This window comes from Rutidosis leptorrhynchoides, chromosome 6 (assembly GCF_046630445.1).
Source record: "Rutidosis leptorrhynchoides isolate AG116_Rl617_1_P2 chromosome 6, CSIRO_AGI_Rlap_v1, whole genome shotgun sequence".
Taxonomy (NCBI): Eukaryota; Viridiplantae; Streptophyta; class Magnoliopsida; order Asterales; family Asteraceae; genus Rutidosis; species Rutidosis leptorrhynchoides.
The window spans coordinates 408,569,184-408,641,272 of NC_092338.1; the positions used below are offsets into that span (position 1 = coordinate 408,569,184).

Sequence of the window (72,089 nt, forward strand, 5' to 3'; positions counted from 1 at the left end):
CTTTTGATATTGCCATTAGAGAGGTTATGTTGATTCCTGAATTAGTTACATATACGATTGAGATAAGGTATAAGATATGCATGTCGTTGGAAAGCTAGCGAAAAATAGTTGAATTTTGGTTTAAGAATCACTTGAATCCAAGTAATGGTTGGAAAGTTATGAAATAAACAAATTGCATAATTAATTTCGTAATTAAAATTGCTGATGATAATTAGTGAACTAATTTTCTGGGTTATAAAAAGTGATTATTTGGATTCTACTCGTCGAGTAGATGAATTTTCATATAAAGCACGTCTCGTTTCGTTGAACGGTTGTCAAGTTATGGACAAAAGAAGTTTTACAAATTTTGATGAAATGTCGAAACGGGAACTGAAATTCTCGCTGATCTGCGTTGTTTCATATATAAAAAAAAATACCACTGAATTCTTTGCTGTAAGGTCTAATAAACAACTCTAGCCGTTTGTCAATTCGAGTCTCGGCGATTTTTCTAAAAATCATCAAAGTTGACAGTTTGGTCACATTTTAAAATTCTAAAAAGAGCTGAAACTTTTTTATTTAAAAATGTCAGTTTTGTATCAGTTGTCATGGTCGGCCTGATATGTGTTTACTCTTACCAAAAATCATGTTATATCTTTGTGGTAACGAGAATTTGCAGGCTTTGATCGTTTATCAATACGAGTTTTGAGGAATTTTCTAAAAATCTCCAAAGTAGGCTACTCGGTCACTTTTGTAAATTTATTAAAGCTGGAAAATTAACTTTGAAACGCCGAAAACGCGTTGGCAACTACGAGTTGTCTAGGTTTAGTTTACTTCTGTAATATTTATGCTTAATTTTTTTTTGGTAATGTGTAACTTTTATCTTTGGCCGTTTATCAATCGGAGTTCCGATAATTTTTCTAAAAATAGCTGAATTGGCCCGTTTAGTCATGTTTGACCGAAAATCATTTTTGTATAAGTTATTATATATTTGCATGCGACCTCATTTTTACTTTGACCTTTGACTTTTGACTTTAACCTTTGACTTTTGACTTTGAACTTTGACTTTTCCTGTTAACTTTTCAGTTAACTTTTTGTGTTGATTTTCTCTAAAAAAAAAAAAAAAAAAAAAAAAAAAAAAAAAAAAAAACCTAAAATACTATTTTATGATTATGAAACCATTTGTGTTACGTTGTTTCACACGTCACCTTTTACTAGAATCTTAATTGAGCATGAGTAATATAACATGTTACTATACTGTAGAGTTAGACTCGAGCTATAGAATAGGATTACACTATGACCTGACCTAGATTGCTATACAAATATTGACCAACATATAAATATATATAATTAATATAGGTTCGTGAATCCGAGGCCAACCTTGCACTTTTTCAATGACGTTATATGTATTTTTACTACGAAATACAGTATGGTGAGTTTCATTTGCCTTTTTACCCTTTATATTTTTTGGGCTGAGAATACATGCGCAATTTTTATAAATGTTTTACGAAATAGACACAAGTAATCGAAACTACATTATATGGTTGAATTATCGAAATTGAATATGTCCCTTTTTATTAAGTCTGGTAATCTAAGAATTAGGGAACAGACACCCTAATTGACGCGAATCCTAAAGATAGATCTATCGGGCCTAACAAACCCCATCCAAAGTACCAGATGCTTTAGTACTTCGAAATTTATATCATGTCCGAAGGAGGATCCCGGAATGATAGGGGATATTCTTATATGCATATTGTTAATGTCGGTTACCAGGTGTTCACCATATGAATGATTATTTTTGTCTCTATGCATGGGACGTATATTTATGAGAACTGAAAATGAAATTCTTGTGGTCTATTAAAATGATGGAAATAAATGATTATGATAAACTAATGAACTCACCAACCTTTTTGGTTGACACTTTAAAGCATGTTTATTCTCAGGTGTTAAAGAAATCTTCCGCTGTGCATTTGCTCATTTTAAAGATATTACTTGGAGTCTTTCATAGCATATTTCGAAGAACGTTGCATTCGAGTCATTGAGTTCATCAAACATTATTATTAAATCAATTTATAGTTGGATAGTGGATATTATGAAATGGTATGCATGCCTGTCAATTTTCGATGTAAAGAAAGATTGTCTTTTAAAAACGAATGCAATGTTTGTAAAATGTATCATATAGAGGTCAAATACCTCGCAATGTAATCAACTATTGTGAATCGTTTATAATGTATATGAACGGGTCCTTTCAGTTGGTATCAGAGCGGTGGTCTTAGCGAACCAGGTCTGCATTAGTGTGTCTAACAGATAAGTCGATAGGATGCATTAGTGAGTCTGGACTTCGACCGTGTCTGCATGTCAATAGTTTTGCTTATCATTTTGTGTCAAAAAATTAACTACTTATCATCCTCAGGAAATTACCTGCTTATCATTTTTAGTCTAAGACACGTCTTGCTGCATTGATTGCATGAATAGTGTATAGACAAAAATTCATATCTTAGCGTATCTGCTAAATCATATCTTATCGTATCTATTACTGTAAACGTTGCCTGATATATCCCGTAAATTCCTCCGTAATTTACGAAATCTTTTGTTCTATATATATGGATATTCTATGTAATTAGAATACCATCCGATAACCGAAAATCATTTCATATCGAAAAAAAAAAATCCTTATTCAATCGTACGAAATGGAATTCATCATTAATTCAAGTTCCTCGGATTTCGAAATGGAATCCCACTCCAGCTCCGAAAGCAGTGTGACCGGAATAGATCAACCAATCAGTCATCACCTATTCTGGATGAATTGGGGATGAGTTCGTAGCCTCCTCAATCATTGGAGACAAGAAGAAGGTGATCCCTTCCATCCACCACATTGCCCTCTTGACGAAGAACCTGAAGCACTTACCGGCGAACCTGTCCGAAACACCATTTTCTCGCTCATTTCCAGAGTATCTCGTCACGATTATATATTACATCAAATTTTAGATTTTATTTATCCGCTCGTCCGAACCGACAATCACCCCGATGTAATAGAAGAAGTCAACGAGCTTCGCGCTCGGGTAGTGGCTTTGGAGAATATGGTGCAGAGATTACAAACACCAGCAGCAGCATCAGCAGCATAACCACTAACACCATCATCAACGCCAATAGTACCATTACCACCCCAACCACAACCACGTCGTAAACCTCAACTTTACACTCTGTCCCACGAGCACCAATGTCATACGCCCTGTAGATACCAAGGAATACCAACAACAATAACCGACGAAGTATTAATTCATAACTTCATTGAAGAAACATTCCGCGCAGATTATGTAATCTCTAAAGTCTTAGAGATTATCTAATCTAGCCCTAACCATAAATCAGTTAAGCGAACCAAAATGATAGAAGGAAGAGTAGAAACCCTGACAAAAATGGTGTGTGATTAACAAGCTAAACTTGTTTTACCAACAGCATCAACAGTACCGTCAGCGTCACCAGCATCATCAGTACAGTCAACATCAGAATCAACAACACCTATAACATCACAAACTCCGTCAGCTCAAGAATCACTATGGACATCATTACGAATCAATAACCCGTATATTGTATCAACGAGTTATGAAGAATTAACTCATTCCCTTTGAAGAAATTATATGTATATTTTATATATTTTGAAATAAAAATAAATCTTTCCGTGCTAAGCTATTGTGTGTGAATCTTAACTACTCGGTTAATTCATATTACAAATATGCAATAATGTACGTCCTTCGGCCGCAACTTAACTAGCGTTAACTACAATCTCTGTCGCAATTCAACAAATTCCAATTCATAATAAATCAAGTATATATTTGATTTTACACTTTCATCATCGATGTAACCGAAACTTTTCAGATAACATCATTCGTACTTTGCGAAATTCACAAGAATTCCACGAACCGAACATCATACATCAACAAATAACGAAGTATTGATTCATAATTTCAATGTCATTAAAGAAATACTGCGTAAAAGTTATGTACTTTTTAAAGCCTTTAGGGATTATTCAATTCTAGTTTCAACCGTAAATCAAATGAGTTTAATTTAACATTAACTCATTAAATCTATGTTACATCTGAAGAAAATATACATATATATATTTTCATAAAGACTGTAATAAAATTCTTTTGTACAAAATATTAATTGTGAAATTTTTTTTAACGGGTAGGTAATACCCGAGAGATATATAAATTCACAATTAATATATTACATTCTTCGAATCTGATTCAGCAAATCATCCATTATACTCCCTACTTTCACAACAATATACATTCTTTTATAGAAATCAAAACAACCATACTCATTCAAAATTTAATTACATATTCTGATTTTGAAATCTCAAAATTCAACTTGAGATATGACCAAAATCATCACTCTTAGATCCTTAAATCTTTCACAAGCTATATTTTGACTTCAAAACTGTGTTAGAACATCAAATGTATGTTAACGATTACAATCTATGTTCAAACCCTTCGAAAATTTCTGAAGACACTTCGAATGATGAGCAATCGAGATGATGATCCAACCACATGTTACCCACAGTTATGTACCTGAAAAACTCTTGAAACCAAAGTAAAAGTTTAAACAACGTATCCGCGTCAGATTCTTTAGCATTTATTAGCAAAAATAACTTTGCGACTCCTATTCAAAGTAGCCAGTTTTGTCACAGCTCCAGCAAGTCAACTTCGACTTTTCAGTCAGACTAACCTTATTATAACCTTGAGATATACACCATCATTACCAGGGAACCTTTTACATTCCACCACATTATTAACAGATGTATCAACAACTTCATTACCCTTTGACTTTAGCCTCTCCAAAAAGTCATTATAATTATTCATTGAAACCCCATCATTTACTCATTCGCATCTTGTAATGAGAATTTCCACACGAATCATTGGGAATTAGCAATCAGTATTTTGAAATCTCGCAGCATGTCTACGCCAACAGTTATATGTGTATATATAACGTCTATCTTCTGGACTTAATTTGAATGTGAAGATTCTGAAAAACACTTCGAACTACGAATTGGTTCTCCGAAAATGGAAAAATACTGATGAAGCAGCAAAAAAACTATAAACGACCTTAACAGTAAAAGTTTGATGATAATGAATAGGTGTGCTGGCAAAGCGCAGAAAAAGAAAAGTCATGGAACTGGAAAACGGATTGAGCAAAGTAGGAAGGAGGCTGTGGACAAATTACAAAGACTGAACCTGACTTCAAAGGATCCAAATAATTCAGTATCTGCTGAAGTCATTAACGAATACCTTGCTCCTGACTCTAAACCCCTGCGGACAATATTCTTCATCATCCTCTGATATTAGAAATTCTAAAATATCATCATATCTTTCATTATAAATATCCTCCATATTTCTGAAGATATTATTTTTTCTTATTTGAAATCATTTACCTCTTCGTGCTATCTGTATTACATCATAAAAGAAACTATTTTAGTTTCTAAATTCTGAAACATTCAAGTTTAAAATAGGAATATTTTGAAGTAGTGTTGGGAACTGAAGCATGAATTAGTATAATATAATGACACTTGATCAATGTGATTATATTACAGTAAGTCATGCTGAGTTTCTAAATGGAACGTGATGATTCACAGATCATAACATCATCATGTGCCATGTTATACGACTCTTGTATTCTATTTAACCTCTAAAATATCAAGAAAATATTTCTTGATGATTCGGCCTTTTCCAAGGTATTTTAGTAATTTGACAAGTCAAGATCGTGCCATCACAATTTCCTTCCTAGAACAATAACAATGTTCATTTCGAAATTCGTATCTGTGAATTCTGGACCATTATAAGCGGTGCTTAATCGTAAGAAGAAGAAACGAAAGGACAAAACTTCGAAATAGAAATTGGGGTATAAATTGCAGCAAATAAAAGAGATCATTAACTGTGAATGATAATGATTATAGAAGACAGAAGCAGAGACTTTGAAATATATGGGAACATATAAAGCCCAACGACAAACCAGAAATTATAAACCATATATATCGATGCATATAGCAATATAAAGACACGGGAGAACTAGGAACACTATAAACCCAAGAGTATAGTAGAAGTAAATAGATTCTTCCGGCGAAAAAAAAGAAGAATGACCGATATGAAAGTTAGAAGTATATCGAGAATCAGAACTGGATGGAGCATATTGATGAATACTTTAAAATATGAGTTGAGGGGGAAAGAATAGAAGGTGATGAAACATGACTAGGAACTTAGAAATCAACAGATTTAACTCACACAATGGCAGAATAAGTGAATCAAACCCTCTAGTGAATAGGTTAAGTTTTTTTTTTGATTAATTTAGTCAAACCACAACTAAATCAAGTGTGATTAGATCAACACCTAGAGCTATTATTCACCACCTGGGTGATTTAGACTGAGAGAGAATCGAAGAAGCTCACTAGATCTGAGTGTGTGTAACAAATGAGAGGCTTAACCTAAAATGAAGAACATAAGACTTTATATACCCCTGCTGTTAACACACCCATACGATTCATTCATCACACGTACGAGTTGGCTTCATCAACCGTACGGGTGATCACTCACTCGTGTCTTATCATTTAGGTTGTAATTGTGACTTAGCTCAGCATCAACCATGCGTATGAGCCTGTCAGCCGTACTAGTGAGGCTTCACTCGTACGTCTGACTAAGTCTAACATAGTCAAACATCTAAATCTTGTTCCTGTAGTTCCTGTAACCACATACAACCACGGATAGGATAATAACGAGCAATCATGGTGGCCTGTAAACTGTTGTACCTGCAATGGATGTGGGTAGATGTCTAGGGACTTGCATAAAATGCATCAACAGATGGTGTGAGTTGTAAGGAAATGAAGGAGGTGAATTTATAAGAAAATCTCCGACAAAACAATTAAAATGGACAACCGCATTTAAAGCGGATCCTAATTTCCTTGATTACCGGAGAGTCAAATCTTATTAAGAAGATTTTCTTCAAATCCCTTAAAATCTGGGAATCAATCATATCTACGTCAAATGATAAGATGAATCTACACTTACTCATTTCACTCTTCTATGTTAGCTTCATTCGTACTCTTCATATAAATAGATTGTTTATCCAAATTATTCGCTGATGATAAATCTCTAATTTTCAGCCCGTATGCATCATGATAACATACTTATTATCATTCACGACCTTTCCACTCAAATTTCGGGACGAAATTTCTTTAACGGGTAGGTACTGTGACAACCCGGAAATTTCCAACCAAATTTAAACTTTAATCTTTATATGTTTCCGACACGATAAGCAATATTTGTTAAGTTAAATTTCAAGAATTTTAAACTATGTTCATACATTCATTCAACCTCGACCAAGTTCCAACGATTCACGAACCATTAAATGAATATGATTATATATGTATATGTGTATATATATTATAACTTGAAACGTAAACAAAATATTAGATTAAATACTTTATATATTGTATATGTTTCAAAATGTTTATCAATAGAATTAGAAGATAAGATCAAATGATTGAATTATCAGATATATTGAATTATGATTACAAGTCTCTGTTGAAAGGCCCACGTTGATTTGAGAAATCTTTTCATTTTAACAATATTCGGAAAATGGTAAAGTGATTTATAAATATGAACAAATTGTCAATCATTGAGAACTAGACAAAGGATAGTGGAAGATTGAATCTCATAAAGACTCGATTGATCTATTTAGTTTCAAACGTACAAAAACGTTTTCAGTTTAAAAAGAACTTTATTATTAAAACGTATATAACTTTTATAAATATCTAGAACCACTTTTGACAACTCATTACTTAACTAGTATGATAAAGATAACGATATTTATATTTTATTTTATTAAATATATATAACGATTTAAATTAATATTATATATATTTATACGCGTATTATACGTACATAGTTTTATACTTTTACTATACTTAAACTTTACCTTTACTTTATTTTTACTTTACTTTAACTTTAATAATTCATACTTTAATAATTCACTTTAATAATTCATACTTTAATAATTCACTTTAATAATTCATACTTTAATAATTCACTTTAATAATTCATACTTTAATAATTCACTTTAATAATTCAAAAATCTATTATAAATAGAATTCAATAGGTTTCATTATTTCATAGAAACTTGAAAATAGTTTTCTCTAAACTCTCTCAATCGATTTACATATATATATTTACTCCGTATTATCTCAAGATATTATTAGTATACATAAAATATTACGACAGAGTGCTGTCCGAGTGATTTCGAAGTTGTTTTTTCGAGTGGGATAAGATTAAGAAAATTATGGGTTATAGCTATGGAGGTGATTGAGTATGGTTCATGGGTATGCTCGTGAGGTCAATATAGTGTTTATCATCTCCGTTGCGTTTACGTACCTTTCCTGCAATATTGAATCTCAATATTGATATGTGAGTACTCATAATTTAATTTTTACATACTAATAGTGTATCCCTGACTAGTGCTCGAGTATATAGGATTATGCATGCTTGTACTTTTGATATTGCCATTAGATAGGTTATGTTGATTCCTGAATTAGTTACATATACGATTGAGATAAGGTATAAGATATGCATGTCGTTGGAAAGCTAGCGAAAAATAGTTGAATTTTGGTTTAAGAATCACTTGAATCCAAGTAATGGTTGGAAAGTTATGAAATAAACAAATTGCATAATTAATTTCGTAATTAAAATTGCTGATGATAATTAGTGAACTAATTTTCTGGGTTATAAAAAGTGATTATTTGGATTCTACTCGTCGAGTAGATGAATTTTCATATAAAGCACGTCTCGTTTCGTTGAACGGTTGTCAAGTTATTGACAAAAGAAGTTTTACAAATTTTGATGAAATGTCGAAACGGGAACTGAAATTCTCGCTGATCTGCGTTGTTTCATATATAAAAAAAAATACCACTGAATTCTTTGCTGTAAGGTCTAATAAACAACTCTAGCCGTTTGTCAATTCGAGTCTCGACGATTTTTCTAAAAATCATCAAAGTTGACAGTTTGGTCACATTTTAAAATTCTAAAAAGAGCTGAAACTTTTTTATTTAAAAATGTCAGTTTTGTATCAGTTGTCATGGTCGGCCTGATATGTGTTTACTCTTACCAAAAATCATGTTATATCTTTGTGGTAACGAGAATTTGCAGGCTTTGACCGTTTGTCAATACGAGTTTTGAGGAATTTTCTAAAAATCTCCAAAGTAGGCTACTCGGTCACTTTTGTAAATTTATTAAAGCTGAAAAATTAACTTTGAAACGCCGAAAACGCGTTGGCAACTACGAGTTGTCTAGGTTTAGTTTACTTCTGTAATATTTATGCTTAATTTTTTTTTGGTAATGTGTAACTTTTATCTTTGGCCGTTTATCAATCGGAGTTCCGATAATTTTTCTAAAAATAGCTGAAGTGGCCCGTTTAGTCATGTTTGACCGAAAATCATTTTTGTATAAGTTATTATATATTTGCATGCGACCTCATTTTTACTTTGACCTTTGACTTTTGACTTTAACCTTTGACTTTTGACTTTGAACTTTGACTTTTCCTGTTAACTTTTCAGTTAACTTTTTGTGTTGATTTTCTCTAAAAAAAAAAAAAAAAAAAAAACCTAAAATACTATTTTATGATTATGAAACCATTTGTGTTACGTTGTTTCACACGTCACCTTTTACTAGAATCTTAATTGAGCATGAGTAATATAACATGTTACTATACTGTAGAGTTAGACTCGAGCTATAGAATAGGATTACACTATGACCTGACCTAGATTGCTATACAAATATTGACCAACATATAAATATATATAATTAATATAGGTTCGTGAATCCGAGGCCAACCTTGCACTTTTTCAATGACGTTATATGTATTTTTACTACGAAATACAGTATGGTGAGTTTCATTTGCCTTTTTACCCTTTATATTTTTTGGGCTGAGAATACATGCGCAATTTTTATAAATGTTTTACGAAATAGACACAAGTAATCGAAACTACATTATATGATTGAATTATCGAAATCGAATATGCCCCTTTTTATTAAGTCTGGTAATCTAAGAATTAGGGAACAGACACCCTAATTGACGCGAATCCTAAAGATAGATCTATCGGGCCTAACAAACCCCATCCAAAGTACCGGATGCTTTAGTACTTCGAAATTTATATCATGTCCGAAGGAGGATCCCGGAATGATAGGGATATTCTTATATGCATATTGTTAATGTCGGTTACCAGGTGTTCACCATATGAATGATTATTTTTGTCTCTATGCATGGGACGTATATTTATGAGAACTGGAAATGAAATTCTTGTGGTCTATTAAAATGATGGAAATAAATGATTATGATAAACTAATGAACTCACCAACCTTTTTAGTTGACACTTTAAAGCATGTTTATTCTCAGGTGTTAAAGAAATCTTCCGCTGTGCATTTGCTCATTTTAAAGATATTACTTGGAGTCTTTCATATCATATTTCGAAGAACGTTGCATTCGAGTAATTGAGTTCATCAAACATTATTATTAAATCAATTTATAGTTGGATAGTGGATATTATGAAATGGTATGCATGCCTGTCAATTTTCGATGTAAAGAAAGATTGTCTTTTAAAAACGAATGCAATGTTTGTAAAATGTATCATATAGAGGTCAAATACCTCGCAATGTAATCAACTATTGTGAATCGTTTATAATGTATATGAACGGGTCCTTTCAAGACCCAACGAAACCGCCAAGGGACAAACGAACATAAGGCCCACAAAATCGAACAACCCCACACAAAACCCAAACCAACTAGCCGAAAGACCGACCAACACGCCAGACTCCAGCGAGAGTCAATCAACGATGCAGACCCAATGAGGTGAAATGAGGGTGAAGCAAAACCGCCATTTTGTAAAAAAAAAAAAAATAAGGAAAAAAAGAAGAGAGTGGTGGTGAACCAGAGAAAGTTCACTGGTACGACCACCAAGAACAAACCCACGGCGGTCGAAAAAAAAGGCGACAGTGACAAAAAAACCTTACCACACTTCCACAGACCTCTAAAGGAGGTCGTCGCATGTAGAGAAGGAAGGTAAAGACTGTCGCCGACATAGAAGAGCACGACAAAACCCTAACCCGCCGAAATCACGACGACCAATGATCTCAGTAGCACCTCCGGCGAGCAGAATGCACGTGAGAACCCTCACAGCACTCGCCGCCTGCTGCCAGAGGCAACCGGAAAACACCATCGAAATGAAAGTTGCCGGAGAAGAGCGAAAGAAGCTTGGATCTGAACCGGGAAGGAGAGGAAAGCATTAAAAAAGCAAGAAAGTAAACGCCTGACCTCCGGCGAGCTGCCGGAGGCCGTAACGGCGGCGAAAAAAAATTAGGGTCTGCAAAAGTGAAAAAGAAAAAGGCAGGAGAAATATATATATAAGAGAGGAAAGTAGAACCTTAAATTAGTGAGTTACCTTGTAAGTAAGTAGTCTTTCGAGAGAAATTAATGGAAGGGTTACTACACGTCTTCCTTTCCAGTAGTCATCAGATCCATTAAATTTGCAGTCATAATTTATTAATTGACTTTTTTGCTTCGTTGGTCCCCATATTATACTCCACTTTGCTAACAGCGTCCCTTAGTTATTAATTTGTCTTTAGAATCCTTTGTTTATCAATATTTTGCAATCAGCGTCCCTCGGAGGGACGCTGATTGCAAATTTTTGATAAACAAAAGATTCTAAATGCCAAATAATAAACAAGGGACGCTGTTAGAAAAACGGGGTATAATAAAGGACCAACGGAGCAGAAAACTCTTATTAACTAGTTATTAGTTGAGTAATACTGTATAGTTGCTTAGGTCAATGAAACATCAAAGTCATCAATCAAAATTTTAGAATAAAAGCTTTGATCTTTATGAAAGTTAAACTCTTTTCACATCTTGAAAAATTATAAACTCGTACTTAATCAAAATGTACAATTGGATAGAGTTCACATAGATTAAACGTACAAACCTAGTAAAAGCTAAAACCTTTCATCCATCAAAAGATTCAAAACTCAATTTCAACGATTAAAACAAGTCTTATTGAGAGTGACATATATGAAGTATATCACTCATAACTTTCAACTCAATATTAGTTCACTTAACTAATCATAAGCTTCAAACCATATAACCATATAAGAAACACAATTAAAAACTCGAATTAAGTGCTTAAAATTAAAGCAAATGGAACACATCAAATACTTAAATTTAACCTTGAGTAGGATCATCCCATTTGAGATCTTTCACCACCTCCCAAGTGAAATCAGGATCATCTCTACCAAAATGTCCATAAGCAGCAGTCTTCAAAAACCTACCATTCCCTCCCCTCTTCAAATCCAAATCGATCGACATCATCCCCGGTCTAAAATCGAAATTCTCCTTCACAATCTTCAGTATCTCCTTATCATTTATCTTCCCCGTTGCATACGTGTCAACAAAAACCGACAACGGATCAGGGACACCAATCGCGTACGACACTTGAACAAGCGCCCTCCTCGCGAGCCCACACGCCACAATACTCTTAGCCGCTTTTCGTACAATGTACGCCCCACTACGGTCCACCTTTGTAGGGTCCTTCCCAGAAAAAGCACCACCTCCATGAGCACCCCACCCACCATAAGTATCCACTATAATCTTACGACCCGTGAGCCCCGCGTCGCCGTGTGGCCCACCAATCACAAAACGACCCGATGGGTTCAAGTGAAAAATTGTCTTTTCGTCAAGATAATTCGATGGTACCACGGGCTTAATCACGTGAGCCTTTAGATCAGCTGCAATTTCATCATTAGTAACCGTCTCATCATGTTGAGTCGAAATGAGAATAGTATGCACACGTAACGGAACCATAGCTCCGTTATCGTTACAATACTCAACCGTCACTTGCGTCTTCCCATCGGGCCTAAGCCAAGTACACGTACCGTTTTTTCGAACTTCGGTCAAACGGGCTCCTAGTTTAGTTGCGAGAACATGACTAAGTGGCATAAATTCAGGGGTTTCATCAGTTGCATAACCAAACATATGACCTTGGTCACCAGCACCGATTTCCTCTGGTTTTTTGGTCAAATGACCATGAACACCTTGAGCGATATCGGGGCTTTGTTGCTCGATATTCACAAGGACTTTGCAGTTATCCGCGTCTAGCCCAACATCGTCAGAAACAAAACCAATCTGGCGACATGTATCACGCACGATTTTTTCGTAATCGACGATAGCTTTTGTGGTGATTTCACCAAAAACCATAACCATGTTGGTTTTAGTACAAGTTTCACAAGCAACTTTACTTTCAGGGTCTTGTTCTAGACATGCATCAAGAACTGCATCAGATATTTGATCACAGAGCTTATCTGGGTGCCCTTCGTTAACAGATTCTGATGTGAACAGAAAAGTCTCCATGATTGCAAAAACACCTAAAATCATCCAAAAGAATAAAAGATCAATGGCAGACCATAGTGGCATACAAATAACTTAAAAATGTAAATTTAATAAGAGTGTTTGAATTTGCCTTTAAAATGTAATTATTTAATTATTAAATTTTTCATATCATAAATAATCAAAATAAAATAGTGTTTGGTAAGTTAAATATAAAATTCAATCAATTAATTGTGATTTGCAGGGTCTTCGGTACATGTGTAGAGTGCGTAATCGAATAAAATTTTGTAGGACCCAAAATTTTTTTAATTACAATACTCGTAATGCATTTTTCTATATACAAAAGCATAATATTTTTAAAACAAAAAAAATTTAATTTTTATTAGCTAGTTTACATATTAATAATGAGATGACCGATTCAAAAATTTTGGAAGAGAAGTAATTTTATATGTATTAAAAAATTTAGTTAGAAGAGATGTGATTTTATACGTATTAAAAAATTTGATGTCTATACGGGAGCTCGTTTTTATGTCTCGAACAAGCTCTCACAATCGTTGAGATTGGTGATTTGAGATGCTTAAATTGCAATTTAAAAGTTCTAAGACTTAAAAATGAAAATATAAATAGATAACATATTTTTCATTTATCGAACACTTAAAAAATTAATTTTTAGATTAGAGTTTTATTAAACAACATAATAAAACCCAACCAACGTTAAATTTATAACAAGTATTCGTAGATTCAGTTATCTGATTCTAATTATATGAAACACATGATAAGTTTCAAGATGCAAATCATCTGTTTAAAGTTTAGTGAACTTTTTAAACTCAATAAATACTGATAACCACATAAACTGTACTTTGAAAAACCTCAGTAGGAAGATAAGGCCTAAAAATAAACGTTTGAGTTTTATGACAATTTTTTAAATAACGACTAGTATATACTCCGTACTAAGTACTACTTTAATCCAGAAAATTAAACATAATAACAATTCAATATCCAGTTACATGTAGATTTCAGTTTAATTTCAGAAGTAGTGAACAATTGTACGTTGATAGCAAAATAAAGCTATAGCCGTAAAGTTGATATTAACACAAAATTAAAATAATCATAATCATCATCTTCAAATTGATATTGATAGGAGTAGTAAAGTTGTGAATTACCTCGGAGGTATGATATACTATGATTAGACGAAAACCAAGGAACCCGGCCCAGAAAGCAAAAGGAGATTGAAAAAAAATAAAATTACACGGAATAAATTGATTAATGGCCAGTTACTTTATTTATAGGAATATATTTAGAAATGAAATCAAATTCCTGTTTCCGAGACTTGATCTTATTCGTTTATCTTTTTCCATAGAAGGTTAAATATTAAAAAAATTTGATTCGATTTGATTCGATTTAAATGAATTTCCGATTTTCTACTCCATTCCATTTATCGATTCACTGTATATATGGAAAATGGGCTATAAGCGATCCTAAACATATATATTCCGAACTCTTAGTAGTTAGTTTTTAAAAGAATAATGATTGGGCTGGGCTTTTCGGCCCGACAATTAAGCCCACAGTAGTGACTCAGTATTGTACTTTTAGTTTCCCTTTTGACAATTGTTATTTTGAGTGATCTTCAAATATTTGTCAAAAACAGTATCTTAACTAAATATGAACCAACGTTATGGCTAAATTCCTTGACCCTGAAGTTTCAACCCACCCACCAAATGAGATGCAAGAGTAGTAGCCATCATCACATTCAGATTCAGATAAAATAATAATAAATTTAAAAAACTTGCTTAGCTTCTAAGATTTTTTTTTTTTAAAAAACGGAGTAGTAATTTTAATTAAGGTTCTTGCAAAAATGGAAAAATCGTATTTTTTTTTTTTTTTTTTTTTACATAAATGGTAAAACCGAAGTTTGGAACTTCGGTTTTGCCATTTCCGAAGTTTCAAACTTCGGTTTTGGCCTGTTGTGACCGAAGTTTGGAACTTCGGTTTTGACCAAATCCGAAGTTCCAAACTTCGGTTTTGGTTTTCTGTATTTTTAAACACTAGTTTTCTTAAATTACTTAGATTTGATAGTTATTTTACAGTTATACTAGCTTATAACCCGCGAATTCGCGGGGCTAGAACATAGTAGATTATTAAATTTGAATATTTAGTAAAAGAAGTACGCATTCATGTCTAAAAGTATGTATAAAGTTAAAATTAATCGATAACCATAATGTTTAAAATTTATAACCAACTTAGATCTATATAATTACCTCTTAGTTTTGAGTTATCAAGTGGATGTCAATTCTCTTAACATAAACTCGGTTGTAGAAAAACATCAATTTCAAATTTCAAAACCTAGAACAATTTGCATCACTCAATCAGATGACTCTTATAACAATGTATATATTATATTATTATTATTATCAAGTTTAAATGATGATTTACCTGTTGAAAAGAATCACACTCGGTGGTTAGAAATGGTCAAATTGTATAAGGATGAGGAACCCTATAACATTCTATGTATATTTATGTATACTCGACATTTTATGTATATTTATGTATACTCAACTCAAATTGAGTTCCTTGAATTGAATACTTAGTTTCATGAGTACAAATCTTATCTATAAGCATTATCAATGTATAGTGTAACAAAATATGGCACATACCATATTGGTCATACAAATGTTGAGTTTAAATTAATTATATAAATTGATGTTCACAAATTTGAGTAGTTATTTAAATTGAATAATCAGAATTTATATTTCTTTCTCTCTTCTTCTATATGAGATACTGAGATCAAACTCTCTTCTTATATTCTTGGTCCAAATCATTTTTTGAATATCTTTTTGTAAAAAGTTAATGGCCAAAGCATAACATATATCCTTATTAGAACAACTTCAAGTAATGTCTACTTATATACGCACAAATGCAACCATTTTTATCTCTTAAATATTTAAAAATAGATAAAAGAAAATACTAAAAGCAAATGACGACGTGTTTGCAACCTCAAAATTTATAAAATAATAACTATAACTATAGATAGAGAAATATTGCCTAAATATGCCTTCATCTTCTCTGTTTGAAACCTTCTTGAACAGGGATCAATTATTTGCAATTTGGGTGAATCGGTTCTCACGGAAGCTCTGAAGCGAGAAATTAGAAGATAATGTACATAACTAACCGTCTGAAAACAATATATCATTATGACTTTCAATATTCCTTTAAGATACGATAAAAAGTCATTACGACTAATTTCCCTCAAATTTATTGTTGGATAATCGAAAACTATTGCCCTTTATGAGCAAGGAGATAAAATACGTCAGAAAATTATAGAATGGTGCCGTTTTGGAGTGTTAAATGGTTAAATGGAGCCACTTGGCTACATTTTTGTGCAGCTAAAAGTTCATCATTTCTATTCTTCAAACGGACTAACGAAAACTTTATACTATAACAGGGACCTTTATACAAGGTAGTGCAAACTAATGTATTCATAAAGTTTCTTATAACTCAATTACCTTACCTAACAGTGGATGAAAAACAAAAACCGAAAAAATAAACTAAAAGAACTGCTAACGCAAATTCTAGCATACATCAGACTCTGTAATAATTCAATCTTTGTGGACTTATACCTAATTTATCAACCATAACAGCAGGTCATGTGCACAAGTACACATGTTTTACACATATTAAGTTATAAGAATTAATTATCATACCATCAACTCAAATGGATGAACTGTAAGATTGAGATTTGTCATTATGAAATGAAAAATATTATTCTTAACTGTAGGAAATCTATAAACAAAAACACACCAATAGTAGAATAACAAACAATAAGAACGAACCTGTCAACTTGGAAGAGAATAACCCACGAGGCATGCAGTGCTTATCCTGAGAAATGCCAAATTTCAGTAACAAATATTAAATATATTTAATATATGATAAATATAAGGATAATCTAATGAGAAAACATACGATAAATGTGAAACGAATGTGAACTTGTAATAATCACCTATCAGTAAATGTACCAAGAACAATGCCGAAAGTTGAAACTACAATGGAAAGGGGTACAAATCAAAAAGATATATTGACGACAACAACTTGCAGGCTTATGATTAACCCAAGTTAGTAACAATTATGTAATAAAAATTTACCTTGATTAAACTTGCGAGCAACGCAAACCAATCATTCAAGTCGTCACAAACAAAACTACAAAAGCAAAATTAGCAATTCAATTTACTCCGTACTAAATATTAGTTTCATCAAAACTGCATCATTTTTATATAAAGTCTTTACCTGATGAAATAGAAGAGTGAGAAAAGCTCTTAATCGGTAAAGCAACAAAGTGAAAGGTCACGAGAATGGAATTCAACTGCGAAATTACACATTATATCGCATCATGATTAACAAAGTTCAAGAAAGTGAATGAAAGAAGTGTTTCAAAACAATACGAAACCGCTTTGACTCATATTACATAATTACCTTTTTTAAAATTAAAGTGGACTAACTGAAAAGGAATATATCTTTACAGTTGTGTTGTTCTATATTCCGGATGTAGCCGACCAGTTTTTAGTACATCATTCAATGTAATTCCTTATGGTGATTGTATACCAACCTGAACTATCAAATATTACATACATATCATAACCATAAACATCAGCAACACATACACAGAAAGTACAACACAACATAAATTCATGAAATAATCACACAACTACAAAAATAAGCACGTGATGCAAGTTCTCCAATTGGGTTAAAATATAAGTAATACCTCTGTTTAAAAGGGAGATGCCATTCCAAATTCAAATCCAAGTTTGTGTCATATCCTGTAAAAAATGATACTATAAATAACAACTGATCGATATTTATAAATTTAATGCAACACTTATCGTTCAAAGGGGTTAATTAATACCTCCATTGTCAGACTCAAAACTTGGCTCCTCCTCATATGAGAAGGGATCAAAGTTGGTGACTGCTTCTCTTTCATTGCATTGTATAGCAGCCTTGTCATAAGCCCTACACAATATCGTATTATCATAATGTAAGATATGTGATTCGAAAAGGCTGTAAAATTGTTTCTAACCATGCGGCTTCAATATCACAGTCAACTAATCAAAGGTAGATGTACCTGGGAAAACAATGCATGTTAATCAAAATGAAATGAAACCTGTAAAACAGAATTACAACTAATTGGAGTAGTTAATTTAACTTTTTATCCGTTTATTTCTTAAAATCCTTACTTTTTCAGAGAAATTGACCCATTCGAGCTTCCGATCGACCACATTTGTGCAACGTAACTCCTCTAATTTTTGAGCTTCCTCTAGAAAGCACACTGCTCTGGCGCCGAAGAATATGCACAAACTCCTCCTTAGTCAAGTCACTTACCTGCATAATGCGTACAACCTACGTAACATCTGCTATTCAATTACACCAATTCCTTTTTACATACAGTCTTATATATTTCAACCATGTCTTATTTATTAAGTTAAGCACAACCTGTTTCAGGTCTTCATGATAATCACTTATATTGAGATTAATATCAGGATCAAGTCCAAGAAACTTAAGTGGAGCCCGATCATGTACCCTATTAGTATAAATAATACCAAATTTGTATAGGATACCTCACAAGATTAGGTAAGTTCAAATAAGAGAAAAACAATATAAGGTCAGTACTTACCTTGCAGCAGCATGTGCAGTGTCAAATCCCCCTTAGAAGATCAACCACAGTAATAAATCAAACAAAAACAGATTCAAATTCAAGCAAATTTATAACTTATAAGAATCCAATGCAATTCAGTATCCTAAATCACAACTACTTGCAGCAACACTTTTCTTCATTTTAGACAGCTGAGGACCGTCATTCTGTCCGCATTCTATCGGTCTCATTTAATGACAAATAAGAAATCAGCTCTACATGATTAAAAATTTCCACAATCATAGGACATTAAGTAAATTTGCACCATTTAAATAAATATGTTGTGGTTATCAACCCCTAATTTATCTTGTTCATGGTTCCTGTTTAAAATTAAAGCAACATCCTAATTAAAAAAATGAAAACAAACAAATTCTTAAATTATGCGATCGAACCTGGGGATTGATAAACGATGTAAATTTCACAATAGATCGAACTGTTGTTACATGTAAATTTCAATCGAATGAAATACGATTAACATATGTATCAACCCTAATTTGATATTAATCCGATTCGTTACTGTTTCTTGTACAATCCCATGATCAGAAAGCTATTTTGTGTTTATCAAATACACCAAGAACCCTAATTTTATTACGGGTCGTCATGGTTCGCATATCGAATTTGGTTTGGAATGGAAGGGGTTTGTTTAGGTTATTTGTGTCAGTAAACAATTGAAATCAATTGAAATTGAGCTAGGGTTTTTTACCATGTGGATGTCTTGAATGAGAATGAAGATGATTTGCTGAACAGAAACCCCTAAAATTAGAAAAGAGACCGCCCCTTTGTGTGTGTAAGGATAACTTTGTAGTTAGGATTATGAAGTCATAAGCAACATTAGGGGAAAAAAAAAATGAGGGTGTACATCATTGATTATTAATTTAATGATGGCTAAGATTAGTTTGGACTTTTTAAAATGATCTATTTTAGCTTTTGTTATTATATATAAAAGAGAAAAGAGATACGCTAATATTACTTTAAAATCAATAATCCATTCATCACATAAAGCGTGATGTGCCATCCAACGTGTCAGAACCACAATATCCCCAATTTGAACATTACACGTGTCACACTCACAGATTTTATTTACATTTTTTTCTATTATCACAAAAAAGCGAGACTCTCACTTCATCTGCTATCTTCAAAATTTCACACAGATTCGCTCTCTTCAAAATTTCTCACAGATCCGATCATAAAAACGTCCGTCGATGAAAACTAACAACGATTATATATACAACCACCTTTAATTCTGAATTCGCCATTAAATTACCTACACATAGGTAGAATATGTTCTTCGTCTACCCTAATTTCATGGGTATCCAAATCGGTGGTGCCGGAGACGGGTTTACAGTTTCTTATGATCCTTCAATTCCGATTTTTCATGCCCCCATCGTTAAATCTGAAATCGTGATTAAATTAGCACCAAATGGGTACACATTCTTCTCATTCTACCCTAATTTAATCGTAGTCCAAAAAACCGAATTCCGGATCCGTCTTCACACCTTCTATGAAGCTTCAATGTGATTGTTCATCATTGTTGTTGTTGAAATCTACACGATTCTTAATACGGTAATTTACCACGTCTTAATTTACTATTACGTTTTCACTTTTCGAATTTGTTTTTTAAATACACAACTTAAAGATTAATCGATTTACTTTTCCAATTACGTTTTCACTTTTCGAGTTTTCTTAGTTGCTTGATTATTTTTTACTTCATTTTATTTTATAAAGTGCTTGAATAATTGTATACTTGAGTAGTTGATAGTTGATATTTGAATTTGATAATTGATAGATTGATAGTTGAAATACTTCATACTTGATTGGTGATACTTGATAGTCTACTCTTGAAAAATAACATATGAATCACTCTGCTTGATATAATTAGGTTTAGTTGTTTCCAGATTTACAACCGTGTCTACTTTCAGTTAATAGCCTTTTCTTCTTCTTTTTGGTTGCAAAATAGTTATGCGTATTTATTATCTTCATCTTTTGTCTGTGTTGTAGTGAAAGTTTGATGCTCATTTTAGCTTCAAGTTGGAAACATATTTTTTCTCTCAGGTTGCCAACATTTTTAAGATCTTAATGGCTCATAATGTTGAAGATCATGTATTGTTAACGACTAAATGTGAGTTAATGGCTCATATGTTTTAGTATTTATAGTTTTTTTTGGTTTGTTGACTCACTTATGTGCATTGACTAATGTGATATTTATAACTGAAGCTCTCACTGTACCTATGCTTGATTGTGAGATATGCTTTATCAATGGTTTTAGTAGATTGACTAATTGAATTTTGCGTTTTAGGTTTTGATGATCAATTGGTTCCGTAATAAAACACATGGTGATGATGAGGTATTGGTTCTAAATTGCACAATTTTTTGTGAACAGATTATGTTTATGTTTGATTAGAATTCTAAAACTTTGTCTGTTAATACTTAATTGTATTGAAATAGGTATTGATTGATCGTAAATTCGTTCAAGTACAAAAGAACATTGCGGTCGTTCAATTATATCATTTGTGACTTCTAGGTTTTGAAGATCAACACTTCCAAATTAAATCAGAAGGTGATAATGAGGTACTTATCTACCTCATGTTTTTAAATAACTAAGGTTCTTTATTGTTGATATACACTAACATGTTACATAAATTGAAAAAAGGATTAATTGTGGTTAACTTTTTCAAGATAGGCCTCCTCTTCTTTAATAACACATGATAAGTGTATTCCTAATATTCTTAATTTTAATTTGCTTGATTTGAGTATTACTTAATGTGATAACTAATGGGTTGTGTTATTAAATGCATGTAAACCGGACACTCAATAGTCATTCTTACTTTTGATTTTATTGTCAGTCTTGAAGTCGACTGAAACATGTGAAAATACGATAGTTGTTTTACCGAATTTAAATTACTACTCATTGTTCGCTTCAATACATGCATCAATAGTCGTGTTTGGCTTGGATATTTGTCAATTTTTTTATGTACATACATAAACTCTACTTCACTATTGTTTGTGTATTATGAAGTTTGAGATTGTTTTGTTTCTGATACATTTAGTTGTATGGCCAGCTGATGGTCATCTAGCAATGGCTATGGATTTGCAATTGTAGCAAATTACATGGTAAAATTGCAATGGCTATGGATTATTTGAACACTAGAGGGCTCCATTCAACATGATTTAGTGTATTTCATTACATCCATCTTTTCTCAAAAACATGCATACCGCCACTAGAGGTGACATTTCAACCCATTTTATATGAATGTGGGTCATTGCAACCCATTTCTATGTTGTATCTTTGTCACTTCAATGCATACTTATGTTTGCTGGGTTAAATCTCTTGAATCGTAATAACATAGTATTTACTATGGTGAATGCAATGATAATTTTTTGTTGGGGGTTGTCTCATACATTTGTAATTTTTTTTATTAATACGTATGTCGTTTCTACAGTTTGTTATTGTCGTTAACGTTTCGATAACTTTGTTTTTCGTATCGCTCTTTGTGAAATGTTGTAGCTTATTATTAAATGTTGTTGTGTTTATATTTTCAGGTGTGTGTTGCGCTTTGCTTTCGTCGATTGCTTTTTTACTTGCGCTTAACGACGTTGTGGAGTAAGTTTGTCTGATGTTTTTCCGTTTACCCTTTTTTCCTATACTGTTATATATGGTTTTTTTGAAGATGGTATGCGAATGTTTAAATATTAGCTATTTTACGCTTTGGGTTTGCTTATCTACAATTTGGTTAGTATTATGATGTTTTTAAATTAACGGTCTGCTATTGTTTAATGACTTGATATTTACTATGTTGTATTCTTTGTATTGTTGGTGGCCATAAATGGTTGCATATATTGATTTATCTGTGTTAGCTTACATGTGGAACAAAAGGTATTACATAAACTAAAGTGGTGTTTTTCAATGTTGTAATGCTTTAATTTAATCATCAACCTTAATTGACAGTTCAAGTTGTCCATGAATCCAAAAGGAAATTATGATGATGTCTGAGACATAGTGCACCTAAAGGGATTTGTTGGTCGAATCCACATCATTATGATTTGTGATACATAATAAAAAAACCTCTTTTATGTTGAACCCAGTTAGATCCATGACCCAATTTGTGTAGTTTGCTACCTTTACATTTTTGAGATGTATTTCAGAATAGTGTAGCAAAAATGTGGAGCAAGACCATCATTGATTATAATGCACGATTTCAAGTAGAAAAATTGGTGTATCCATTCCAATGAAGACTACATTGACCCGGTACATATATTATGATGGTATGAGAATTTTAATATGTCTTAATTGTATGAGAATTTTAATTTTGTTGTTCTGTGAATGTAGGCAACTCCTCTTTTAGATATGTCTTAATGTGTATAAGAATTTTAATTTTGTTGTTCTGTGAATATATAAAACAATGTTTATGCTTGACTTATATATACTTTGCAAAATTGATATATAACATGTACTTATAAAGGTGACAATATGGGCGGATGTAAATAAGACACTCTATGGCAAGGTTTTGAAAGATATTGTCATACCCCGTCCTAATCCGTCCGGACGAAGTCACCAACATCTGGTTCCATTGCGATGATCGACTCCAAATAATGTCTTTACAATGAGCAAATGCACAGCGGAAGATTTCTTTCATACCTGAGAATAAACATGCTTTCAAGTGTCAACCAAAAGGTTGGCGAGTTCATAGGTTTATCATAAAACAATAAAATTCATCATTTTGATAGACCACAAGATTTAAATGCTGCATGGTACAAATGGTCCAGAATCCTATACCCACTGATGTTTGAGCAGAGTGGTATAAAATACTATTAATTTTTACAAGAAAATACTATTAAATACGATACAATTTTACACAAGATATTTATTTATTTATAGAATGGATATACTTAAACCTTGCTACAACACTTATAGGCAGTGTACCTAATCGTACAGTAGTGTAGTTTTTAGTAAGTCCGGTTCGTTCCACAGGGAATCTTTTTCACAAAGCTTAACGCTATATTAGTTTAAATTTATAAAAATACAAATATATATATATATAAGTAATATTATTATTATAAAGGGGGGTTTTTACTGTTTAATGACCGGTTTGTCGATTTTAAACTTTAGTCGCAGTTAAAACCAAATGTAAAATAATAAATAAATACAAGACTTAATTTAAAGCGTAAAGTAAATAACGATAATGAAATTGCGAATAATAAAAGTGCGATAAAATAAACTTGCGATAATTAAAAAGTACGATAATTAAAAATGCAATTAAATATAATAACAATAAATAAAAGTGCTATAATTAGAAGTGCAATTAAATATAAAATAAAGGAAATTAAATATGAAATAAAAGAATTATGCTTATTTAAACTTCTGTAATCATGATGTTTGATGTGTTGATTTTAGTTTTATGCCCATGGGTTAATTGTCCTTTGTCCTGGATTATTTAATATGTCCATACGGATTTTGTCCATAATAGTCCATCAGTCATAAATATAAAGAGCGAAAGCCTTCGTCAAATTATTCTTATTCCCGAAGTCAAATATTCCAACTAATTGGGGATTCGAATTGTAACAAGGTTTTAATACTTTATTTAATGAATACACCAGGTTATCGACTGCGTGTAAACCAAGGTTTTACTACTTTGTTAACAATTACACCAATTACCCTTGAATGTAATTCACCCCTGTTTCAACAAGTCTATTAACTATTAATCCAGTTCCGTATCCGGTAAAATGAATAATTATTGGTATTTATAGATATCCCGCCGATCGTACCCAATTAAGCGTATGTGGTTATATATAAATACGTCGAATTATAAGTTTGTATATTAAATTAACAAGGTATTGTTTAGTTAATATAAAACCCATTAATAGCCCATAGTCTAATTTCCACAAGTGTCGTTCTTTTATCCAAACCCCAATTATGGTACAAAGCCCAATTACCCAATTTTAGTAATTAGCCCAACATCATGATTACTTCGGTATAAATAAGCATAATAATAACTTAGCTACGAGACATTAAATTAAAAAGGTTGAACATAACTTACAATGATTAAAAATAGCGTAGCGTTACACGGACAGAATTTCGACTTACACCCTTACAACATTCGCTAACATACCCTTATTATTAGGATTAAAATTAAAATTAAAATTAAAATATAAATTATAAATATAAATATTACGTATATAGATAGAGAGATGGATATATATTATATATTTTTGCGATCAGAATTCGTTTGCTTTTATAGGGAGTTTCAGTTTTTGGGGCTCCGCGACTCGTGGCATTTTTGCTCTTCAAACTCCGCGAGTCGCGGAGTTTGAAATTCCAGCTCACTCCAAATTGGATCTTAGTCTGCCGACGGTTTATTATATAATATAATATATATATATAATTTATATAATTAATTATATATTATATTATATTTATATACATAGTTAACTTGTAATTTTTAGTCCGTTGCGTCGAGCGTTGAGAGTTGACTCTGGTCCCGGTTCCAAATTTTCGAACGTCCTTGCGTACTATTTTATATCTTGTACTTTGCGTTTTGAATCTTGTACTCTTGTAATTTCGAGACATTTCTTATCAATAATTGGAACCTCTTTGATTGTCTTTTGTACTTTTGAGCTTTTTGGTCGTTTGCGTCTTCAATTCGTCGAATCTGTCTTTTGTCTTCACCTTTTATTATTTAAACGAATATCACTTGTAAATAGAACAATTGCAACTAAAAGCTTGTCTTTGTTGAGGAATAATGCTATGAAATATATGTTCGTTTTTAGTATTATCAAATATTTCCACACTTGAGCGTTGCTTGTCCTCAAGCAATATCGTCTTGAAATACTAGAATCACTTCTTTATTCTTCACACTTTGTACATCAGTGATTTCTATACGGCGGTATAAACAATGGTAGTAACGATATGGTTTACAGTCCCACATGACTATAAAAATTTAGATCCATTAAGGAAATTGGATCTTTATGAAAACATTTGATCTTTTGAAAATTAAATCTAGTTTTTACCCTAGATAAGTTTTCCGGAATAACCCTTCACCGGTGTTTGCAAAATATTTTTGTGGGTTTGGTGGGTTTCAGATTTGAAAATTTTAGCTCAAAACTTATGATTTTGTGTTACCCACTTGCTAACCTTGTATTTGGAAAGCAACACGTCCAGTTTACTTGTCCCGTATATTACCTTTCGATAAACTACCGTCCGGTTGTAAAGAAAAGCGTTGAACAAGCAACTGTTAAGGCAATGTCCCTTGACATGCTTTTAATTATGGTCTATAACGTGTCAGACGCAATTACTATCCTTGGTAGGAGCAATAGTAAAGCTCACCCTTATAATTTGTAGGTTTGGCACAAGGTCCTGTCTTTGACCACTATGCAACCACCGTTCTTACGGTTGACACCCGATTTGGTTCAGGTGACCTAATGAATTCTAGGTGAATTCCTAGGATTTTACGTTCAATGGTAATGAACGCATTGAAAATGGGTTTTTAGAAAACAAATCGGTTTGTAATTTTGATCAAAATATTTTCTCGTTCAAGCTCGAGTTTAGATATCATTGAATTCCATGAGTTTGTAATTCTCAATCTTTAAGGTCAATCTCAAGGATTGAGTAATATCAGGCTTAAAAGCTGATTTTTGATCTTTTAAGGAGATTATCCTTTCTGGGGATCTGATTCATTATTCTTATCCAGCTAATTTGCATGGTGCCCCCCCATTTTACGAGATAAATCCTTCTCATGGTTAGGATAAATCTGACCACTTGGCGACCCTGTTTGATGCTGAGGTCCGTGGATTTCCTGCTGATTTTAGTGATGACTTTTTCTAGGTTTTTCGTCAACCTACAGCTGGTCTGGACGACAACTTCATGACCTAAATCAAGAAGCGCGTTTCTTTTTCGGAAGACTTTACTTCCTTTTAATGATGGAATTGATTCATCGTGTAGATCCATCTCTTCTTTTCTTTCATCGGGTAAAACAGTTAAGTTTAGTCCAAAGCAAAAGTATTTTCAGTTATTTGTACAAAAATATGTGACATATGTTTTGAATAACTTGGAGAATTTTCCCACACTTGGCTTTTATTTTCCTTTTTATTGTCCTCTATTCCATTTTAAATGAATTTTAACATTTTGGTTTGTTTATCAATTTATGTCCTTTCCGAGGTAACAATAATTTCGGTGTTAAAACCTAGTTTTATCGTTCATAAATATGTATAAACATGATTTTGAGTTCATTTAATTGAAAATTTTGAAAAATTTTACTAGAATTGGGTAGTCAGTATATAAGACTAGGGCTGTTATTTATTATCAGAGAGCACTAGATTCTAATACAACTACTACTTTACTAGTATTTTTAATGGTAACCAAGTGTTTATGATAAAAATTTTTAAAAATCCGAAAGAATTTAACCCCTTCCCACACTTAAGATCTTGCAATGCCCTCATTTGCAAGAAATCAGTAACAATTTAAATTATTGAGGGTGATTTGTGTGAAAATGATTAAATTTTACCAAAGTTTCCAAACATATTTGTGTTTGCTTGCTGAATGATAAATGGTGCATATCATTTGTTCATTCCGTCTTGTTGTTATTTCACATATATTTTGCATCTTGTCGTCAAAATTAGTTGCTTTTGCTGAACTTAATGCCAGTCTTTGAAAATGCGTTGTTTTACCCTGTTGTGTGCATAAGATAAACTGCAAACATATATACATATTTTTGAAGTTTGGTATATTACCCCACATTCAAAAATTATTAAAATCTAAGAATAAAAGTTAGAAAATTATAACAACTATTACAATATTAACATAAGTATTAAACGTATCAACATTACAAATTACAAAATAAATAAAACTAAGTAGACTAGGGATGATACTAATACCAATAGGGGTTCTATGCATAACCATAGGTGCTATAAAATGCTTCGGCTGGGTTATACGTAGGATACGGTGGTTGAATCTCTATAGACCAGGGAGGGAATATGGGCTTTGGAGTAGGAATATAGTTTCTACCTATATGTTGGCAATAAGCTATGATTTGGTTTTGATGAACTTGCCAATCTTCAAATGCTCTCTGTCTAGCATTTTCGTACTCCTGTGAAGCTATAAACCTTTGCATTTCTTGCATTTCATTTCCCCCTCCTACATTACCTTGCTGTTGGTTTCTCCCAACCTGTGGATGTCTACCATGGTATTGTACTGCGGCGTTATTTCGCCTCTTCAAAACTTTCGCACCATGGTATACATTTAAACCTATTGTATCGCGGGGTTCTGGTTCTTCGACTAATAATCCCCCCGACTTATATCCACACCGAGATATTTAAACCTATTGTATCGCGGGGTTCTGGTCCTATTATGCTATGCTGTCTCATCCCCCTAACCATAGCTGATAAATAATAACCCACACAATAAGGTATACTTACAGCACTTTGTGGGTCTCGAATACACATATGGTAAAACAAATCCTGTTCATTTACCTTTTCCTTGTTCTTACCTCTTTGTGTAATTGAATTAGCTAAAAACCTATGAATTACTCTTAATTCAGCTCTATCTATATCCAAATAAGAGTAATTTCCTCCTTTGAATCGGTGATGGCTAGTCATTTGACTCCATACACCATGCGTATCAAAATTTTCGTCTATCTTCCTACCGTTCAATATCAACCCTCTACAATCGGCAGATGCTAACTCCTCAGGCGTATATATACGTAAAGCCTGAGCCATGTCTAGTAAAGACATGTGGCGCATCGAACCTCCTAACAAAAATCTAATAAAAGATTGATCGGTTAAACTAGCTACCCGATCATTTAATTCTATACTACACAACAATTCTTTACACCATACTTTATATACAGGTCTACGCATGGTGAATAAACGTACCCAGTCGTTAAAAGTAGAATTACCATACCTCTGTGCAAGTAATTCCCTAATTGGCTCGACCAATTCTACAGCTTCTAATGGTCCCCATTCTATGACCCTAGGTACCTCAACAACTTTAGAATGAAGAGTATGCAAACCCCTTTGGTATTTTGGATAATCTATCCAAAGTCTGTCAAATCTCAGGTTCGGGTGCAAATCTTCCAAGTGCATATCAGAAAATGTCATGACTGGATGAGGTATATCTTGTTTGTAGTAGTTATCCACCTCCTGTTGTTCCGCATTCTCAGCAGGAGCATTGCGAGCTTGGGATGAAGATTCACCCCTTTCAGTCTGCAAAACACATCAAACACAATTTTTGTGCATCCAAATATGCATTAGTGTCAGCAAAATCATCAATCAAAATAATTACAATGACATGATCAATTTATATCAAACTTAAGCTCATTTTCATATTTTCATCAAATCTACACTTTTTCAAATTAGCATATACGAAAATGTTCGGCAAATTCATAAGCATTCAACTCAAATAACATGTCAAAATAATCATTACTAGCAATTAAACAAGTTTCAAATGGCATTATCTCTCAAAAATCAAGTTCATGAATTTTAGACTTGAAAAAGTCCACTTTAATTCTCAAAATCATGTTTAGGTTCAAAGTTTGGATCATTTAACTACCTAAACATGTTACACTACTTAATTTAACAACAATTCATGACAAAAATCGGCCATAACCTGTTTATATCAAAAAGCCCCAAATTGCTCAAGAACACAAACCCTAGATTACTCAAAATTTGAAGTTTAAGGCTTCTAATCATGTTAAATAGCATCAATCTAGGTTATACAAGCATAATACATAAGCAATTTAAGCATAATTACACTAAAAAGTATCAAAATCTAATTGGGTATAAAATTGCTCAAGAACACTAATTTTCGGATTAAATGGTGTTTAGGTGTAGAAATTTACCGTTTTTCTTGAGTAATTCCTTGATAGCATCCTTCTCAACATGATTTTAGTAAAAGATTTGATGATTAATGGTGAAAAAATTCGATTTTTGTGTGATATTTTCGAGTTTTTTTCGCAGTATGTTTTGTGGGTGTTGTGTGGACTGAGCTGTTCCAGCTCCTTTATTTTTTTCTATAATTCGGTCCCTCCGCGAGTCGCGGTGTTTGAACCTTCAAACTCCGCGAGTCGCGGAGTTTGTATTTTTTTTTTAACATCTTATACTAATTAAAACAATTAAGTAATTAATTTTAAAATTTTGTTTCCCTTGTTATTTAGGACGAGGTCGTTTCGGATCGATGTCTTAGTCCGTCCTTCGACAAAATTTTAAAATTTGTCTTTTTCAAGCGATTGTTTTAAAAGCTTAGATTTTTTTTTTTAATGTTTTTGGCATACTTTAATTCAATAAGATTAAAAATAATGATAATAAAAGTTCTCGTCCCTCCCTCGGGTAAAGCAATTTCGGTTCAAAGACCTAGTCTTCAACTTACGACGAATTTTAAAAATCATATTTTTAACTTAATGAGATAAAGTAAATTTTTGTTTTTAAATTCACACAATTTAAATATAAAATTTAAAATTAATATTAAAAATTCACACCAAACTTACAATTTAAAATGCATAAAAATAAAATTCATATTTTAAAAATTAAAAATTCACACCAAACTTAATTTAAAAATTCATATTATAAATTCACACCAAACTTATATTAATTTTTCAAATATTTACAATTTTAAATATATTGTTTTTACAAAGTTTACAATATTAATTTAAGATTTATATATTAATTTTAAAAACATGGTAAAAATAAAATTAAAAATCTTTTTGGCTTTTTATCCCACTTTAATCAATCAAATATTATCAAAAATATGCGCCCCTCTTTTCGGTAAAGTAATTTCGGTTCCAAGACCTAATTTAACTCATGACGAATTTTTGAAATATTTTGGGTTGATTGATTAAAGATATTTATACCTTAAGAATAAACGTTAAATTTCGCAGTGATGTAATAAATTTTTGAATGATATCAATAATTTCGGTCGCCAAACCTAATTTTATTCAATACCAATTTAATACTTTATAGCGAACAAATTAGCGTTTATTATCAAAAGGTTAAAAATAAAAATAATAAAAACTGTACAAACATACCTGTGAAATAGATTTCTTAGTTATACGATCTATCCCATTCATAAGATAGTCGGTTTAATTGGTTTTCCATGGCTACATAGGCGTAACCTCGAGCATTCAGTGTTTTTTCTTCTAAACATATGAACGGTCCGTCTCTGCATAAAGTAACAAATTCGGTGTTTGAATAGGTTTGATTATTTGAACATTTACCTCTATGTGACCATTTTCCGCATTTGTGACATCTTTCTAGGTGTCGTGCTCTTCTTTTCGCTGCGGATTTTGATTTTCCTTTACCAAATTGTAACTTATTATCTTCGCATCTGGATTCTTTTCTTACTCCGTCCAATCTTTCTCTGATTACTGATACTATTTCACTCGGAAGTGTGTCATTATTACGTTTAGTGATCAAAGCGTGTAGCATTAGACCATGGTTTAGTTCACAGGCAGTCTTCATTTCCTAAAAAAAATAAAAATTCAGAATGGGGGGAGAAGACTAGTTCTTTAGGGTCTGCTAGGGAAAGACCGTTCGGGTTCCATTTTCGAGAACTACACGAAAACAGACAATCTAACTCTAATAGAAATACATAAACCCCCTATACTTAGTTGAAATTGTGATTAACATTATTTTCAATTGAATCTTCAACAACTTGTATATCTTTGACTTTTACTTCAATCCATTTGTTGATTTCCTCCGTAACTTTCACAAATTCAACTAACATTGCCTTTTCTTTTGACGATAAATTGAATATTAATCGGTTATATAACTTAAGGTTTCCTTTAATCTTAGCATCGTGAATCCGTTTATAAAGTTTCTTCGTTGAACTGTTAAAAATGGGTTCATCTAATTTCGTATCATCAACGGCATTCTTTGTGATTGGATCATCATTAAGTGTTTCATCATCTTCCCCACACTTATGCGTTTTTATTGGTCTAACAGTTTTGGTTTGTGGAGATCTAAACTTTCGGTTCACAAAGGTGATCGATGTATCACCATCCCTAAGTGTCATTCTACCTTCTCTTACATCAATGAATGCCTCGGTGGTTGCTAAAAATGGGCGACCTAGAATTAGAGGAATATCAAGGTTTTCCTCCATATTAATCACTATGAAGTTTGCAACAAAGGTCAAACTTCCCACGTTAACAAGTAAATTATTTTCTATTCCAACCGGGTGTTTAATGGTTTGGTCAAATGATTGAACACCTATTTTGGTTGGTTTTAATTTACCCATGCCTAATCTTTTGTATAAGGAAAGAGGCATAATATTTGCACTTGCTCCTAAATCTGCGAGTCCATTATATACAGCACCATCATTAAGTAAGCAAGAAATGATAAATTCACCCGGGTCTCCTGCTTTAGTAAGTCGAGTTGGTTTGTAAACCTTTTTCGGGTGTTCTTTCCTTGGTTCTTTCATTTCTATTTGAATTTCTTGTTCACATTTTTCTTCGTTTCTTGAAATGGGAGGTTTGTATAGGAATTCTTCTTCATCACTCAAATTTGAATCCTCCCTATATTCCAATTTTGATTTTTCATATGTTGTTGATAACATATTTATGTTTTCATTTTGAAGGTTTTCTTGGGTGGTGAAATTATGATTAACTTCATTGTCAACTTCCATCGGACCATGTATGTAATGTTTAACTCTGTGACCATTAACTTTAAATTCAATCCCATTTGAATTTATTAATTCTATCGTTCCGTATGGGAAAACTCTTTTGACTATGAATGGTCCAGACCATCTTGATTTCAATTTTCCAGGAAATAGCATGAATCGTGAATTGAAAAGAAGAACTCTGTCTCCTTCTTTAAATTCTTTTGAACTTCTGATTCTTTTATCATGCCATTTCTTCGTTCTTTCTTTATAGATTAACGAATTTTCATAGGCTTCATGTCTTAATTCTTCTAATTCGTTTAATTGATTTAATCGTAGACGTCCAGCTTCATGTAAATCAAGATTACATGTCTTCAAAGCCCAAAATGCTTTGTGTTCAATTTCTACTGGAAGATGACATGCTTTTCCATAAACAAGTCTAAAAGGTGTGGTTCCAATTGGAGTTTTGTAGGCTGTTCTAAAAGCCCAGAGTGCATCCTCCAATTTAATGGACCATTCCTTCGGATTTGATCCTACGGTTTTCTCTAGAATACGTTTTAAAGCTCGGTTGATATTTTCAACTTGTCCACTTGTTTGTGGATGATATGCGGTGGAGATTTTATGAGTTACTCCATATCTTTTAAGAACTTTCTCAAGTTGATTATTACAGAAATGAGTACCCCGATCACTTATTAAAGCTTTCGGTGTTCCAAACCTTGCAAAAAGACGTTTTAAAAAGTTGACTACAACTCGTGCATCGTTAGTTGGGAGAGCTTGTGCTTCCGCCCATTTAGATACATAATCAATGGCTACGAGAATATAGAGATTATTATGAGATTTTGGAAATGGACCCATAAAGTCAATACCCCAAATGTCAAATACTTCACATACTTGTATGACATTTTGTGGCATTTCATCACGTTGACTTATTTTTCCGGCCCTTTGACAAGCATCACAGGATTTGCAAAGAAGGTGTGCGTCTTTGTAAATTGTAAGCCAATAGAATCCAGCTTCATAAACTTTTCTTGCTGTTAATTGAGGCCCATAATGCCCTCCTGTTGGTCCTGTGTGACAATGGTTTAATATTTTACTGGCTTCATCTCCAAATACACATCGGCGTATTATTCCATCGGGACAACTTTTAAACAAATGTGGATCTTCCCAAAAATAGTGTTTTATATCACTGAAGAATTTCTTTCGTTTTTGGTACGATAATCCTTTTTCAAGAAATCTACAAACTAAGTAGTTTGCATAGTCAGCAAACCATGGAATTTCTTTATAATCTATCTTCAATAGATATTCATCAGGAAAGTTGTCTTGTATGGCCGATTCATTTAGAACTTCTAACTCAGGATTTTCAAGACGAGAAAGATGATCAACGGTGAGATTTTCTGCTCCTCTTTTATCTCGGATTTCAATATCAAACTCTTGTAAGAGTAAGATCCAACGGATTAATCTTGGTTTAGCATCTTGTTTCGAAAATAGGTATCTAAGAGCAAAATGGTCGGTATATGAGACGACCCGACCCAATCCATCTGGATGAAGTCGTCAACATCTGGTCCCATTGCGATAATCGACTCCAAGTAATGTCCTTAAAATGAGCAAAAGCACAGCGGAAGACTTAATTTGTACCTGAGAATAAACATGCTTTAAAATGTCAACATAAAGTTGGTGAGATATATAGGTTTGATGCTAGCAGCGTTATAACTATGGACCACAAGATTTCATATATAAAAATATAATACACTCGCAAGTGTATAAAATCATTCTGCTTATGTTGAGGCCTCAGTAACCAACCTTAACAATAATATAATAAATCATCTTCGCAAAGATGGATATGTACACTCGCAAGTGTATAAATAATCCTCGAAGTACTAAACATCCGCCCACTAGTTCTTATGTCTAGTGCAGCCTACTGGATGGGGGTGTTAAACCCGATAGATCTATCTTTAGGATTCGCACTTACATGCTATTATAACATATAACTAAATTACCTAGCACATCAATCCGCAGAATATCATTTTTAATCACTTGTGTCCATAACGTAAATCATTTATAAAAACAGCGCATGTATTCTCAGCCCAAAATATTTAAAGTTTAAAAAGGGACTATATACTCACCATACTGTATTTTGTAGTAAAAATACATATAACATCATTGAACAAATGTAGGGTTGGCCTCGGATTCACGAACCTATATTATTTGGATATTTATCAATATATATAATCGAAATTAAACAAATTCATATGTTATAACTTATGTTATGTATTATGTATTATTATTTAACATTATATTTTTATATGCATAATATTTATTTAGTAAAATAATATTAATGATAATAAGTAAAAGTTGTACTTGATAAAAATAATAATACTTAAAAAAAACTGATAATACTAATAATGATGATAATAATAATAATAATAATAATAATAATAATAATATTAATAGTAATAATAATTATAATATTAATAATAATAATAATTTAATTAAATCATAAATAAATTTTAATTTTAATCATTTTCATAATACTTATAATTATAGTAATGGTAATTAATCATAACAACAATAATAGTAATACAAAATGAGAGAACTACCTTTAAAACAAATGGTTAAAAATAAATTGCCAAGGTTGGGACTCGAACCCGTGATCACCTACTTAAATACTAACACCCATGACCATTGCTCTGCTTTACCATTTCTGTATTAATAACAGATCCGATTTCCTTTAATCTGTTTATGCGACAAATAGATTATGTCTCGGCCCAACTGGATAAATGGATTTTCGGCCCACCATAGTTTCCCTAGGCCCAACAGCCGGTTCTCGGTCCAATGGCAGGTCATTTACGACCCAATTTGCAATCAAAACCCAAGACACGTTTTAATTAGATTGAATAAGGGATTAGTGGACGTAGGGTTTCGTGTGAGGCTCGACACAGACAAAAAAAATAAAAATTATATCAACGTGGCTCTATCTGATCATCTCTATAATTAATTCCTTTTTGTCGGCCATCTATAAAGCAGTAGCAGCAACCGGTAATCACGGTCATTATCTTCAATATTCCAATGTTTACTAACTTGTGTCGTTATCTTCACAGCTTGCTATACACGAACAGAAACAGTAACAATGGTGATTTTGTTGGCTATCAACGAAAACAGAAGGTAACATACATGGTGGAGTGGTGGTGGTCGTTTGGGTTTCGAGCAAAGAATTAGGAGAGAGATAAAGAAAGATGAGAGAGAGATATATGTTGGTGATTTAATGGTTGTCTTGTTTGGTGTTCGACAAAGACAGAACCAGAAACAGAAGCATCTATTAAAGCTTCGAATGATGATTTTGATGGTGAGAATGACGGTGTAATCATCATTAGGGATTGAGCTGGTTAAAGGGTGGTTTTAGATTGATGATTTTCGGATACCGAGAGTAGTAATAGCAAGTTTGGGTGTTTGAATAGGAACGGTTATAAAAGTGAGCAGTAATAATGAGTTGAAGGGGTCGAATATAGATAAAACGGATAGAACATATTGCAGTCTATCGTGGTTGTGTGTTGTTTTGATCCCAAAATAGAAACGGAAAGAATATGGAGGTAACTAGTAATAGAGATGGTGATTGGCTGATGGTGACCGAGATGGTTAAGGGATTGCAACAGAAACCTTCGAGTAGCAGAAGTGGGTTTTCGAATGATAGAGAAACAGAAGTAAGTAAAGGAGATTGATGATGATGCTTATGTTCACGAAAGTAAACAGAAAAATCCCGAGTACCGGTGTTCGGGTGAGGATGCTGGATTAAGTTGTGGGTTTCTTTGAATATCAAGGAAAGAAAATAAAAACAAAATATGGTGATAAGAGTGGTGATGAAGAATACGAGTGACTGAATTAATATTATTAACGATGGATTGATTTTATAGTTCAAATGTGTTGACAGTAGGAATATTTAGGAGAAGAAAGGGATAAACAAAAAAATCAACGATAGGATAACAAATTTGGAAGAGTCTGTGAATTGAGATCCACCTTTTTATCAATCAAGGGACAAATTAAACAGAAGTATTGTGACATGTTACTGAATCCGTAAGTAGACAAAAATTTCTTGTGAAAATCGTGTATTTATATATCTGGATTGTATATCTATATATATCTTATATAATTGCTTTTATAAAACTGAATCTATATATTTATATATCTGTTTTAATAAATATACATGTATTAATACAATAATAAGTATATAAGTAATAATAATAATTAATAATGATGATAATATTCAAAATTTTCAACAATTAATAACTAATAATTTAATAATTTATTAATAATACAATTTATATTAATAAGAATAATAAATAAATAATAATACTGATAATGATAATAATTATAAGATTTATAACAATAATATTATTATTCTTTAATACTGATACTAATTTTAATAATATAATAAGATAATAATAATATTAATAGTAATAATAATATTCATAATAATAAATAATAATAATGATAATGATAACTATAATTATAAATTGATAATAGTATATCAGTTACACATCTTAGATTTAATATATATATATATATTGTATACATAAACAAAAATAATAAGGCTTGATGGGAATGTGCAACAGAAACCAATTCTATTAGTGATTTTGTAGATGACACTTAATTATTTCCAATTAATTGATCGTGAATCGTCAGGCTTGGTCAAAGGGTAACTAATTATCCAAATAAAGATTTCAGACTTTCTAGACTCAACATTAAGGTTTTTGCTTATCGTGTCAGAAACATATAGAGTTTATGGTTTAAATTTGGTCGGAAATTTCTGGGTCGTTACAGTACCCAGCCGTTAAAGAAATTTCGTCCTCGAAATTTGGTAAAGGTTGTCATAAATAACAATAGGAATGTTTTCATGACGAATATGAGGTAATAATAAAGTTTTATCATTATTGAGAGATTTAGATAAAACGATTCGATTATGTAAGGCGCACGAGTGAAGCTATCACAAAAGAGTGAGATGAGTAAAAATATATTCATTTTTACCAATGACGTGTTTAGAATTGATTTCCGAAATTTATGGAATTAAAGAAAATCTTACGTAATAAGATTTGGTTCTTCGGCGATTTAGAAAACAGGATCTCCTTTGTTTTAATGCGGTAATCTGTTTCGATTTCTTTGTCGGATATTTCACTATAAAACTACTCCCTTCGTTTCTTCTTCCCGTCCTTGAGTCAAGCGAGTAATGATCCGAAATTCGTAGGAATGAACATAGCTAATGCTCTTAGAAAGAAATGGTAATGGCACGATTTTGATTTGTCCAATTACTAGAATATCCTGGAAAAGATCGAATTATCAAGACGATATGTTCCTGATACATTTGGGGATTAGATAGAATGTAAGAGCCGTGTAATATGGCACATGATGATGGTACTATGAATCATCACATTCCATTAGAAACTTAACATGACTTACTGTAATATAATGAAGTTGATCAAGTTTCATTATATTATACTAATTCATGCATCAGCTCCCAACACTACTTCAAAACATTCATATTATTTCGAAAATTTCAGATTTTAGAAACTAACATAGTTTCTTTTATGTTGTAACGCAGATATTTCGAAAAGATAGATGATTTCAGATAAAAATAGTTGTGAGAACATATCCAGTAATATGGAGAATAAGCTTAACGGAAGATATGAAGATATCTTATAATATCTAAGATAATATGATGATGAGGAATATCTTCTGGAAAGATTTAGAATAAGGAGTAGGGTTATTACTAACGATTTCAGCAGGCACTGAATCGTTTGGATTCTTTGAAGTCAAACTTATTCTTTGTGATTTGTCCACAGCCTCCTTCATACTTTGCTTAATTCGTTTTCCAGTTTCCATCCTTCTCTTTTTCTGAGCTTTACCAACATACTGTATTTTATCGTCAAACTTTTGACTGTTAAAGTCGTTTACAGTTTTTTTTTTTTTTTTTTTTTTGCTGCTTCATTAGCATTTCAAGAACTACTTCATAGTTCAGGGTGTTTTTAAGAAACTTCACATTCGAAATATGTAATTCTTAGGGATAGATGTTTTCGGTATAACTGGGAGAATTTCTATGAGATTTTCAAAATACCAACTGCGGATTTCGCCAAAAAGATAACGAGTTGCTGGTACATCTGCTGTTGATGTTGTGAAATATAAAAGGTTCTCCGGCAACGACGGCGAAAGGACAAGGTATAAATATCGAGGTTATAATAGGAGTAGTCTCACTGAGAAGTCGAAGTGGAGCTGTGACAAAATTAGCTTCTTGAAAAGGAATCGTATGGTTGTTTTTGCTAATGAATGATAAGGAATTCGACACGGATAGGTTTTAACTATAACTTCGGTTTCGAAAGTTTTTCAGGTGCATAACTGTATGCATGAATCTTTCTTCCATAGACGAGATGCGGCTGGTTCAACTTCTCGATCGAGGTGTTTTCAAGAATCATGAAAAGTGGTGAATGCGAATTGTAATCGTCAAGATACGAATGAGGTTTAAAATAGAATCAAGTGGCAAACTTGAAGAATTGTTTAGTTTCATATATATATAATCAGCATTTTAACTCATTTTAATTGTCCAAAATTAACAGTCCAACAGTCCAATAGTTCAACATATTCATATATAATTTATTATATAATATTAATACGTATCGTGACCCGTGTACCGGTCTCGGTGTCGATCACAACTCAAAGTATATATATATTTTGGAATCAACTCCGACCCTGTATAGCCAACTCCCACCTTCACATGTAGAGTGTCTGCGGTTGTTCTGAAATATATATATATAGATGGGTCGATATGATAAGTCGAAACCTTGCATACGTGTCCCGACAGTATGTACAGTGCAGAAATTAAAATTGCGAGAATGTAAATTGCGATAAATTAAATGTTAGCCGGGAACAGTTAGCTAGGAACAGTTAGCGTGGATTCCTAACAATATTTCAATTTAGTTAATTTGTCTGTTTCTAACAAATTTTATTTTGTCCAATGTTTTCTTCTTTATGCCACTTGTTGGATTCTGATAGGTTAAAATCCAAATATGAAATTTGAACAGAAATGGTCATTTTATGGTGAACAGATATGTATATCGGTGGTTGTAAGCAGGATAGCAAACGTCCGTTGATTCAGATTCGAAGAATGTACAGTGTAACTTATTAATGTGAATTCTAAATATTCCTCGGGTACTACCCACCCGTTAAAATATTTTCATCATTAACAGTTTGTACGGAAGAGTTTTTAATTACAATCTTTATGAAAATATACTTGCATATATATTTTCTTCAGATGCAATTATGGATTTAATGAGTCGATAGAATATTATACTCATTTGATTTATTGTTGGCACTTGATTACATGATCTCTAAAACGTTAGAGATTACATAATTGCCATATCGAACGAAGGTAAATGAGATAGAACAATACGTAGAACGAAATTAATCGATGTAGAACGATATGTAGAACGAAGATCATACTCTAAATACAGATGGTAATATTGAGGCGTGTGATGTTGATATTCGAGGTACAGATTGTGATGTTGAGAGTTACGGCGCGGTTATGGTTTAGGGATGATAAGGGTACTGTCGACGTTGATGATATTGGTACTGATTATGCTGCTGGTGCTGCTGCTGGTGTTCGTAACCTTTGCACCAGTTTCTCCAAAGTCGTCACACGAGCGCGTAGTTTGTTAACTCCTTCTAGTACTACAGGATGATTGTCGGTTGAAGCGAGCGAATGAATAAAATTCAAGATATGGGATAGTATGTAATCGTGATGAGATACTTGGAAAAAGGGGAGAGAAAATGGTTTCTTGAACAGGTTCGCCGGTAAACGCTTCAGGTTGAAAAGAGCAATTTGGTGGATGGAAGAGATCTTCGATATGAAATGATTTTCGAATATAGGGTGATATTCTAACTTCATAGAATATCTATAATACTAAAGATTTCGTAGCCTACCAAGGAACTTACGGCATATGACAAGCAAGTCTACAGATGCGCTAAGATATGAATTTTTGTCTATACACTATCGATGCACTAAATGCAGTAAGACGTGTCTAGACTAAAGAATGATAAGCAGGCAATTCCCTAAGGATGATAAGCAGATGGTTTCCGACTAGAAATGATAAGCAAAACTTTTGACATGCAGACACGGTCGAAGTCCAGACTCATTAATGTATCCTAACATCTACTAGTCAGACACACTAATGCAAGACCTGGTTCACTAAGACCAACGCTCTGATACCACATGAGACGACCCGACCCAATCCATCTGGATGAAGTCGTCAACATCTGGTCCCATTGCGATGATCGACTCCAAGTAATGTCCTTAAAATGAGCAAAAGCACAGCGGAAGACTTAATTTGTACCTGAGAATAAACATGCTTTAAAATGTCAACATAAAGTTGGTGAGATATATAGGTTTGATGCTAGCAGCGTTATAACTATGGACCACAAGATTTCATATATAAAAATATAATACACTCGCAAGTGTATAAAATCATTCTGCTTATGTTGAGGCCTCAGTAACCAACCTTAACAATAATATAATAAATCATCTTCGCAAAGATGGATATGTACACTCGCAAGTGTATAAATAATCCTCGAAGTACTAAACATCCGCCCACTAGTTCTTATGTCTAGTGCAGCCTACTGGATGGGGGTGTTAAACCCGATAGATCTATCTTTAGGATTCGCGCTTACATGCTATTATAACATATAACTAAATTACCTAGCACATCAATCCGCAGAATATCATTTTTAATCACTTGTGTCCATAACGTAAATCATTTATAAAAACAGCGCATGTATTCTCAGCCCAAAATATTTAAAGTTTAAAAAGGGACTATATACTCACCATACTGTATTTTGTAGTAAAAATACATATAACATCATTGAACAAATGTAGGGTTGGCCTCGGATTCACGAACCTATATTATTTGGATATTTATCAATATATATAATCGAAATTAAAAAAATTCATATGTTATAACTTATGTTATGTATTATGTATTATTATTTAACATTATATTTTTATATGCATAATATTTATTTAGTAAAATAATATTAATGATAATAAGTAAAAGTTGTACTTGATAAAAATAATAATACTTAAAAAAAACTGATAATACTAATAATGATGATAATAATAATAATAATAATAATAATAATAATATTAATAGTAATAATAATTATAATATTAATAATAATAATAATTTAATTAAATCATAAATAAATTTTAATTTTAATCATTTTCATAATACTTATAATTATAGTAATGGTAATTAATCATAACAACAATAATAGTAATACAAAATGAGAGAACTACCTTTAAAACAAATGGTTAAAAATAAATTGCCAAGGTTGGGACTCGAACCCGTGATCACCTACTTAAATACTAACACCCATGACCATTGCTCTGCTTTACCATTTCTGTATTAATAACAGATCCGATTTCCTTTAATCTGTTTATGCGACAAATAGATTATGTCTCGGCCCAACTGGATAAATGGATTTTCGGCCCACCATAGTTTCCCTAGGCCCAACAGCCGGTTCTCGGTCCAATGGCAGGTCATTTACGACCCAATTTGCAATCAAAACCCAAGACACGTTTTAATTACATTGAATAAGGGATTAGTGGACGTAGGGTTTCGTGTGAGGCTCGACACCGACAAAAAAAATAAAAATTATATCAACGTGGCTCTATCTGATCATCTCTATAATTAATTCCTTTTTGTCGGCCATCTATAAAGCAGTAGCAGCAACCGGTAATCACGGTCATTATCTTCAATATTCCAATGTTTACTAACTTGTGTCGTTATCTTCACAGCTTGCTATACACGAACAGAAACAGTAACAATGGTGATTTTGTTGGCTATCAACGAAAACAGAAGGTAACATACATGGTGGAGTGGTGGTGGTCGTTTGGGTTTTGAGCAAAGAATTAGGAGAGAGATAAAGAAAGATGAGAGAGAGATATATGTTGGTGATTTAATGGTTGTCTTGTTTGGTGTTCGACAAAGACAGAACCAGAAACAGAAGCATCTATTAAAGCTTCGAATGATGATTTTGATGGCGAGAATGACGGTGTAATCATCATTAGGGATTGAGCTGGTTAAAGGGTGGTTTTAGATTGATGATTTTCGGATACCGAGAGTAGTAATAGCAAGTTTGGGTGTTTGAATAGGAACGGTTATAAAAGTGAGCAGTAATAATGAGTTGAAGGGGTCGAATATAGATAAAACGGATAGAACATATTGCAGTCTATCGTGGTTGTGTGTTGTTTTGATCCCAAAATAGAAACGGAAAGAATATGGAGGTAACTAGTAATAGAGATGGTGATTGGCTGATGGTGACCGAGATGGTTAAGGGATTGCAACAGAAACCTTCGAGTAGCAGAAGTGGGTTTTCGAATGATAGAGAAACAGAAGTAAGTAAAGGAGATTGATGATGATGCTTATGTTCACGAAAGTAAACAGAAAAATCCCGAGTACCGGTGTTCGGGTGAGGATGCTGGATTCGGTTGTGGGTTTCTTTGAATATCAAGGAAAGAAAATAAAAACAAAATATGGTGATAAGAGTGGTGATGAAGAATACGAGTGACTGAATTAATATTATTAACGATGGATTGATTTTATAGTTCAAATGTGTTGACAGTAGGAATATTTAGGAGAAGAAAGGGATAAACAAAAAAATCAACGATAGGATAACAAATTTGGAAGAGTCTGTGAATTGAGATCCACCTTTTTATCAATCAAGGGACAAATTAAACAGAAGTATTGTGACATGTTACTGAATCCGTAAGTAGACAAAAATTTCTTGTGAAAATCGTGTATTTATATATCTGGATTGTATATCTATATATATCTTATATAATTGCTTTTATAAAACTGAATCTATATATTTATATATCTGTTTTAATAAATATACATGTATTAATACAATAATAAGTATATAAGTAATAATAATAATTAATAATGATGATAATATTCAAAATTTTCAACAATTAATAACTAATAATTTAATAATTTATTAATAATACAATTTATATTAATAAGAATAATAAATAAATAATAATACTGATAATGATAATAATTATAAGATTTATAACAATAATATTATTATTCTTTAATACTGATACTAATTTTAATAATATAATAAGATAATAATAATATTAATAGTAATAATAATATTCATAATAATAAATAATAATAATGATAATGATAACTATAATTATAAATTGATAATAGTATATCAGTTACACATCTTAGATTTAATATATATATATATATATATTGTATACATAAACAAAAATAATAAGGCTTGATGGGAATGTGCAACAGAAACCAATTCTATTAGTGATTTTGTAGATGACACTTAATTATTTCCAATTAATTGATCGTGAATCGTCAGGCTTGGTCAAAGGGTAACTAATTATCCAAATAAAGATTTCAGACTTTCTAGACTCAACATTAAGGTTTTTGCTTATCGTGTCGGAAACATATAGAGTTTATGGTTTAAATTTGGTCGGAAATTTCCGGGTCGTTACAGTATAGACCACCGTTTTTGCTAGAGCGAGATATGATCGAAATTTGTCAAAAGCAAAGACAATAGCAAGGAGTTCTTTTTCAGTAGTTGTATAGTTCGTTTGTGCTCCTTGTAATGTCTTACTAGCATACTATATAGGTTGAAATCGTTTTTCAATCCTTTGTCCTAAAACGGCTCCCATTGCAAAATCACTTGCATCGCACATTAGTTCAAATGGTAGATTCCAATTTGGTGTTATCATGATCGGTGCATTAGTGAGTTTCTCTTTAAGAATATTAAAAGATTTGATACATTCATCTGAAAAGATGAATGGAGCATCTTTTTCTAGGAGTTTATTCATAGGAGTGGCAATTTTAGAAAAATCTTTTATGAAACATCGGTAAAAACCGGCATGCCCTAGAAAACTCCTTACTCCTCTAACATTGGTGGGATGTGGAAGTTTAGCAATTACATCTACTTTAGCTCTATCCACTTCAATTCCTTCTTTTGAAATTTTATGTCCAAGAACGATGCCCTCTTTAACCATGAAATGGCATTTCTCCCAATTAAGTACTAGATTTGATTGTTCGCATCTAATAAGCATTCGTTCCAGATTAGCTAGACATGATTCAAATGTATCACCGAAGACTGAAAAGTCATTCATGAAAACTTCCATGCATTCTTCTATCATGTCGTGAAAAATTGCCATCATACACCTTTGAAAGGTTGCAGGGGTGTTGCAAAGTCCAAATGGCATGCGTTTGTAAGCAAAAGTACCATAAGGGCACGTGAATGTGATTTTCTCTTGGTCCTCGGGTGCTATTGGAATTTGAAAATATCCGGAAAATCCATCTAGAAAACAATAGTAACTATTTCCGGCTAATCTTTCCAACATTTGATCAATGAAAGGTAAGGGAAAGTGATCTTTTCTGGTGACGTCATTTAATTTTCTATAATCAATACACACACGCCATCCTGTTACAGTTCTAGTAGGAATAAGCTCATTTTTTTCATTTGTAATGACAGTCATGCCACCCTTCTTAGGCACGCATTGAACTGGGCTTACCCATGGACTATCAGAGATTGGATATATCAAACCTGCATCTAGCAGTTTAATAATCTCTTTCTTAACTACATCTTGCATATTAGGATTTAGTCTTCGTTGGCGTTGCACATACGTTTTATGACCTTCTTCCATAAGGATTTTATGTGTGCAATACGAAGGACTTATTCCTTTAATATCATGAATCTTCCATGCAATGGCTGGTTTATGAGCTTTCAACACAGAAATGAGTTGTGATTTCTCATTTTCAGTAAGAGAAGACGATATTATTACAGGTAATTCAGATTCACCATGTAAATAAGCGTATTCCAAATGGTTTGGAAGTGGCTTTAACTCTAATTTCGGAGGTTCTTCTATCGATGATTTATATCGATATATGTCTTCTTCTTTTAGCATTTGAATTTCTTCTGTTGTTGGTTCATATCCATTAGCTATAAGTGTAGCTAACATTTCAACTTCATCAATTGGTTCATTACCTTCTCCTAAAGAACATTCTCCTGTTCCTTGTAATTCTGGAAATTCTTCTAATAATTCTGCATGTGCATCTATAGTTTGAATATAATAACATGTATCATCTGCAGATTGTGGTTGTTGCATTGCTCTATCAACTGAAAAGGTAACACTCTCGTCCTCTATACTTAGGGTCAATTTCTTACCGAACACGTCTATCATTGCTTTAGCCGTGTTTAAGAATGGTCTTACTAATATGAGAGGAACTTGAGAATCTTCTTCCATGTCCAGAACAACAAAATCTACTGGAAATACTAAAGTACCAACTTTAACTAGCATGTTCTCCATTATCCCTCTAGAATATTTTATTGATCTATCGGCTAGTTGTATGCTTATTCTGGTTGGTTTCAATTCTCCAAGGTCTAATTTAGCGTATAGTGAATATGGCATTAGATTTATACTAGCACCTAAGTCTGCCAATGCTTCTATTGAACTAAGACTACCCAGAAAATATGGAATTGTGAAACTTCCTGGATCAGATAGTTTTTATGGTATCTTATTCAACAGTACTGCTGAACAATTAGCATTCATGGTAACAGCCGAGAGTTCTTCCATTTTCTTTCTATTTGAGATTAGATCTTTTAAGAATTTAGCATATCTAGGCATTCCTGAAATCACATCAATGAAAGGAAGATTTACATTTATCTGTTTAAACATATCCAAGAATTTGGATTGCTCGGCTTCAAGTTTCTCTTTCTTCATTTTACTCGGGTAAGGAAGTGGTGGTTGGTAAGGTTTAACATAAGGTTTATCCTTAATTGTGTTATCTTCATTAACCTTCTCAACTACCGGTTCTTTTTCCTTATCTTGATCAGGTTGTGGTTCTTGTGGAGTAGGAATAGCTTCATCAGAAGTTACAGGTATTTCAGGTGGTTTAAGTGTTGTACCACTTCTTGTGGTAATGGCTTTAGCTGTTTCATTCCGGGGGTTAGCATTTGTATCACTAGGTAGACTTCCCGGTTTTCTTTCACCTATTAACCTTGCTAGGTTACTTACTTCTTGTTCCAGATTTTGAATAGAAGCTTGTTGATTTCTAAATGCTTGAGCATTTTGTTCATTAGTTTGTTTCTGAGATGTGAAAAACTGCGTTTGAGTTTCAACTAGCTTCGTCATCATATCTTCTAAATTCGGCTTTTTATCATCGGTTTGTTGTGGTGGTTTGTTTTGAAAATTAGGTCTTTGCTGGTTGTAAGTATTATTGGATACTTGTTGATTGCTAGGACCTTGTTGGTTGTTGTATGGAATATTTCGGTTATAATTCTGATTTTGATTGTAAATCGGTCTTGGCGGTTGATAATTATTCTGATAATTATTTCCAGGCCTTTGGTTTATGTATGAAATATTCTCTCTTTGTTCCATTGTTAATTCAATACTGAGACAATCTTTTATCAAATGTGGTCCTCCACACTGCTCACAACTAATTCGTATTGAGTGAATATCTTTAGTCATCTTTTCCATTCGTCTCTCCACAGCATCTATCTTTGCGGAAATGGAATCTAAGTCATGGCTAGAATCGGCTCTAGCTGCTTTAGATGATCTAACGATATCTTTTTCTTGGTGCCACTCATGTGAGTGGGAAGCAGTATTATCAATAATTTTGTAAGCATCAGTTTCGGTTTTCTTCATAATAGAACCACCAGCTGCTATATCTATGTCTTTCCTTGTAGTGATGTCGCATCCTTGGTAGAATATTTGTACTATTTGACAGGTGTCTAAATCATGTTGCGGACATCCTCTTAACAACTTTCCAAATCTAGTCCACGCCTCATATAGAGTTTCATTCGGCTTCTGTGTGAATGTAACAATTTCTCCTTGAAGTCTTACGGCTTTAGATGCAGGAAAGAATTGTTTAAGAAATTTTTCAACTAAAACATCCCATGTATCGATCGCCCCTTCAGGTAACGATTCCAACCAATCTTTGGCTTCTCCCTTTAAAGTCCAGGGAAATAACATGAGATATATCTGTTCATCCTCTACTTCTCGGATTTTAAATAGTGTGCAGATCCTATTAAAGGTACGTAGATGTTCATTTGGATCTTCCTTCGGCGCACCATTAAATTGGCATTGATTAGTCACCATGTGTAGAATTTGTCCTTTGATTTCATAATCTGGCGTATTAATGTCTGGATGAGTAATTGCGTGACCTTGGCCAGTGCGTTTAGCTCTCATTCGGTCTTCCATACTTAAAGGTTCTGTTACTTCCATAATTGAATTTGTTGAATCGGAATCACTAGAGGATTCTGATTTAATGGTTCGTTTCTCAACAATCTCTGTTTGAATGATTGGTGGTTCCAGAGGAAAGTTTAGTGGTTCAGGATCTACGAATCGTCCCTGGATATTCTCCGGATTCTCAATTGTGAGGTCGGGTTCAAAAAATGGATTATCGGAAATTTGAACTGGAGTACTTGGTCGACTGGATGACGATTCTAAAGAAAAATCAACGGCGGTAATATTTGCTAAATGTCTTGATCTAGTTATAGGTGGTGAACGTACAAAAGGTGATGAACGTCTTGCTCGGTGCATTCACTGAATATCCTATTAGTTTTTTTTTTAAAAAAGGAAAGAAAAATTATATAAGTTATCCAATTAATAGACTTTTCTGATTTTGCCCACGTTTTGAATAGCCAAAAGATGCAGCAGAGGGGCAGGATTCGTTTGGTCTCAATATAATTGAGGACTGTTTGGCTCCAATAATCCGGTCCACGTACAAATCCAACTATTACTACGAACCAGAAAATTTTGATGTCTATCAATTTAACCACTTAAAATAAATTTTCGTAATTTTAAGAAATTTAGATAAGAAGTAGAATAAAAATCTATGTCCTAAAAACTAGAATAGCGAGAAATAAGAAAGAAAAAGAGTTCGTCGAAAAAGGTCGAAAAAGAAAAATGGTTGAAAAATAAAAGGTGACGGAAAAATAAAAGAAACTTATAACACTTAAAAACACTTGACTAACCTAACCTTATTACCACAACTAACTTAAAATTATAATCGCAAATTGAAATTACTAATTGGAATGATAATTGATACATAGGTAAAAGTCGTCTAAAAATATTAAAGCTTACAGGAAAAAACTAAATCTCAAATGGAAATAACTTAAAAAGAAACTAAAACTTAAAAAGGCGTCGCAAAATTCTAAAGTACCTAAATCTTAGTCTAAAGAAAAAGCACTTAAGGAATTTTACGGCAAAGCCTAAAAATCTAGAAGTAAAAATAACTATGGCAAAAACTAAGTTTAAAACTAAATATGAGCTAAAAATACAAATATTACGCTAAAACAATTAAAATGGAAAAAAAATATAAAAATATACAAAAAGTTGTAAAAAGTACAATTTTTATAAAAATATTATTTTTATATTATTTATTTATTAAAACTATTAATTTTATATTTTATTTAAACTAATTTAACTAAATAAAACAAATAAATAAAAACTAAACTAAACAATATAATATAAATAAACTAATTAGGGTTTAAAATTAATTAAAATTAATAAAACCCGTAATTAATGCGAATTAGGGTTCCTGTGTACCCGTGTCAGGTCTGCTCCGCGAGTCGCGGTATTCGATGCTTCAAACTCCGCGAGTCGCGGGGTTTCAAAATTCAACTCAGGTACAGTTTTGAAATTCGACGCGTTTTTCTTTTTTATTTTTTTATTTTATATTTTCTGTTTTATATTTTCTGTTTTAAAATCTAAAATATTTATATAATAAAAACTTATATTTTAAAAACTAGAATAAAAATAGAACTACTTTATAATTTTATAAATATCTTAAAAATAGATTTATATATATATTAAATTTTTTTTCGGTTTTTTTTATGTTTTAAATAAAAACAAAATACTTAAATAAAACTTATATAAAAATAATGAAACTTTATAAAACTTAAATATTTAACAAAATCTTAAAAATACTTATATTTTTGTTTTTCTTTTTATATTTTCGAATATTTAAAACGTATTTTTATAAAAACGAATTTTAATAAAAGTAAACTAAAAATCTTTTTTTTTTTTTTAGCGTTGCGCTTCCGGCTTTTAAGCTAAATTGTTCCCCGGCAGCGGCGCCAAAAATACTTGATGTTTGAGCAGAGTGGTATAAAATACTATTAATTTTTACAAGAAAATACTATTAAATACGATACAATTTTACACAAGATATTTATTTATTTATAGAATGGATATACTTAAACCTTGCTACAACACTTATAGGCAGTGTACCTAATTGTACAGTAGTGTAGTTTTTAGTAAGTCCGGTTCGTTCCACAGGGAATCTTTTTCACAAAGCTTAACGCTATATTAGTTTAAATTTATAAAAATACAAATATATATATAAGTAATATTATTATTATAAAGGGGGGTTTTTACCGTTTAATGACCGGTTTGTCGATTTTAAAACTTTAGTCGCAGTTAAAACCAAATGTAAAATAATAAATAAATACAAGACTTAATTTAAAGCGTAAAGTAAATAACAATAATGAAATTGCGAATAATAAAAGTGCGATAAAATAAACTTGCGATAATTAAAAAGTACGATAATTAAAAATGCAATTAAATATAATAACAATAAATAAAAGTGCTATAATTAGAAGTGCAATTAAATATAAAATAAAGGAAATTAAATATGAAATAAAAGAATTATGCTTATTTAAACTTTCGTAATCATGATGTTTGATGTGTTGATTTTAGTTTTATGCCCATGGGTTAATTGTCCTTTGTCCTGGATTATTTAATATTTCCATATGGATTTTGTCCATAATAGTCCATCAGTCATAAATATAAAGAGCGAAAGCCTTCGTCAAATTATTCTTATTCCCGAAGTCAAATATTCCAACTAATTGGGGATTCGAATTGTAACAAGGTTTTAATACTTTGTTTAATGAATACACCAGGTTATCGACTGCGTGTAAACCAAGGTTTTACTACTTTGTTAACAATTACACCAATTACCCTTGAATGTAATTCACCCCTGTTTCAACAAGTCTATTAACTATTAATCCAGTTCCGTATCCAGTAAAATGAATAATTATTGGTATTTATAGATATCCTGCCCACCGTACCCAGTTAAGCGTATGTGGTTATATATAAATACGTCGAATTATAAGTTTGTATATTAAATTAACAAGGTATTGTTTAGTTAATATAAAACCCATTAATAGCCCATAGTCTAATTTCCACAAGTATCGTTCTTTTATCCAAACTCCAATTATGGTACAAAGCCCAATTACCCAATTTTAGTAATTAGCTCAACATCATGATTACTTCGGTATAAATAAGCATAATAATAACTTAGCTACGAGACATTAAATTAAAAAGGTTGAACATAACTTACAATGATTAAAAATAGCGTAGCGTTACACGGACAGAATTTCGACTTACACCCTTACAACATTCGCTAACATACCCTTATTATTAGGATTAAAATTAAAATTAAAATTAAAATATAAATTATAAATATAAATATTACGTATATAGATAGAGAGATGGATATATATTATATATTTTTGCGATCAGAATTCGTTTGCTTTTATAGGGAGTTTCAGTTTTTGGGGCTCCGCGACTCGCGGCATTTTTGCTCTTCAAACTCCGCGAGTCGCGGAGTTTGAAATTCCAGCTCACTCCAAATTGGATCTTAGTCTGCCGACGGTTTATTATATAATATAATATATATAATATATATAATTAATTATATATTATATTATATTTATATACATATTTAACTTGTAATTTTTAGTCCGTTGCGTCGAGCGTTGAGAGTTGACTCTGGTCCCGGTTCCGAATTTTCGAACGTCCTTGCGTACTATTTTATATCTTGTACTTTGCGTTTTGAATCTTGTACTCTTGTAATTTCGAGACGTTTCTTATCAATAATTGGAACCTCTTTGATTGTATTTTGTACTTTTGAGCTTTTTGGTCGTTTGCGTCTTCAATTCGTCGAATCTGTCTTTTGTCTTCACCTTTTATTATTTAAACGAATATCACTTGTAAATAGAACAATTGCAACTAAAAGCTTGTCTTTCTTGAGGAATAATGCTATGAAATATATGTTCGTTTTTAGTATTATCACCCACCTGTAATGTACATGCGATATCTTTTAAATACAGTACACCTTTCTCGTGTACGAAATCCTTTTTCATAAATCTTAGTAATCGTACACATATCTCGTGCACAAAAATATCATACACATAACCTGTGTATAAAATCATTCTCTCGATACATAACATTCACATCAATTGGTGGCAAATATCCTGTCCACATAATTCAATGGTGGCAATTATCATGTCCACATAATTCAATGGTGGCAATTATCATGTCCACATAATTCAATGGTGGGAATTATCATGTCCACATAATTCAATAGTGGCAATTATCATGTCCACATAATTCAATAATAATCCGCAGAACTTCTGTCTGCATAATAATTCATTCGAGGAATGTTTTTGCTTGTGTCTATCTCGTCAAAAATTTATAAAAGCATTTCATGTGTTCGCAGTTCAAAATATATTTCAAAAGCATTTAATAAAGCAGTTGTAAAAACAGCGCATGTATTCTCAGTCCCAAAAATGTAAAGAGTAAAAGGGAATCAAATGAACTCACCTAATGTATTTTGTAGTAAAAATACATATGACGTCATTAAACAAGTGTAGGGTTGGTCTCAGATTCACGAACCTAAATCATTCATATATATATATTAATACATATAATCGTTCTGAACAAAGTTTATTTATTATATCATAATTTATATATTATTTATATTTTTATTTGCGTATATATTCAAAAGGATTAATATTTATATAGTTATATTAATATATCCATATTTATATATATAATTGTTTAGTGTTATATTAAAAATCAATAGTTTGTTATATGTAAGTATTTATATAAATAATATTAATAGGTTTGATATATGTAGTTATGTGAAAAATTAATAAAATTATAGGATATGTAACAAATATATTTTAGGTACAAAATATTTATCTGTTTAAAAGATAGTTTTGATACCAATAACTATTTACTAATAATAATAGTAATTTTACTAATAATAATACTAATAATGATTTTTGTTACTACTGATACTCTTAATAATAGTAATAGAAATCTCATTAATAATGATAATCATATTACTTAATAATAATACTTATTTTGATAATAATATTAGTAATAACAATAACAATAACAATAACAATAATAATAATAATAATAATATTAATAATAATAATAATAATAATAATAATAATAATAATAATAAAAAGAAAAACTACCTTAGAAGTTTATTTAAAAAAGATTTGTCCCAAGCCAGACTCAAACCCACGACCTCCCGCTAACTTGACCAACACCTAAACCATTTGGGCTGCTGTCCCTTTTCTGATTTAATACCCGTATTATTTTTATTGATACGTTTTCTGCTTTCCTTCATCTTCTTTCATTTTCTACAAAACCCAATTAATTTTCTGTTCTACTTATCCTTCGACTTAAGATCATAATATCACTATTGTCATCATAATTTTAACATCATACGAGCATATCATAGTAATATTATATCGATCATCCATTCATCATCAAAATTATATCCATCATCATCATAAGATATCATTCATATCATTATCACCTCACGGTGACCTCACCACATCATCATCTTCTTCATTAATTACCATCTTACTAACATTATCATCTTCCTAATATCTTTATCATTCGTCATCATCAATTCATTTAGCTCAAGAAACACAAAAAAAAAAAAAAAAATCCTAGCCAAAGAACCGAATTGGGTCTCGGCCCACAATACTCTTAATTAATTCAACGACCACAAAGTTTGATGGCCCAATAAAGTGCAAGCCTAGTAATCGTGTAATACAACTTGCACAATGAAAATGTGATGTGGGGCTCGCTTGGTAAACACATCGAGTATGTAATACAACTTGCACAATGAAAGTGTGATGTGGGGCTCGCTTGGTAAACACATCGAGTAGTCCACAGCTCATCCTAGTTTGATTTTAAAAATAACAAACGTCGATAATTGATGACCCCTTGGTCGGCCAAATAGAAAAAGGGAAAGAAAGAATTTCTTTAGTTGTTAATTCCACTTTCTTATATGAATGGACATGTGAGTGTTTTGGTTATAAAAATAATAATATAGCACACCATCATATACTTTCATTACTGATATTGTGTTGATGAATGTATAAGAACATGAATGGGGTTTAAGAAGATCATGGAGGTGGTGGCGACGGTTTAAAGGGTTTTTGGTGTTTCAATAGTTGTAGCCGTGAAAAGAAGCAAGAAAGATGGTGGTATTTTGGTATAACAAGAATAGTAATCAGCAGGTTAGGGTGTCTTAATGGTTGTGTCGTGGAGATCAATAGCAGAAATAGACAGCATGAAGGCAGGTTGTTACGTGGTGTTTTGGAAGAGAAAGATGATTATATAATGGTGGAGTTGGTTGGTGATGTATTAACGTCCAAAAGGAACAATAGATAACGATCGATGGTGTGTCGGGGTTCTCGATTTAAGTTGGTGGTGGTATTTGATGATGAGGTGAGTTCATAAAATGGTAATAGTTTTGTTCTTGAGTTGTCGAGCAGAAAGCAAAACCGAAAGCAAGGGGATGCGTTTGATTGCGTTTGATATATTGGCTCAACCTTATTATATGTGTGTCTTGGTTACAAGATGGTGAGGGTGAAAAGCTGATTGAATCTGCTAGTATCATAGCACGATTGTTTGTCTTATAGTTTGATTGCTTCGGCAAGAATTATTCGATTTGGAGAAAGAAAAATGAAAAACTAAAAGTATATTGTGACCTTAAACAGATTTTGTTTGTATTGGTGAATTTGATTTCAACATCTAGTAAGATCTAAGACAGGAAGAATCATTTGGTAGAAAGAAAATATATAGATAATGAAATTTAACTAATTCGTACAATTCTGATATCCATATCTAACATGAAACCAAAAATCGAGCTGTAAAGTATGAGAAAAAAATAAAGCAGATAGGAGAAAAAAAGGAATTCTGTTATTAGTCATTTTAATCCTCATATTTACTTATTATTAATATTAATAATAGTAATACTAATTAATAATAATTATATTAATAATAATATTGATAATATTATTAATAATAACAAATAACAAATACTAGTAATAATAATAAATCTAATAACAATATTAATAATAATAATAATAATAATAAGTTATAACAAAATTTTTTTTTTATTAATAATGATAATGATAAAATAGAACAATAACAATAATGTCAATACTAAATAATAATTTTTAATATAATAAAATAATATTACTACATAACTATTTAAATGAATTATTATTAATTTCTATATGTATATATATATATATATATATATATATATATATATATATATATATACATATTATTTACAATTTACCTATTTTAAAATTAATTGTTCGTGAATCATCGGAAACAGTCGAAGGGTAGTTACATACATGAAAATAGTTCAAGATTTTTGAGACTCAACATTACAAACTATGCTTATCGTGTCGAAACCATATAAAGATTAAGTTTAAATTTGTTCAGAAATTTCCGGGTCGTCACAGATATAAAGCTAAACTCCTATAATTCATTGGATGGACCAGAATGTTCAAGATCGTGCAAGTTTGAATGAGGATTTTGGCAAGGTCCAAGCGGGTATGTTCTTTCATATTTTAGTTTCTTGCCATAACTATATGCATTATGTAATTGAACAAAACTATGAGGCAAAACTGTTTGAAATTGGTCTTCGCTAAAATGTTTTTAAGCCAAATTTGCATAATAATGCTAAACTTCTTAATTGCAGGGTGTTACTGTACGTTTGAATGCGTGCTTCCACTTTTTAATATTTTAAGCTAATAATCACAAGCTCTATAATGTTCTCATGTTGCACACAACTACCTTATCAACTTGCTTTTAGGTGTCTCCACCAATTAATGTTGGTGATAAGTTTTGTATTTTATTAATGTCAGATTTAGTAACCTTCATGTATGTCTCTTGTGTAAAACAAAAATACTTAAGCATTTTATGTTTATTTCATCATCAACAATTATTGCAATATTGTCTTTATTATAAAATTAATTGATTTAACATTTTACATTTCAAGTTTTATGATTAAGAGTAGCCGTGCAACGCACGGGCTCTTAAAGGCTAGTAACATTACAAACAATAAAATATCAATAGTAGTAAGATGCAAATACAAATTTTTTAAACAACACTTTTATTAATATCAAAATCACGGTTACATTTTTTTGAAAATAAAAATACATAATTAAAACAACACATAAAATTTAACACATAATTAAATTAGATGCAATGGAAGAGGTTGGTTTTTCACAATTGCTTCATTTTTGATTAAATTTTATTCATCTTCCTCACAAAGATGCTCGAATTTTCTTTTACCTTCATTCCAAAACATCACGCCCGAGTGTTCAACCATAGTGTTTTCTTTGAGCCACTCAAACACCGTTGAAATTGTTGTCATCTGACTAACATCCACATTTTGAAAGTACTTATATTTGTACCCATAGTAAAACTTGAATTGTGGTAAAAACTGTCCATTCCAATATACATTAATTTGAACAAGAATTGGTGACATGTTTACAAATTTAAAATTGATGTTTGGAGAAGAGAGTGATACATCCATTTCTTGTAATAGATATCGGTTTATATAGAGTAGTTTATAATTGAAAAATCGGCATTTGAAAATTCGATTTCAGTAAAAGATGCCAAACAGTAAAAGGTAACAGTAAAAGGTAACCGTAACATATCTTTAATTGCTTTTTATGACATGTCTAGTACCTGACAAACCGAAGTTTCAAACATCGATTTTGCATGCTTTTTCAGAAAGGTCTGAAGCCGAACTTTAAAACTTCGGTTATTTGTAGATTTAGGCTTATAAAAGTGATTTTTTATTTTTCATAAACACATAACAAAAATGGATCCGAAATACGTATCAATTGACGTGTATCATGGTTGTGATTTTGAATGGAATGATGGCAAAACGGAACTCTCTAAAGGGCCTAAAATGACGTTTGATAACGTAAATGTTCAGGGCTTTAATATGGAGAAGTTGAATGAGTTTCTTCGAGAAAAGCTACAAAAGAATCCACGTTCAATGGACATATACTACTACAAACCAGGAGTTGTTGAACCCGAAGCAATGTGCTATGATGAAGACTGGTACACATTAGTAGGGAAAGCGTGTATACTTTCAGAAAATATTGAGTTGTATGTTTTATTTGGAGTTTTTGAAGACGCACTAGAGTTTGATACGAAGTATGATAGTCATGGTGAATACTATTATGCACCTAGACCTTTTATAGATTAGTACTTGAAACAACCCAACCCGTATTAAAACCAGCCCATAAAATTTTTTCCTTTTAATACTCGTTAAATAATACTTTAGGTCCCGTTACACATATTCCAAAACGTATTTGTTATCAAAGTAAGTTCATCGAACTTAAAACATACATTAATGATTTAAACTCCTTAATACAATGGTTCATTAATTAAATCGTAAACCGGTTATAATCATTATGACCCGACTAGTTACGTTTACACAAAACCGAGCATGGTGATTTGGGACTACGCTACCCAAATCCTAATCGAGTCCAAAAGCAAGATCTTCTAAAGCAACCTAGCCGAGATCTCTAATTCCCAAGCTTACCCGAGCCGCCAAGCATGCGAACCTATAAAAATATCAACAACGAGAGGGTAAGCTAACGCTTAGTGAGTGAGAATATACTACATACATATATATGCATAAAATGGACACGCCACAAAATAGCAAATACCGCATACCGGAGCATCCAAACATAAAGGCAAGCTAGTCTAAGCATACTGTAAGATCACTAAGCAATGAGCTAAAGATACATCAACAAAATATATGTAGCGACCCCGACAAATCGTCAAGTGACGGCGTCGTCTACGTATGGTCCCATTACATGGTTATAAGTATTTATAACAAAGTTTGACCGAAAATATGTCGCATACATTTCATAAAGGATGTTTCAATGTTTACAAAAGTAATTCCCAAGACAAGTACATAACAAAAGTTATTGTTCATATGAAACACGTGCGACATAGTTTAAAATAGCCAAAAAGACGCTCCACGTATGCAAGTATACTCGACATCCAATGCAAGTATCAAAAAGTATGTGCGGAAGCATGTATCACCTAAGTTCAAGGACCTGAGAAAGACATAGAGAATCTGTCAACGAAAACGTTGGTGAAATCATAGGTTTAAATAAGTAAATGAGTAAAAGCAAGCTGAACCACAAGAGTTGCAATATTGATAAAGTCATAGTACATTCTAAAAGTTAATATTCACGAGCACCCAATTATCAAAGCTTAACATTCCGTCCGTTGAATACCCCATAAATTAGTGCTAGAACAACACTGTTTCCCGAAAATATATTTCATCCGTAGACGGTAGCGAACCGTCAAAGATGAGGGTTGTCAACCCATATGGCCATATAACATAAGTTCTCGCTTACACCATCTGATGTAACTAATGATAATCGGATTGAGGATTTTCGTTCTAAACTCGTATGTAGAATGTTTGTTTTCCCGTTCTTGTGTTCACTTAGTTCAAAAGAATCGTTTATGTTTTCTCATCCCAAAAGTAAGTTTAAAAGAGTAAAAGTGGGACTATGATCTCACCTTGTATGCACGAACCAAAAAGTACTTCGACAAGTAAACGTGCAAGAAACAATGCTAGTCTTGACCTAAACAAATAGGTTGTATCAATAAAGATAGTCACGAAGGGTCAAAGATGTTCAATTAGTCCTATGGCTCAATACGACTCGATTAATAAAGCATGTGAATCAAATTGTCAAGTTTCATGCAAGATACAAGTAGTTGAGCATGTTAGAACGATTGTATAATCGTTTGGTTAAGGTTGACTAAAAGTCAAACTTGGTCGACTAAAAGTCAAACTTGGTCAAAATCAAAGTCAACGAGGTCGGGTCGGGTGTCCGACAATTTTCTCATGATGAGAAGTCATATACGAGCATAATAGTCAAGTTTCATGTTAATCGGAGTTACGGTTAAGCGGGAAACATTTTGGGAGCGTTTAAAGACAAGGAAGTTGGCCTGGGCCATTTGCGCGGTGCGCAATGGGTTGCGCGGCGCGCACCCATGTGCAATACCAGGTCAGAACTCGACCAAGGGAACCATTTATTTGGTTTTTCTGATTTGCGCGGTGCGCAGGTGCACGCGCGGCGCGCATAACCTGGGGAAGTGCTGATTGCAGAAAAAAAATAACTTAAGTAACGAACCAAAACTCATTTTAACATATTTCATGCACCGAAAACACTTAAAACGCATATCATATAACATGAGAAAGGTAATTTGACAAGGAGAATAACTAAACGCATTTACTCAATCAAAACCAAACAACTTATATCAAAATCACCATTAATGCTCATCATTTATTACTCCAAGTTCATAAATGCCATATTATGATTCGGTAAATTAATGCACATGTGTAATACGCCGTTTTGAAGATAATCAAGCATACAACACAACTAGACACTTACAATTAACATTGCTAAGCATTTAATGCATCAAATATTCAATTTACTTTTATCAAACCCTAACCCAAAATCATAAAATCAACAATCTTGCTTATGAAACTAATCCATGTCAAACTACATACCAATTTGAAGCTAGTGATGTTAGGAACACAATTAAAGCATGAATTTTCATCATCAAATAACATATGTACACCTAAAACTCAAGATTAAACAAGCATTCTTTCAATATGAGCTAGTTACACCAAAATAGCAAGAACAAGCATACAAAACACATAATCATACTAGACTTGAGCCATAGACACTAATTAACAACCTTTTAACTCAAAAACTCAAGAACACATAAAATTAGTGATTTTAGAAAGTTACCCAAATTTGATGAAATCGGTATGGAATCGAAGAGGAGATCACGAGGAGTTCAAATATGTAATTTGTTTGGCCCGAAGCTTGATCGATTGAATATGGATGATGAATTACTTTTTGATGGAATTAAAGAAATGGTGGAAGTATTAGATGAAAAGGAAAATTAAATGGAGAAATGAGGTGGAAGAGGTTGACTAGTCAAGTGGCTAGTCACCACTTTGGTGTCTTGGCGAAACTAGTCCCTCAAGTTGCAATCGGGTGCGTTAAATTACCTAAAACAAGATAATTGAAACGCGTATTAACGGGAGATGTTATAAACATATAACGGAGTTTAAAATAGTTAAACGGAAAAGTTGACGGAAAAAGGCGGGATGTTACAATATAAGTTTGCCAACAACGATGTGAACAATGTCAATAAGCTACACCCGGAGGGTTAGCTACAACACGACAATACAACATTATATGTACACAATATATATGTATATATATGTATATATCTCTCGAATAACATAATTTGCTTACGCTTACAACACAATAACCATGGTTAACCAATCGTACAAGGGAACGATACTCGTAAGAGACCGTCGGAGTTCGTAACATCCATTAGCGTTACTTAAACACCGCGTAATCACTAATCCCCCGGGTGATGTCTTAAACACCGCGACTAATTCACCCCCATGACAATGTGGCGTCTTAAACACCGCGACGAATCCACACGTCAATCAAAATAATGAGTGGTGTCTTGAACACCGCGACAATTCCACTCCCATGACAATGTGGTGTCTTAACCACCGCGACAATACCACATGCCAATCAAACAATGAGTAGTGTCTTAAACACCGCGACACTACTACTCGTTACTTAGAATGTGGTGTCTTGAACACCGCGACAATACCACATTCATACTACACAAATAAATACATTATATACGTACACGCATAATTATTCCACTCACAATATTAACCCTTCGCCATTGGGGTTATATAATCCACATCACACGCCCATGTGATAGAGTACATGCAAGGTGTGCACCTCGTCAAAGATGGTCAACCAAAACGCACAACCGTGCCAATTGGACCTACACACAAGTCCATCAATCCACCTATATGTGAAGTGAGCTCTATAACCGAGAACCACTTCACCCGACCCGCACCCATCCTACACATACATATGCATATAGGATATTAACACTCACCTTAAGCCTTGATGAATGCAACCAAGTAATCCGCAACTCGTCAATGGAAAGTACCTATTCCATTATCACAAATTCAACAACACACTTAGATTGGATTTACAAACCAACCCAATTTGACACTTAGTGCAAATTCGACCCAAATGTAATTCCAAGTACAAACCGCGCCCAAACTAACCAATAATTACTAACACGGGTGAAAATGGTCCTAATATGCCAAGTAAACCCAAACACAAGTGTTAAACACATGTCTCACCCATTTTGACACCAAAACCCTAATTTTGACCCATTAAGTCAAAATCTCACCGTTTACAAGTCTTGACACCAAAACACATTTAACTCGGTTTAATACTTCAACTTAATCCATTTTAAGTTTATAAACCTTAATAAATCAACAATCGGGTCAAAATCATCACCAAACCCTAATTTTGGCTCTAGTCAAAATTAGTCAACTCCAAGAACCCTAAATGTCTCCAAAACCTCAATAATCACTAATACTAGTGATTATACACCATTTACAAGTCCTACAAGCATGAACTTGCACACCAAACCCAAAACCCGACATTAACAACAAAAAAACCCGAATCTTGGTGTTAACCTTCAATTAACAACTAAATGGGTTTCACCTATGAATCATACAATCAAAAGCCCTAAACTTGAATGATGAACACGAAAATGAATTTCGGAGTTAGAGCTTACCACTAGTATCACCGTGTAGCTAAGAACGAGGAGAACACACTTGTCAACTACGCCAAGGATCAACTCCCGATCCTTCCTTTCCAAAAATCCTTTTGAAATCAAATGGGTGTTTGAGTTTGAGAGGAAAAATGAAAAGAAAAGGGAAATTAAAATGAGAAATGAAATGAATGGATGAGGTTAAATCCTCAAATCTGGCTCAAACGCAAAAAGACCAAATTGCCCTTGAACTTCATTTAAATTTACAAGAATCTGGTGCCAGTTCACACCATTCGCCGCGCCGCGGCCTAATTCGTCGCGCCGCGACGATTGCCTCGAACTGGTGACTTTGTTAACAAGCTTTCTGATCTGGATTTATTTGAAACGCCGCGCCGCGGCTCCCTTTGTCGCGTCGCGACACCCAACGTGGCCTGACACATTTTCTCGCATACAAGACTTTAACACCCAAACATGTATCGAACCCTTCATACGCCTGTCGTACATACACAATACACCTATAAATCATGTACGGGGAAAAACGGGGTGTTACAACTCTCCCCCACTTAGACTCGATCATGTCCTCGTGATCCTTGTCATTTAACCAAATGGACCACACTTCACGGTCCTCAAACATAAGTCCAAACCGACTTTCCTAAGCAATTCTTCCCACTGAATTGCCTTTAACAACTAAATCGTCACCCGCGATTTATCAAATCCACAATCCGAGCACAAAAACCATGCTCATTCCCTAACATCGGGAAAACTCAACCAATCTCGTACAGAGATATCAACCCCTTAGCGTACCCTTACCGAGTACAACGCTAAAAGCAACCAAGTCTCAACCTAAGGTCAACAATCCGAAACGATGAAGACCGAACCAACGAATCCTGACGGATAACACCAATCACTAAACATCCCTTGTAGTGCGCAATACGATCAATACGCAACTACCGTAACATCATAATCAAAAGGCTAAAACCGATAGCGCCCAAAACGACTATGAAAACGCCAAATCCAAAGGTGTACAAAATCGACTATCGTCACACCCGTAACAACACGTGAGCGAAACACGGCTATCGCATCACTAATCATACCACATGGTCCTCGCGACCCCACCATCGGCGTATAAAAACACCCGATCGATCACACAACACGGTCCTTACGACCCCACCATTGGTGTATAAAACAACCAACAGATCAACATCACGGTCCTTACAACCCCACCATCGGTGTATAAAACAACCGACAGATCACACAACACGAAGGCTGGCCGAAAACACACGCGCCTTAGTGAATCCAAACTACACGCGATTCACTACCATGATGAAGTCAGCGAACCCGAATATCATGCTTCACCAATCAATAATCTCATGATGAAGTCAGCGGACCCCGAAGGTCATGCCTCACCAATCTCAACACCGGATGAAGTCAGCGGACTCCGAAAGTCATGCTTCACCGATATAACACCTCGCTCATGATGAAATCAGCGGACCCCGAAGGTCATGCTCCACCAATCGCATACTCCCATGATGAAGTCAGCGGACCCTAAAGGTCATGCTTCATCAATCACCAATACCATGATGAAGTCAGCGGACCCGAAAGTCATGCTTCATCAATCAACGCCCTTTTGGCCTCGAACGACGAGTAGCGTAACATCGCGCTCTGCTATGCCATAGTGAATCCTAACGGATACCACTAACCATTCACATACACGAGCAAGAGCCACCTATATCAAACATAGGCACAAAACAATTATTCTCTAGAAGAGAATCCGACACACACCTCCCTTAACCGAAGGATTTCACCTTGCTTGCCAAACACGTCCATTATCTCTCAATCGAGATTTACCACATTACCACCTCGGTGATAATTCAAATCCAAACCATAAGTACAATTTATCCGAAATTGTAATCTACCACAAATCGACCATAATCAGGTCTCGACAACATTTTCCGGATCTACCAAAAGCATCATCCGAAATCTCACACTAAAACTTCCTCGTGCGGGAGTGTAACTCCCCCATTTGGAACTACGTCCCATATCCACAACTCGTACAACCGTACAATGCTACCTAAGGTAGACTTTACAAAGATTGGGCTCACACGACCCGTCACTATATCTTGCTCCAGCCTTGAGCACACAAAGGATTTCAATCAATCCTTAAACACTTCGAGCAAAAAGTGTACCACGATTACACAAACCATACCTTCGCAATCATCCAATTGCTTTAGTTTGTCAAATTACACCTAGTCACTCATGTACCTAAGGATTTCACTTCGGTACCCTAAGTACAATGTAACCGCAACATAATCGGAGTCGAACACCACGCTAGTAGGTATAAAAGAGGCACCTAATGTCGTGTCATAAAGACTCCATTACCAACATACATCGAGATTCAAAACACTCGATCTCAAGGGTTTCAGCCCACCCGTCGAACCTCACGGTTCATCGACCTCAACACAAAAGCGAACACGCGCTTAACAACCGAACACCAACCCATTTCCATGGCTTGGTAGAAACATTTTACAAATATCAAGGAATGCTTGGTTACACCAAGTCTTACGCCCTTCGCCCGTCAATCAAAACGTCGTCATAGGGTACTTCCATTAGGAACGTCACCCATATCATTAACATGCACAACACAATGCATTTAATAAACTCAACTTCAAACGGCACTTAATAAATAATCAAAAGACATATTTATTAAAACGAAACGTACCTTAACGTCTCCTTGCCGGCCCCGTCCCCGCTAACTTGGGACATTCCGACTTACGATGTCCTTCTTCTTGGCAATTGAAGCACACCATGCCATCGCCTTTTGGTACCGAACATTCCCACGACTTGTGACCCCTTATGCCACAATTGTAACATCTAGACGCACTAGAATCCAATATACCCATTCGTGTACCACCCGTGATCACACTCGGACCCTTAGTCCTCTAACTCGGAGCACCATGCGAAACAACCCTTCTCTCGCTCGAAGGTTCACCCTTCTTTGATCGTGAATACGACTCGAAACCTCTAGCCACGGCGAATAATTCCGCAAACGATTTCGCGTGACCCCGGCTAATCTTATTCTTCAAGTCATCATTCAAGGTTCGATAGAAATCCTCCATCAACAACCGATCATTCCCTAAATACTCCGGGCAAAAACGAGTCTTCGCCATAAAGGTCGTCTTGAGAGTATTCAAATCCATAGATCCCTGTTGCAAGTTTTGCAACTCATCACGCAATTCCGACAAGTCGGCCGAAGTCCGGAACTCCTCGAAGAATTCCTTCTTAAAATCGTCCCACGATAATGCCATAAACGGCTCACCACCGACAAGATCAATCTTACCATCCAACCAATCCTTCGCCCTACCCCGCAATAAACTAGTAGCGAGTCTTGTCTTTTTCTCGGGAGGGCATTCAATAGCACGAAAACACCCTTCAACATCTGAGATCCAAGTTGTGCTTACTAAAGGATCCGTTTTCCCGTCATACATCGGAGGTTTAGTCCTCATGAAGCTCTTAAGACAATGCTCCATTTCTCCACCATTTCGAAATTCGGAATACTTCCTATCCATTTCTTCTCGAAACGCACTCATTTGCTCCGCAACGGCGGCCGCAACTCTAGCGTTAAACTCAGCGTCGTTCGTCTCGATCCCATTTCCCGTCGCCATTCTAAGGAATGCAAAGCGGTTAGACCACGAACGTGTAAATCACACACACAACACCGCCCCATCTTGCTAAACATTTGTCGTACATCACTTGCTAGACACGATTTGCACCCGTAATAAGGTTTGCAAGTCCTTATTACGCATACACGCTGTATCGGCTCGTTAGTACAACAACCGTCTCCCTCGATGATATATGCAAACACAAACAAAATTCTACGCGATATAAACACACGCGAGAATTATTATCACATCACAATAGCATATTAATAATATTCGCATTACTAATATAAACGTTAGTCAACCTATAAACAAGGCACTAGCTAGAACCCATTCCGACCCGTACTCCTACAAGTCCCGCAACAAATTAAGCACACACAAAAGTCTAAGTCTAGGCACCTATCTCAAGTCACCTAAATCCCTTAGACCATGCTCTGATACCACTTGAAACAACCCAACCCGTATTAAAACCGGCCCATAAAAATTTTTCCTTTTAATACGCGTTAAATAATACTTTAGGTCCCGTTACACATATTCCAAAACGTATTTGTTATCAAAGTAAGTTCATCGAACTTAAAACATACATTAATGATTTAAACTCCTTAATACAATGGTTCATTAATTAAATCGTAAACCGGTTATAATCATTATGACCCGACTAGTTACGTTTACACAAAACCGAGCATGGTGATTTGGGACTACGCTACCCAAATCCTAATCGAGTCCAAAAGCAAGATCTTCTAAAGCAACCTAGCCGAGATCTCTAATTCCCAAGCTTACCCGAGCCGCCAAGCATGCGAACCTATAAAAATATCAACAACGAGAGGGTAGCTAACGCTTAGTGAGTGAGAATATACTACATACATATATATGCATAAAATGGACACGCCACAAAATAGCAAATACCGCATACCGGAGCATCCAAACATAAAGGCAAGCTAGTCTAAGCATACCGTAAGATCACTAAGCAATGAGCTAAAGATACATCAACAAAATATAAGTTTGCCAACAACGATGTGAACAATGCCAATAAGCTACACCCGGAGGGTTAGCTACAACACGACAATACAACATTATATGTATACAATATATATGTATATATATGTATATATCTCTCGAATAACATAATTTGCTTACGCTTACAACACAATAACCATGGTTAACCAATCGTACAAGGGAACGATACTCGTAAGAGACCGTCGGAGTTCGTAACATCCATTAGCGTTACTTAAACACCGCGTAATCACTAATCCCCCGGGTGATGTCTTAAACACCGCGACTAATTCACCCCCATGACAATGTGGCGTCTTAAACACCGCGACGAATCCACACGTCAATCAAAATAATGAGTGGTGTCTTGAACACCGCGACAATTCCACTCCCATGACAATGTGGTGTCTTAACCACCGCGACAATACCACATGCCAATCAAATAATGAGTAGTGTCTTAAACATCGCGACACTACTACTCGTTACTTAGAATGTGGTGTCTTGAACACCGCGATAATACCACATTCATACTACACAAATAAATACATTATATACGTACACGCATAATTATTCCACTCACAGTATTAACCCTTCGCCATTGGGGTTATATAATCCACATCACACGCCCATGTGATAGAGTACACGCAAGGTGTGCACCTCGTCAAAGATGGTCAACCAAAACGCACAACCGTGCCAATTGGACCTACACACAAGTCCATCAATCCACCTATATGTGAAGTGAGCTCTATAACCGAGAACCACTTCACCCGACCCGCACCCATCCTACACATACATATGCATATAGGATATTAACACTCACCTTAAGCCTTGATGAATGCAACCAAGTAATCCGCAACTCGTCAATGGAAAGTACCTATTCCATTATCACAAATTCAACAACACACTTAGATTAGATTTACAAACCAACCCAATTTGACACTTAGTGCAAATTCGACCCAAATGTAATTCCAAGTACAAACCGCGCCCAAACTAACCAATAATTACTAACACGGGTGAAAATGGTCCTAATATGCCAAGTAAACCCAAACACAAGTGTTAAACACATGTCTCACCCATTTTGACACCAAAACCCTAATTTTGACCCATTAAGTCAAAATCTCACCGTTTACAAGTCTTGACACCAAAACACATTTAACTCGGTTTAATACTTCAACTTAATCCATTTTAAGTTTATAAACCTTAATAAATCAACAATCGGGTCAAAGTCATCACCAAACCCTAATTTTGGCTCTAGTCAAAATTAGTCAACTCCAAGAACCCTAAATGTCCCCAAAACCTCAATAATCACTAATACTAGTGATTATACACCATTTACAAGTCTTACAAGCATGAACTTGCATACCAAACCCAAAACCCGATATTAACAACAAAAAAACTCGAATCTTGGTGTTAACCTTCAATTAACAACTAAATGGGTTTCACCTATGAATCATACAATCAAAAGCCCTAAACTTGAATGATGAACACGAAAATGAATTTCGGAGTTAGAGCTTACCACTAGTATCACCGTGTAGCTAAGAACGAGGAGAACACACTTGTCAACTACGCCAAGGATCAACTCCCGATCCTTCCTTTCCAAAAATCCTTTTGAAATCAAATGGGTGTTTGAGTTTGAGAGGAAAAATGAAAAGAAAAGGGAAATTAAAATGAGAAATGAAATGAATGGATGAGGTTAAATCCTCAAATCTGGCTCAAACGCGAAAAGACCAAATTGCCCTTGAACTTCATTTAAATTTACAAGAATCTGGTGCCAGTTCACACCATTCGCCGCGCCGCGGCCTAATTCGTCGCGCCGCGACGATTGCCTCGAACTGGTGACTTTGTTAACAAGCTTTCTGATCTGGATTTATTTGAAACGCCGCGCCGCGGCTCCCTTTGTCGCGCCGCGACACCCAACGTGGCCTGACACATTTTCTCGCATACAAGACTTTAAAACCCCAACATGTATCGAACCCTTCATACGCCTGTCGTACATACACAATACACCTATAAATCATGTACGGGGAAAAACGGGGTGTTACAGTACTTGAATAAGATTAGTAACGTGCAATTTTATTATTTTAACAACACTTTTTTATTCATAAACATAATTCGCGATTACAACAAACAAAGTACAAGACTTTTTAGTAACGTGATAAGTTGATTGAACCTTGAAAACACCTTGTTGTTCGTGATAACATGTTGTTTTGTGTGATGACCCGGATTTTTTCGACTACTTGATTATACTATTTACATGATTTAATAATTCCAACTTGATAAGCAATGAATTTTAATAAGTCTTGAACCTCCTAAAAGAATTTTATATAAGCAGTTGACCACCCTTTTATTCCTACGATTCACGAACGTCATAACTTGTATTAATTATATATATATGTGTGTGTATATATATATATATATATACATACATATATATATATATACATACATATATATATATATAACTTCAAAATATGATATTTAAATATCTTATTAAGTAAATTAACAAAGTATTATATATATATATATATATATATATATATTTCCATACTACTAATTTAAAGAGTTTTCGAACAATATATATGTTACTATTTAAACGACGTAATTAACTTATGTTAAAATGTATTTACATACAATGTATTACGAGTGTAAATACATCCTTAAAAGTATTGAATACACTTTATAATATACAAATACATATAAAGGATAGCTATACTCGTATTTCCGTTCAATTTCCTCAAGAATTCTACTCGTATTCATACGTTATTTTTACCCGTATTATACACAGCTTCTAGAAGTATTAACTATTGGTATATACCAATAGAAATCTGCATGTAATAGATCATCCATGACCTAATCAATTTAATATGTCATCCATCACTTAATACATTTTAACTTATCTTAGATATTTTCACTAAAAACCAATTTTTAAGCCTATAAATAAGCACTATTTCTAACTCATTTTTACACATTCATTTTCTAAATTTTACTTCCAATTTTCACACACACTTGCAAGAACTCTCTCAAGTTTTGTTCTACTATATATTTCCAGCAAATTTACATTCTAAACTTAAGGTAAAAATTCTACTTCAACTCTTGTTCAATTCATATGTTTATAGCTATCTATATAAGAGTTTATAAACTAGAACATAGTTTAGTTGATTCTAAACTTGTTTGAAAAACTAATCTAATCTTTCTAACTTAACTCTAATAACAATTATTTATATGTATTATGATATTATATTAAGTTAATATAAGAACTTATAACTTGTACATATGAATAACATCTTGAAACTTAACATATATCGTTTAATCTCCATTCGGTAAAAAGCGGGCTGTTTTGGGTTGGGAATTAAAAACCTATCTTGGAATTTGTGTTTGAGGTTAAGACTTTGGAAATATGTTAATATATGTAAATAAGACTTCCAGTATTTTTTTAATGATTTTAGACAAAGTGAAAGTATTTTATCAAAAATCATATAATGGGTGGATGTCGGGATTTTTCCAAATCTGTCCACCGACACAAAAAGAGGGTAAAGCTCTAAATATTACTACTTGGGCTGAACTTTTCAAATTGGTTTTGTAAAATTTACTTCCTAAGGAATTCATAGCACTTCGATTCACTTTAAAAGGAGTTGAAATGAATATTTGGCGAGCAAAACAAAATCTGCTAAAATTAACGTTATATGGACGAAATTTATATTATAAAATCTATACTAACCTTATCCTAGCTAACTTATCTTATATCTTACATGTATTTATACATGTCTTGATCCCTTCCTAGTAGAAATACAATTTATAATAGTCAGGGTTAATTCTATGACAATATATTATAGTTTTAATAAAAATCGTAAGACACCATATATATATATATATATATATATATATATATATATATATATGACTTGACATCCATAGACACGTATACAAAGTTTTGACATATCATGTTGACATCATCTATATATATTATTTTGAATAACCCATAAGACATTATATGCGGTAATGCTCGAGTTAACATATAATGGGTCGAGGTTGATTCTAAAATAATATATATACCATGGGTTGTGATCGAGTCTGAGACATGTATACAATGGGTCGTGGGGTGATTCAGACAATATACATATTATGTGTCTTAATTATATTAAGACAATATATAATAGTGTTAGTTAATTCTAACACGATATACATATTTATATATATACATATATATTATTGGACTTTTAGACTATTGGACTGTCGGACTGTTGGACAATATTTGGACTACTAACAAGGGACTACTAACATAAAAATGATAAAAGTTATTATATAAGTATTCTATAAACTTGAATTGTTATTTTAATCATATGTGGTATTATTTTATGAAACATTATTATTGTTATAGGTTCGTGAATCCAAGGACGACGGCCATATTTTTAATAAGTTGAAAACTTATTATTAATACACTTTTACTACCGTGAGTATATAGTCCCATTTTTAAACTCTAAAAATATTTTGAGATGAGAATACATGCATTTTATGCTTTACGCCATGGACACAAGTACTCAAAATATATTCTACGTTGAGTTGTACCACCTTGCATATCTTCCCTAATAGCTTGGTAACTATTATTCACATGTTGTAAGAACATGTAAGCGCGAATCCTATTGATAGATCTATCGGGTTTGACAACCCCAACCGGGCTAGTCGCTCTAGTATCGTAAACGGTTGCATAGTACTTCATTTTTACTACACTTGATACAGTGTAGGGAGATTTCATAATAAAGGGAATATGCCACATTAATTGTTAAGTAAGGTTACCGAAGCGCTCAACAACTTATAGAATATCTTTATCGAAATATTTATAACTATGAAATCTTGTGGTCTATATTTATATCGATGCTAGCTTTAAACCTATATATCTCACCAACCTTTGTGTTGACTATTTAAGCATGTTTATTCTCAGGTCCTTAAGAAAGTCTTCCGCTGTTGCATTATCTGAGCAAGCTGTGCATGGAGTCTCATGCTTTTGTTTAAATGAAGTGTTTCATTCAATAAAACCTTTGTCATGTATTATATTCTACTGTTATGTCACGTGTGTAGTGTTTGAAAACCGATGTATCATGGGGATTATTCCTTAAATAATCGCCCAATTGTTTAAAACATGCATTATGTATAATAATGGTGTACTTTTTATGAAACGAATGCAATATTTTCTAAAATGTATCATATAGAGGTCAAATACCTCGCTATGGGACCAATGAATAACGTACTGCGTTTATAGTAATATGGACGGGTCGTTTCAGTTGGCATCAGAGCAGAGGTCTTAGCGAACCAGAAATTGCATTAGTGTGTCTGACCGGTATTTGTTAGGATGCATTAGTGAGTCTGGACTTTTACCGAACTTGTTTTTGAAAACCATTACTTATCATTTTTGGTCGAAAATTGAATATTTTAACATGTAAATATTATGTGGTATATTACTTATGTGGTAGTTAATGTGTGATAGATGTCTACTTCTAGCACAATCTCATTATCACATTCAGCGACTCCGAAGTTGAATCTCCAGCAAAAGTACCAATCATCGACTTATCTGATAACGATGAAGGCCCGAGGGAAGGTGTATCAATCATCTATATAACTGATGACGATGATTACCTGGAGTCGGATGCATTTTGAGAAGATTCACAATTTTCGGAAGAACCGGAAGTGAAAGAACCTGAAAACAATCCCGATGAGGAAGTAAAAGAGATTACTAAGAAAGAATTTAAAAAGGGAAAGGAACATGTAGTCACCAAACCAGAATTTCTAAATCCAGAAATTAATAAAGCAATTGTTGTACAAAGTGCTCATGACATTTCTACCCCTAGTCATCCTTGTCTTACCAACTCTATTAAGGTATCAAGTACCTCAGAACCCCGACCAAGATATAAATGTACCGCTCGAATAAGGGTTATGCCAATACCT

General features: G+C 33.2%; 2 protein-coding genes across 14 annotated transcripts; both read right to left on the reverse strand.

Moving 5' to 3' along the window:
• Positions 1–12,003: 12,003 nt before the first annotated feature.
• On the reverse strand, positions 12,004–14,678 carry LOC139851495 (S-adenosylmethionine synthase 1). Its single transcript, XM_071840561.1, has 2 exons — positions 14,553–14,678; positions 12,004–13,427 (listed from the first exon to the last, which is right to left on the reverse strand). Exon 2 carries the CDS (start codon positions 13,411–13,413, stop codon positions 12,229–12,231), a length of 1,185 nt encoding a protein of 394 aa, XP_071696662.1. The 5' UTR covers positions 13,414–13,427; positions 14,553–14,678; the 3' UTR covers positions 12,004–12,228.
• Positions 14,679–16,289: 1,611 nt separating this feature from the next.
• LOC139852256 (AP2-like ethylene-responsive transcription factor TOE3) lies at positions 16,290–19,846 on the reverse strand. Of its 13 annotated transcripts, none has more exons than XM_071841503.1 (11): positions 19,773–19,846; positions 19,052–19,082; positions 18,615–18,958; positions 18,503–18,541; positions 18,287–18,390; positions 18,146–18,200; positions 17,857–17,994; positions 17,671–17,746; positions 17,529–17,583; positions 17,387–17,426; positions 16,572–17,265 (listed from the first exon to the last, which is right to left on the reverse strand). In XM_071841503.1, exons 3-7 carry the CDS (start codon positions 18,656–18,658, stop codon positions 17,952–17,954), a joined length of 285 nt encoding a protein of 94 aa, XP_071697604.1. In that variant the 5' UTR covers positions 18,659–18,958; positions 19,052–19,082; positions 19,773–19,846; the 3' UTR covers positions 16,572–17,265; positions 17,387–17,426; positions 17,529–17,583; positions 17,671–17,746; positions 17,857–17,951. The 13 variants fall into 13 exon arrangements, 12 of the variants coding, with proteins under 12 accessions (XP_071697600.1, XP_071697601.1, XP_071697603.1 ...); XM_071841506.1 differs by lacking the exon at positions 19,773–19,846 and adding an exon at positions 19,462–19,701 and having other exon boundaries at positions 18,615–18,759; XM_071841504.1 differs by lacking the exon at positions 19,773–19,846 and adding an exon at positions 19,462–19,701.
• Between the last annotated feature and the right edge of the window lie 52,243 nt (positions 19,847–72,089).

Excerpts from the sequence above, each read along its gene's own strand:
- LOC139852256 (XM_071841499.1), bottom strand. The coding sequence starts at position 18,658 with ATGTGGTCGATCGGAAGCTCGAATGGGTCAATTTCTCTGAAAAA. Across the intron at positions 18,201-18,286 it reads TTTTGAGTCTGACAATGGAG|GATATGACACAAACTTGGAT; the intron begins GTATTAATTAAC and ends CATTTTTTACAG. Across the intron at positions 17,995-18,145 it reads CATCTCCCTTTTAAACAGAG|TTCAGGTTGGTATACAATCA; the intron begins GTATTACTTATA and ends AATATTTGATAG.
- LOC139851495 (XM_071840561.1), bottom strand. The coding sequence starts at position 13,413 with ATGGAGACTTTTCTGTTCACATCAGAATCTGTTAACGAAGGGCACCCA.